Raw genomic sequence first — 60,948 nt, forward strand, 5'->3', positions numbered from 1 at the left:
AGAGACAGCAGACCACAACAGAGATGTAAAAAGAATCTCTAAAAAGCCAGGATGCTAAGGAAAGACAAGAAACAATGAACAAAAAAAGCAAAAAGTAATAACTAAATAATGAAAAAAACCCCTTAAAAATGCAGACAACAAGGACCTAACCAGAGGTAAAAATAAACTTTAAAAAGCCACCAGGCTAATGACAGACAAGAAATAATTAAAGAAGGGAGAAATCAAGACAATCAGCAGCATGAAGGCAGACAGATGCTTTTTAAAGCAGTGACATTTAAGGAAAAAGAAGACAAAATGGTCTCGTGAAACCGAGACAGACGTATAGAAAGAAAATTTTTAAGGCGAGGACACTAATGACAGACGAGATAGAATTTAAAAACGAATACAGCAAATTAAAGGCTGGGAGGGAAATAAAATCAGACAAATATTTGCTGGACCGCAGGGATGAAGACCATAAGGGAAAAATTCTTAAAGGGGGACAGCAACCCGATACCGTAGCCTCGGCCGAAAGAAACTCTCCAAGATTCGATTCTGGAGTTTTAAAAAGCTGGCGTTCTTTCATGACGGCGCTAGATACACTGGGGATAGGTTCCACCTAGCGTACGTGTTGCAAATCGTAACGGACAAACCTTATCTTGCCCAACTCTATCCGGATGCAATACATTTCTCAGAATGCGTACACAAATTCATTCTCTTGCCTGGAACTAACGGTAGTACTCGCGTCTTACTTACACGTGTGCTTCAAGTCCTTTACGGTCTTCTGCACGGGTCTTTGGTTGTCTTCAGGACCCTCTGGGGACTGCTTTCTTGGAGTGTTTTAGTTGAACCTGGCTTTGAAGCGTACGCAGCGTGGACCGACTCGTACGGCTCGCTGCTGCTGCTCGAATCGCGAGGCTGGAGACTTCTTCGAGTCCCTTGTCTGTCTGCACAAACCTAAAAGTTTTAAAAGTGTTTCAGTTGAGCACAAATCAAGCACAACGTGTCCACCGCAAAAGGCACAGTGCAATCTTCTACCTTTCACCTTTTGCTCAAGGTAACCACCAAAGACAAAGACTTAGACGTAAAACTGAAAAAGCAAGGGCGGTAAGAAAGGAGAAGACACGATTAAAAGAAAAGAGAGGAAAGGGAATAAAAGAGAGACAGAAACGGAATGTTTTAAAGCAAAATAGGACTATAGAAATAAGTGGGGGAAAATGAAAAAGAAGCGCCAGTGAGCTAAAAGGGACGTATAAAATAGAACAAAGCAAGGGCGCTGAGGAAAGGCACCAAATAAATAAAAGAGAAAACAGGCAAATAGATTCAGGGAAGCGGATAAAAACAGAAGACTTGGTGATGGGTATCGGGGAAATAGAGAAACATTTAAAAACCAGGAATGACAAACTGTAACAAGGACCTAGAAAGAAAGTTTTAAAATCAAAGGCATGAATACAGACAAGAATTTTTTGTTTTTTTAAAGGTAACAAACGGAATAAAAGTACAAAGTAAAATGTAGATGCAAATAAGATTAAGGTTATAAGGAGAAAGTAGGTAGCGACGGCAAGAAAACCAAAAATGATGAAAACCCATGTAAAGCACAATGGCTCTATGGAAAATAAAGAAAAAATAATTAAAGATTACGCTAGCTGACAAGGTGAAATTAGAGAACTTGAAAAGCAAAAGCACTAAAGTAAGAGCAATATCCGACTAAAATGGAGAGAGAGATAAATTCTTAAAGGTGACAGCAGTAAGGAAAAAGAAATAATTAGAACAAAAATGCAGAAAAATGAAGACCAAAAATGATAAAAAGGAGAGTCCGCATTTTAAAAGCAACAGGGATTAGGGAAATGAAGAAAAAAAAAAAAATAGCATGGGTAAACCAAAATGGAGACTGAGAAAGAAAAAAATTACAGCACCGTAAAAGAAGAAAGAGAAGAAATAGATGAGTGAGAACAGCGAAGGAGTGTAACGGCAAATATTGGAAATTAAAAAAAAAAATGCCCAAGAAACAAATAGAAACGTATAAAGAATAACTAAAAAACAAAGCTGCTAAGTAAGGATACATTACAACTAAAAAAATAAGGGGACCGACCACAAGAAATGTATGTAAAAAAGACAAATGGTAATCAGGAAATAACAACAACAACAAAACTAAAGCGCATTTCTGACACGCAGCTAAAATGGAGAACTACAAAGAAACTTTAAAAAGCGATGGCGCTGAGGGAGGTTGAGAAATGATTCAGGATCAAGAGAACAAATTAAAGATAGCAATCGGGACAGAATTAGACAGAAAATCTTAAAACCAACGGTGAATAATGAAATTGGGTGAAAAATTCCCAAATAGCACAGTCCACCTAAGAGACCTACAACATTGTAAAAGCAGGGGCACTAGAGATACTCAGGACATAATTTTAAAAAAAAAAAATAGGCAAAATAGAGGCAGAAACCAGACAGAAGTAAAGAGAACATTTCAAAGGCAATTGAAGATTGAGGAAATAAAGAAAAAATGAAAACACAGTGCCGTCAAACAAAAAAAAAAAAAACAAAAAAAAAAAACAAAAAGAAAAAGAAAAAGTGTAGAAACAGAATTTTCAAAGTGAGGGTTCTGTGGAACAACAAGAAATTCTTCTGCAAAAACTGCATAGGGCATAAAAGTAGATATTGAAGGAATGCTGAAAAAGCAATGGGGAATAGGGAAATAAAATGAAAGCTAAAATTATAGGGACAGCAAGCTAAAAGAGACTTAGCAAGTAGGTTTAAAAACCGAGAATGCTAAGGAAATAAATAGAATTTTAAAAGACAGCAGACGGAAGAAAAGTAGGCACAGAAAAGTGGTGCGTGTTAGAGAAAATAAGACAAAAACTAAAAAAAAAAAAAAAAAAATTACAGACAGCTAGCTAAACCAGATGTATTAAGAAAAATGAAGAAGTTGGGCCACTAAGGAACGGCGAGAAATGATTTAAAGCCAAAATATAAAGACAGCAAGCAAGACAGATAAAGGTATAATTTTCTTAAAAAATTACAGGGAGTAGGGAAATAAACACGAAAAAAAATAAACAGAGTTACATCAAACTAAAACGGAGACTTAGAAAGAATATCTCAAGGGCGACAACAGTAACGAAAGAGGAGAAATACCGAAAAACAAAGACGTGGAAGGAAAAATGCAGCCACAGAATAAACATTTCAAAAGCGAGGGGAGGAGGGAAATAAATGGGAAAAAAAGAAAAAAGAAAAAAAAAACTAAGCCAGAGATGTAGAAAAACCTAAAAAGCAAGGATGCTAAGACAAGAGAAGAAATAATTAGCGTAAACACATCGAGTGGGGAAAAAAAAAGACGACGTATAAAGAAGCTTTTAAAAGTGAGGCAGATCAGGGAAATACATGTTAAAGTTTCAAACTAGGGACCATAAACTAATAGAAACATAGCAAAAAATTCAAAAGCAGTGACGCAAACCGCATGCAAGAGCTAATTAAGAGATGACAAAATAAGGACAGAGACAAAAGTAGAAAATTGAAATGGTCAGAGATTAGAGCGATATAGAGAAAACTTTTTAAAAACACAACTACCTAAAACAGGAGTAGAATGAAAATTTAGAAAGTAAGGGCATTTATTACAACAGGAAAAAATGAAAAATGTAAGGACAGCAAATTAAAATAAAAGTAAGAAGAAACTGTCAGAAGCGACAGGGATGAAGAAAATGAAATAAAATCGATAAACACTAATGGCAAACTGAAACGGAAAAGTAGAAATAAAATTTACCATGCAAAGGGATGAGGAACAGAGGAAGAACCAAACAGGGGTTGTAAACTAAATAGATGAAATCACCGAAACGTAATTTAAAAGGTAGAAGACAGGCACAAAGAGATAAAAAGCACAGGCAGAGAACACGAGATGAGTGGAGCTGTAAAGGCAAAATTTAGAAAACAACAGAGTACAATTCCCAGAAGGAACAATGAAAAGATAAGACCAAGGGGCTTAATTAAAAAAAAAAACCAAAACTTAGCAACGTGAAACTAAAACGTAGGTAGAGAAGGAAAATCTAAAAAGCGACAGCGCTAGGGAAAACTGAGGAGGGGGTTGGAGAGGTTAAAAAGTAATAATGCTGAAAGACATAAAAGTAGAAACTTTTTAAAGCCCGAGGTTTAAGAGAAGAAGGAACACACAATACAGTCCGAGAACTCAAACGCAAACAGAGGCAGATATTTGTAAAAATGGCGGCACTAAAAACAGACAAGAAAAAAATGCAGGAAAAAAAAAAATAAGTGACCAATATAAAGGTAGACATAGAGGGGAAAAAAAAAAAAAGAATAAATGAAATAAAATACAACAAGCATGAGGGAAATAGAGACAGCAGACCACAACAGAGATGTAAAAAGAATCTCTAAAAAGCCAGGATGCTAAGGAAAGACAAGAAACAATGAACAAAAAAAGCAAAAAGTAATAACTAAATAATGAAAAAAAACCCTTAAAAATGCAGACAACAAGGACCTAACCAGAGGTAAAAATAAACTTTAAAAAGCCACCAGGCTAATGACAGACAAGAAATAATTAAAGAAGGGAGAAATCAAGACAATCAGCAGCATGAAGGCAGACAGATGCTTTTTAAAGCAGTGACATTTAAGGAAAAAGAAGACAAAATGGTCTCGTGAAACCGAGACAGACGTATAGAAAGAAAATTTTTAAGGCGAGGACACTAATGACAGACGAGATAGAATTTAAAAACGAATACAGCAAATTAAAGGCTGGGAGGGAAATAAAATCAGACAAATATTTGCTGGACCGCAGGGATGAAGACCATAAGGGAAAAATTCTTAAAGGGGGACAGCAACCCGATACCGTAGCCTCGGCCGAAAGAAACTCTCCAAGATTCGATTCTGGAGTTTTAAAAAGCTGGCGTTCTTTCATGACGGCGCTAGATACACTGGGGATAGGTTCCACCTAGCGTACGTGTTGCAAATCGTAACGGACAAACCTTATCTTGCCCAACTCTATCCGGATGCAATACATTTCTCAGAATGCGTACACAAATTCATTCTCTTGCCTGGAACTAACGGTAGTACTCGCGTCTTACTTACACGTGTGCTTCAAGTCCTTTACGGTCTTCTGCACGGGTCTTTGGTGGTCTTCAGGACCCTCTGGGGACTGCTTTCTTGGAGTGTTTTAGTTAAACCTGGCTTTGAAGCGTACGCAGCGTGGACCGACTCGTACGGCTCGCTGCTGCTGCTCGAATCGCGAGGCTGGAGACTTCTTCGAGTCCCTTGTCTGTCTGCACAAACCTAAAAGTTTTAAAAGTGTTTCAGTTGAGCACAAATCAAGCACAACGTGTCCACCGCAAAAGGCACAGTGCAATCTTCTACCTTTCACCTTTTGCTCAAGGTAACCACCAAAGAGAAAGACTTAGACGTAAAACTGAAAAAGCAAGGGCGGTAAGAAAGGAGAAGACACGATTAAAAGAAAAGAGAGGAAAGGGAATAAAAGAGAGACAGAAACGGAATGTTTTAAAGCAAAATAGGACTATAGAAATAAGTGGGGGAAAATGAAAAAGAAGCGCCAGTGAGCTAAAAGGGACGTATAAAATAGAACAAAGCAAGGGCGCTGAGGAAAGGCACCAAATAAATAAAAGAGAAAACAGGCAAATAGATTCAGGGAAGCGGATAAAAACAGAAGACTTGGTGATGGGTATCGGGGAAATAGAGAAACATTTAAAAACCAGGAATGACAAACTGTAACAAGGACCTAGAAAGAAAGTTTTAAAATCAAAGGCATGAATACAGACAAGAATTTTTTGTTTTTTTAAAGGTAACAAACGGAATAAAAGTACAAAGTAAAATGTAGATGCAAATAAGATTAAGGTTATAAGGAGAAAGTAGGTAGCGACGGCAAGAAAACCAAAAATGATGAAAACCCATGTAAAGCACAATGGCTCTATGGAAAATAAAGAAAAAATAATTAAAGATTACGCTAGCTGACAAGGTGAAATTAGAGAACTTGAAAAGCAAAAGCACTAAAGTAAGAGCAATATCCGACTAAAATGGAGAGAGAGATAAATTCTTAAAGGTGACAGCAGTAAGGAAAAAGAAATAATTAGAACAAAAATGCAGAAAAATGAAGACCAAAAATGATAAAAAGGAGAGTCAGCATTTTAAAAGCAACAGGGATTAGGGAAATGAAGAAAAAAAAAAAAATAGCATGGGTAAACCAAAATGGAGACTGAGAAAGAAAAAAATTACAGCACCGTAAAAGAAGAAAGAGAAGAAATAGATGAGTGAGAACAGTGAAGGAGTGTAACGGCAAATATTGGAAATTAAAAAAAAAAATGCCCAAGAAACAAATAGAAACGTATAAAGAATAACTAAAAAACAAAGCTGCTAAGTAAGGATACATTACAACTAAAAAAATAAGGGGACCGACCACAAGAAATGTATGTAAAAAAGACAAATGGTAATCAGGAAATAACAACAACAACAAAACTAAAGCGCATTTCTGACACGCAGCTAAAATGGAGAACTACAAAGAAACTTTAAAAAGCGATGGCGCTGAGGGAGGTTGAGAAATGATTCAGGATCAAGAGAACAAATTAAAGATAGCAATCGGGACAGAATTAGACAGAAAATCTTAAAACCAACGGTGAATAATGAAATTGGGTGAAAAATTCCCAAATAGCACAGTCCACCTAAGAGACCTACAACATTGTAAAAGCAGGGGCACTAGAGATACTCAGGACATAATTTTAAAAAAAAAAATAGGCAAAATAGAGGCAGAAACCAGACAGAAGTAAAGAGAACATTTCAAAGGCAATTGAAGATTGAGGAAATAAAGAAAAAATGAAAACACAGTGCCGTCAAACAAAAAAAAAAAAAAACAAAAAAAAAAAAAAGAAAAAGTGTAGAAACAGAATTTTCAAAGTGAGGGTTCTGTGGAACAAGAAATTCTTCTGCAAAAACTGCATAGGGCATAAAAGTAGATATTGAAGGAATGCTGAAAAAGCAATGGGGAATAGGGAAATAAAATGAAAGCTAAAATTATAGGGACAGCAAGCTAAAAGAGACTTAGCAAGTAGGTTTAAAAACCGAGAATGCTAAGGAAATAAATAGAATTTTAAAAGACAGCAGACGGAAGAAAAGTAGGCACAGAAAAGTGGTGCGTGTTAGAGAAAATAAGACAAAAACTAAAAAAAAAAAAAAAAAAAATTACAGACAGCTAGCTAAACCAGATGTATTAAGAAAAATGAAGAAGTTGGGCCACTAAGGAACGGCGAGAAATGATTTAAAGCCAAAATATAAAGACAGCAAGCAAGACAGATAAAGGTATAATTTTCTTAAAAAATTACAGGGAGTAGGGAAATAAACACGAAAAAAAATAAACAGAGTTACATCAAACTAAAACGGAGACTTAGAAAGAATATCTCAAGGGCGACAACAGTAACGAAAGAGGAGAAATACCAAAAAACAAAGACGTGGAAGGAAAAATGCAGCCACAGAATAAACATTTCAAAAGCGAGGGGAGGAGGGAAATAAATGGGAAAAAAAGAAAAAAAAAAAAAAAACTAAGCCAGAGATGTAGAAAAACCTAAAAAGCAAGGATGCTAAGACAAGAGAAGAAATAATTAGCGTAAACACATCGAGTGGGGAAAAAAAAGACGACGTATAAAGAAGCTTTTAAAAGTGAGGCAGATCAGGGAAATACATGTTAAAGTTTCAAACTAGGGACCATAAACTAATAGAAACATAGCAAAAAATTCAAAAGCAGTGACGCAAACCGCATGCAAGAGCTAATTAAGAGATGACAAAATAAGGACAGAGACAAAAGTAGAAAATTGAAATGGTCAGAGATTAGAGCGATATAGAGAAAACTTTTTAAAAACACAACTACCTAAAACAGGAGTAGAATGAAAATTTAGAAAGTAAGGGCATTTATTACAACAGGAAAAAATGAAAAATGTAAGGACAGCAAATTAAAATAAAAGTAAGAAGAAACTGTCAGAAGCGACAGGGATGAAGAAAATGAAATAAAATCGATAAACACTAATGGCAAACTGAAACGGAAAAGTAGAAATAAAATTTACCATGCAAAGGGATGAGGAACAGAGGAAGAACCAAACAGGGGTTGTAAACTAAATAGATGAAATCACCGAAACGTAATTTAAAAGGTAGAAGACAGGCACAAAGAGATAAAAAGCACAGGCAGAGAACACGAGATGAGTGGAGCTGTAAAGGCAAAATTTAGAAAACAACAGAGTACAATTCCCAGAAGGAACAATGAAAAGATAAGACCAAGGGGCTTAATTAAAAAAAAAAACCAAAACTTAGCAACGTGAAACTAAAACGTAGGTAGAGAAGGAAAATCTAAAAAGCGACAGCGCTAGGGAAAACTGAGGAGGGGGTTGGAGAGGTTAAAAAGTAATAATGCTGAAAGACATAAAAGTAGAAACTTTTTAAAGCCCGAGGTTTAAGAGAAGAAGGAACACACAATACAGTCCGAGAACTCAAACGCAAACAGAGGCAGATATTTGTAAAAATGGCGGCACTAAAAACAGACAAGAAAAAAATGCAGGAAAAAAAAAAATAAGTGACCAATATAAAGGTAGACATAGAGGGGAAAAAAAAAAAAAAGAATAAATGAAATAAAATACAACAAGCATGAGGGAAATAGAGACAGCAGACCACAACAGAGATGTAAAAAGAATCTCTAAAAAGCCAGGATGCTAAGGAAAGACAAGAAACAATGAACAAAAAAAGCAAAAAGTAATAACTAAATAATGAAAAAAACCCCTTAAAAATGCAGACAACAAGGACCTAACCAGAGGTAAAAATAAACTTTAAAAAGCCACCAGGCTAATGACAGACAAGAAATAATTAAAGAAGGGAGAAATCAAGACAATCAGCAGCATGAAGGCAGACAGATGCTTTTTAAAGCAGTGACATTTAAGGAAAAAGAAGACAAAATGGTCTCGTGAAACCGAGACAGACGTATAGAAAGAAAATTTTTAAGGCGAGGACACTAATGACAGACGAGATAGAATTTAAAAACGAATACAGCAAATTAAAGGCTGGGAGGGAAATAAAATCAGACAAATATTTGCTGGACCGCAGGGATGAAGACCATAAGGGAAAAATTCTTAAAGGGGGACAGCAACCCGATACCGTAGCCTCGGCCGAAAGAAACTCTCCAAGATTCGATTCTGGAGTTTTAAAAAGCTGGCGTTCTTTCATGACGGCGCTAGATACACTGGGGATAGGTTCCACCTAGCGTACGTGTTGCAAATCGTAACGGACAAACCTTATCTTGCCCAACTCTATCCGGATGCAATACATTTCTCAGAATGCGTACACAAATTCATTCTCTTGCCTGGAACTAACGGTAGTACTCGCGTCTTACTTACACGTGTGCTTCAAGTCCTTTACGGTCTTCTGCACGGGTCTTTGGTGGTCTTCAGGACCCTCTGGGGACTGCTTTCTTGGAGTGTTTTAGTTGAACCTGGCTTTGAAGCGTACGCAGCGTGGACCGACTCGTACGGCTCGCTGCTGCTGCTCGAATCGCGAGGCTGGAGACTTCTTCGAGTCCCTTGTCTGTCTGCACAAACCTAAAAGTTTTAAAAGTGTTTCAGTTGAGCACAAATCAAGCACAACGTGTCCACCGCAAAAGGCACAGTGCAATCTTCTACCTTTCACCTTTTGCTCAAGGTAACCACCAAAGACAAAGACTTAGACGTAAAACTGAAAAAGCAAGGGCGGTAAGAAAGGAGAAGACACGATTAAAAGAAAAGAGAGGAAAGGGAATAAAAGAGAGACAGAAACGGAATGTTTTAAAGCAAAATAGGACTATAGAAATAAGTGGGGGAAAATGAAAAAGAAGCGCCAGTGAGCTAAAAGGGACGTATAAAATAGAACAAAGCAAGGGCGCTGAGGAAAGGCACCAAATAAATAAAAGAGAAAACAGGCAAATAGATTCAGGGAAGCGGATAAAAACAGAAGACTTGGTGATGGGTATCGGGGAAATAGAGAAACATTTAAAAACCAGGAATGACAAACTGTAACAAGGACCTAGAAAGAAAGTTTTAAAATCAAAGGCATGAATACAGACAAGAATTTTTTGTTTTTTTAAAGGTAACAAACGGAATAAAAGTACAAAGTAAAATGTAGATGCAAATAAGATTAAGGTTATAAGGAGAAAGTAGGTAGCGACGGCAAGAAAACCAAAAATGATGAAAACCCATGTAAAGCACAATGGCTCTATGGAAAATAAAGAAAAAATAATTAAAGATTACGCTAGCTGACAAGGTGAAATTAGAGAACTTGAAAAGCAAAAGCACTAAAGTAAGAGCAATATCCGACTAAAATGGAGAGAGAGATAAATTCTTAAAGGTGACAGCAGTAAGGAAAAAGAAATAATTAGAACAAAAATGCAGAAAAATGAAGACCAAAAATGATAAAAAGGAGAGTCCGCATTTTAAAAGCAACAGGGATTAGGGAAATGAAGAAAAAAAAAAAATAGCATGGGTAAACCAAAATGGAGACTGAGAAAGAAAAAAATTACAGCACCGTAAAAGAAGAAAGAGAAGAAATAGATGAGTGAGAACAGCGAAGGAGTGTAACGGCAAATATTGGAAATTAAAAAAAAAAATGCCCAAGAAACAAATAGAAACGTATAAAGAATAACTAAAAAACAAAGCTGCTAAGTAAGGATACATTACAACTAAAAAAATAAGGGGACCGACCACAAGAAATGTATGTAAAAAAGACAAATGGTAATCAGGAAATAACAACAACAACAAAACTAAAGCGCATTTCTGACACGCAGCTAAAATGGAGAACTACAAAGAAACTTTAAAAAGCGATGGCGCTGAGGGAGGTTGAGAAATGATTCAGGATCAAGAGAACAAATTAAAGATAGCAATCGGGACAGAATTAGACAGAAAATCTTAAAACCAACGGTGAATAATGAAATTGGGTGAAAAATTCCCAAATAGCACAGTCCACCTAAGAGACCTACAACATTGTAAAAGCAGGGGCACTAGAGATACTCAGGACATAATTTAAAAAAAAAAAAATAGGCAAAATAGAGGCAGAAACCAGACAGAAGTAAAGAGAACATTTCAAAGGCAATTGAAGATTGAGGAAATAAAGAAAAAATGAAAACACAGTGCCGTCAAACAAAAAAAAAAAAACAAAAAAAAAAAACAAAAAGAAAAAGAAAAAGTGTAGAAACAGAATTTTCAAAGTGAGGGTTCTGTGGAACAACAAGAAATTCTTCTGCAAAAACTGCATAGGGCATAAAAGTAGATATTGAAGGAATGCTGAAAAAGCAATGGGGAATAGGGAAATAAAATGAAAGCTAAAATTATAGGGACAGCAAGCTAAAAGAGACTTAGCAAGTAGGTTTAAAAACCGAGAATGCTAAGGAAATAAATAGAATTTTAAAAGACAGCAGACGGAAGAAAAGTAGGCACAGAAAAGTGGTGCGTGTTAGAGAAAATAAGACAAAAACTAAAAAAAAAAAAAAAAAAATTACAGACAGCTAGCTAAACCAGATGTATTAAGAAAAATGAAGAAGTTGGGCCACTAAGGAACGGCGAGAAATGATTTAAAGCCAAAATATAAAGACAGCAAGCAAGACAGATAAAGGTATAATTTTTTTAAAAAATTACAGGGAGTAGGGAAATAAACACGAAAAAAAATAAACAGAGTTACATCAAACTAAAACGGAGACTTAGAAAGAATATCTCAAGGGCGACAACAGTAACGAAAGAGGAGAAATACCAAAAAACAAAGACGTGGAAGGAAAAATGCAGCCACAGAATAAACATTTCAAAAGCGAGGGGAGGAGGGAAATAAATGGGAAAAAAAGAAAAAAAAAAAAAAAACTAAGCCAGAGATGTAGAAAAACCTAAAAAGCAAGGATGCTAAGACAAGAGAAGAAATAATTAGCGTAAACACATCGAGTGGGGAAAAAAAAGACGACGTATAAAGAAGCTTTTAAAAGTGAGGCAGATCAGGGAAATACATGTTAAAGTTTCAAACTAGGGACCATAAACTAATAGAAACATAGCAAAAAAATTCAAAAGCAGTGACGCAAACCGCATGCAAGAGCTAATTAAGAGATGACAAAATAAGGACAGAGACAAAAGTAGAAAATTGAAATGGTCAGAGATTAGAGCGATATAGAGAAAACTTTTTAAAAACACAACTACCTAAAACAGGAGTAGAATGAAAATTTAGAAAGTAAGGGCATTTATTACAACAGGAAAAAATGAAAAATGTAAGGACAGCAAATTAAAATAAAAGTAAGAAGAAACTGTCAGAAGCGACAGGGATGAAGAAAATGAAATAAAATCGATAAACACTAATGGCAAACTGAAACGGAAAAGTAGAAATAAAATTTACCATGCAAAGGGATGAGGAACAGAGGAAGAACCAAACAGGGGTTGTAAACTAAATAGATGAAATCACCGAAACGTAATTTAAAAGGTAGAAGACAGGCACAAAGAGATAAAAAGCACAGGCAGAGAACACGAGATGAGTGGAGCTGTAAAGGCAAAATTTAGAAAACAACAGAGTACAATTCCCAGAAGGAACAATGAAAAGATAAGACCAAGGGGCTTAATTAAAAAAAAAAACCAAAACTTAGCAACGTGAAACTAAAACGTAGGTAGAGAAGGAAAATCTAAAAAGCGACAGCGCTAGGGAAAACTGAGGAGGGGGTTGGAGAGGTTAAAAAGTAATAATGCTGAAAGACATAAAAGTAGAAACTTTTTAAAGCCCGAGGTTTAAGAGAAGAAGGAACACACAATACAGTCCGAGAACTCAAACGCAAACAGAGGCAGATATTTGTAAAAATGGCGGCACTAAAAACAGACAAGAAAAAAATGCAGGAAAAAAAAAATAAGTGACCAATATAACGGTAGACATAGAGGGAAAAAAAAAAAAGAATAAATGAAATAAAATACAACAAGCATGAGGGAAATAGAGACAGCAGACCACAACAGAGATGTAAAAAGAATCTCTAAAAAGCCAGGATGCTAAGGAAAGACAAGAAACAATGAACAAAAAAAGCAAAAAGTAATAACTAAATAATGAAAAAAACCCCTTAAAAATGCAGACAACAAGGACCTAACCAGAGGTAAAAATAAACTTTAAAAAGCCACCAGGCTAATGACAGACAAGAAATAATTAAAGAAGGGAGAAATCAAGACAATCAGCAGCATGAAGGCAGACAGATGCTTTTTAAAGCAGTGACATTTAAGGAAAAAGAAGACAAAATGGTCTCGTGAAACCGAGACAGACGTATAGAAAGAAAATTTTTAAGGCGAGGACACTAATGACAGACGAGATAGAATTTAAAAACGAATACAGCAAATTAAAGGCTGGGAGGGAAATAAAATCAGACAAATATTTGCTGGACCGCAGGGATGAAGACCATAAGGGAAAAATTCTTAAAGGGGGACAGCAACCCGATACCGTAGCCTCGGCCGAAAGAAACTCTCCAAGATTCGATTCTGGAGTTTTAAAAAGCTGGCGTTCTTTCATGACGGCGCTAGATACACTGGGGATAGGTTCCACCTAGCGTACGTGTTGCAAATCGTAACGGACAAACCTTATCTTGCCCAACTCTATCCGGATGCAATACATTTCTCAGAATGCGTATACAAATTCATTCTCTTGCCTGGAACTAACGGTAGTACTCGCGTCTTACTTACACGTGTGCTTCAAGTCCTTTACGGTCTTCTGCACGGGTCTTTGGTGGTCTTCAGGACCCTCTGGGGACTGCTTTCTTGGAGTGTTTTAGTTGAACCTGGCTTTGAAGCGTACGCAGCGTGGACCGACTCATACCGCTCGCTGCTGCTGCTCGAATCGCGAGGCTGGAGACTTCTTCGAGTCCCTTGTCTGTCTGCACAAACCTAAAAGTTTTAAAAGTGTTTCAGTTGAGCACAAATCAAGCACAACGTGTCCACCGCAAAAGGCACAGTGCAATCTTCTACCTTTCACCTTTTGCTCAAGGTAACCACCAAAGAGAAAGACTTAGACGTAAAACTGAAAAAGCAAGGGCGATAAGAAAGGAGAAGACACGATTAAAAGAAAAGAGAGGAAAGGGAATAAAAGAGAGACAGAAACGGAATGTTTTAAAGCAAAATAGGACTATAGAAATAAGTGGGGGAAAATGAAAAAGAAGCGCCAGTGAGCTAAAAGGGACGTATAAAATAGAACAAAGCAAGGGCGCTGAGGAAAGGCACCAAATAAATAAAAGAGAAAACAGGCAAATAGATTCAGGGAAGCGGATAAAAACAGAAGACTTGGTGATGGGTATCGGGGAAATAGAGAAACATTTAAAAACCAGGAATGACAAACTGTAACAAGGACCTAGAAAGAAAGTTTTAAAATCAAAGGCATGAATACAGACAAGAATTTTTTGTTTTTTTAAAGGTAACAAACGGAATAAAAGTACAAAGTAAAATGTAGATGCAAATAAGATTAAGGTTATAAGGAGAAAGTAGGTAGCGACGGCAAGAAAACCAAAAATGATGAAAACCAATGTAAAGCACAATGGCTCTATGGAAAATAAAGAAAAAATAATTAAAGATTACGCTAGCTGACAAGGTGAAATTAGAGAACTTGAAAAGCAAAAGCACTAAAGTAAGAGCAATATCCGACTAAAATGGAGAGAGAGATAAATTCTTAAAGGTGACAGCAGTAAGGAAAAAGAAATAATTAGAACAAAAATGCAGAAAAATGAAGACCAAAAATGATAAAAAGGAGAGTCAGCATTTTAAAAGCAACAGGGATTAGGGAAATGAAGAAAAAAAAAATAGCATGGGTAAACCAAAATGGAGACTGAGAAAGAAAAAAATTACAGCACCGTAAAAGAAGAAAGAGAAGAAATAGATGAGTGAGAACAGCGAAGGAGTGTAACGGCAAATATTGGAAATAAAAAAAAAAATGCCCAAGAAACAAATAGAAACGTATAAAGAATAACTAAAAAACAAAGCTGCTAAGTAAGGATACATTACAACTAAAAAAATAAGGGGACCGACCACAAGAAATGTATGTAAAAAAGACAAATGGTAATCAGGAAATAACAACAACAACAAAACTAAAGCGCATTTCTGACACGCAGCTAAAATGGAGAACTACAAAGAAACTTTAAAAAGCGATGGCGCTGAGGGAGGTTGAGAAATGATTCAGGATCAAGAGAACAAATTAAAGATAGCAATCGGGACAGAATTAGACAGAAAATCTTAAAACCAACGGTGAATAATGAAATTGGGTGAAAAATTCCCAAATAGCACAGTCCACCTAAGAGACCTACAACATTGTAAAAGCAGGGGCACTAGAGATACTCAGGACATAATTTAAAAAAAAAAAAAAAAAAATACGCAAAATAGAGGCAGAAACCAGACAGAAGTAAAGAGAACATTTCAAAGGCAATTGAAGATTGAGGAAATAAAGAAAAAATGAAAACACAGTGCCGTCAAACAAAAAAAAAAAACAAAAAAAAAACCAAAAAGAAAAAGAAAAAGTGTAGAAACAGAATTTTCAAAGTGAGGGTTCTGTGGAACAACAAGAAATTCTTCTGCAAAAACTGCATAGGGCATAAAAGGAGACATTGAAGGAATGCTGAAAAAGCAATGGGGAATAGGGAAATAAAATGAAAGCTAAAATTATAGGGACAGCAAGCTAAAAGAGACTTAGCAAGAAAGTTTAAAAACCGAGAATGCTAAGGAAATAAATAGAATTTTAAAAGACAGCAGACGGAAGAAAAGTAGGCACAGAAAAGTGGTGCGTGTTAGAGAAAATAAGACAAAAACTAAAAAAAAAAAAAAAAAATTACAGACAGCTAGCTAAACCAGATGTATTAAGAAAAATGAAGAAGTTGGGCCACTAAGGAACGGCGAGAAATGATTTAAAGCCAAAATATAAAGACAGCAAGCAAGACAGATAAAGGTATAATTTTTTTAAAAAATTACAGGGAGTAGGGAAATAAACACGAAAAAAAATAAACAGAGTTACATCAAACTAAAACGGAGACTTAGAAAGAATATCTCAAGGGCGACAACAGTAACGAAAGAGGAGAAATACCAAAAAACAAAGACGTGGAAGGAAAAATGCAGCCACAGAATAAACATTTCAAAAGCGAGGGGAGGAGGGAAATAAATGGGAAAAAAAGAAAAAAGAAAAAAAAAACTAAGCCAGAGATGTAGAAAAACGTAAAAAGCAAGGATGCTAAGACAAGAGAAGAAATAATTAGCGTAAACACATCGAGTGGGGAAAAAAAAAGACGACGTATAAAGAAGCTTTTAAAAGTGAGGCAGATCAGGGAAATACATGTTAAAGTTTCAAACTAGGGACCATAAACTAGTAGAAACATAGCAAAAAATTCAAAAGCAGTGACGCAAACCGCATGCAAGAGCTAATTAAGAGATGACAAAATAAGGACAGAGACAAAAGTAGAAAATTGAAATGGTCAGAGATTAGAGCGATATAGAGAAAACTTTTTAAAAACACAACTACCTAAAACAGGAGTAGAATGAAAATTTAGAAAGTAAGGGCATTTATTACAACAGGAAAAAATGAAAAATGTAAGGACAGCAAATTAAAATAAAAGTAAGAAGAAACTGTCAGAAGCGACAGGGATGAAGAAAATGAAATAAAATCGATAAACACTAATGGCAAACTGAAACGGAAAAGTAGAAATAAAATTTACCATGCAAAGGGATGAGGAACAGAGGAAGAACCAAACAGGGGTTGTAAACTAAATAGATGAAATCACCGAAACGTAATTTAAAAGGTAGAAGACAGGCACAAAGAGATAAAAAGCACAGGCAGAGAACACGAGATGAGTGGAGCTGTAAAGGCAAAATTTAGAAAACAACAGAGTACAATTCCCAGAAGGAACAATGAAAAGATAAGACCAAGGGGCTTAATTAAAAAAAAAAACCAAAACTTAGCAACGTGAAACTAAAACGTAGGTAGAGAAGGAAAATCTAAAAAGCGACAGCGCTAGGGAAAACTGAGGAGGGGGTTGGAGAGGTTAAAAAGTAATAATGCTGAAAGACATAAAAGTAGAAACTTTTTAAAGCCCGAGGTTTAAGAGAAGAAGGAACACACAATACAGTCCGAGAACTCAAACGCAAACAGAGGCAGATATTTGTAAAAATGGCGGCACTAAAAACAGACAAGAAAAAAATGCAGGAAAAAAAAAATAAGTGACCAATATAAAGGTAGACATAGAGGGGAAAAAAAAAAAAAAGAATAAATGAAATAAAATACAACAAGCATGAGGGAAATAGAGACAGCAGACCACAACAGAGATGTAAAAAGAATCTCTAAAAAGCCAGGATGCTAAGGAAAGACAAGAAACAATGAACAAAAAAAGCAAAAAGTAATAACTAAATAATGAAAAAAACCCCTTAAAAATGCAGACAACAAGGACCTAACCAGAGGTAAAAATAAACTTTAAAAAGCCACCAGGCTAATGACAGACAAGAAATAATTAAAGAAGGGAGAAATCAAGACAATCAGCAGCATGAAGGCAGACAGATGCTTTTTAAAGCAGTGACATTTAAGGAAAAAGAAGACAAAATGGTCTCGTGAAACCGAGACAGACGTATAGAAAGAAAATTTTTAAGGCGAGGACACTAATGACAGACGAGATAGAATTTAAAAACGAATACAGCAAATTAAAGGCTGGGAGGGAAATAAAATCAGACAAATATTTGCTGGACCGCAGGGATGAAGACCATAAGGGAAAAATTCTTAAAGGGGGACAGCAACCCGATACCGTAGCCTCGGCCGAAAGAAACTCTCCAAGATTCGATTCTGGAGTTTTAAAAAGCTGGCATTCTTTCATGACGGCGCTAGATACACTGGGGATAGGTTCCACCTAGCGTACGTGTTGCAAATCGTAACGGACAAACCTTATCTTGCCCAACTCTATCCGGATGCAATACATTTCTCAGAATGCGTATACAAATTCATTCTCTTGCCTGGAACTAACGGTAGTACTCGCGTCTTACTTACACGTGTGCTTCAAGTCCTTTACGGTCTTCTGCACGGGTCTTTGGTGGTCTTCAGGACCCTCTGGGGACTGCTTTCTTGGAGTGTTTTAGTTGAACCTGGCTTTGAAGCGTACGCAGCGTGGACCGACTCGTACGGCTCGCTGCTGCTGCTCGAATCGCGAGGCTGGAGACTTCTTCGAGTCCCTTGTCTGTCTGCACAAACCTAAAAGTTTTAAAAGTGTTTCAGTTGAGCACAAATCAAGCACAACGTGTCCACCGCAAAAGGCACAGTGCAATCTTCTACCTTTCACCTTTTGCTCAAGGTAACCACCAAAGAGAAAGACTTAGACGTAAAACTGAAAAAGCAAGGGCGATAAGAAAGGAGAAGACACGATTAAAAGAAAAGAGAGGAAAGGGAATAAAAGAGAGACAGAAACGGAATGTTTTAAAGCAAAATAGGACTATAGAAATAAGTGGGGGAAAATGAAAAAGAAGCGCCAGTGAGCTAAAAGGGACGTATAAAATAGAACAAAGCAAGGGCGCTGAGGAAAGGCACCAAATAAATAAAAGAGAAAACAGGCAAATAGATTCAGGGAAGCGGATAAAAACAGAAGACTTGGTGATGGGTATCGGGGAAATAGAGAAACATTTAAAAACCAGGAATGACAAACTGTAACAAGGACCTAGAAAGAAAGTTTTAAAATCAAAGGCATGAATACAGACAAGAATTTTTTGTTTTTTTAAAGGTAACAAACGGAATAAAAGTACAAAGTAAAATGTAGATGCAAATAAGATTAAGGTTATAAGGAGAAAGTAGGTAGCGACGGCAAGAAAACCAAAAATGATGAAAACCCATGTAAAGCACAATGGCTCTATGGAAAATAAAGAAAAAATAATTAAAGATTACGCTAGCTGACAAGGTGAAATTAGAGAACTTGAAAAGCAAAAGCACTAAAGTAAGAGCAATATCCGACTAAAATGGAGAGAGAGATAAATTCTTAAAGGTGACAGCAGTAAGGAAAAAGAAATAATTAGAACAAAAATGCAGAAAAATGAAGACCAAAAATGATAAAAAGGAGAGTCAGCATTTTAAAAGCAACAGGGATTAGGGAAATGAAGAAAAAAAAAATAGCATGGGTAAACCAAAATGGAGACTGAGAAAGAAAAAAATTACAGCACCGTAAAAGAAGAAAGAGAAGAAATAGATGAGTGAGAACAGCGAAGGAGTGTAACGGCAAATATTGGAAATAAAAAAAAAAATGCCCAAGAAACAAATAGAAACGTATAAAGAATAACTAAAAAACAAAGCTGCTAAGTAAGGATACATTACAACTAAAAAAATAAGGGGACCGACCACAAGAAATGTATGTAAAAAAGACAAATGGTAATCAGGAAATAACAACAACAACAAAACTAAAGCGCATTTCTGACACGCAGCTAAAATGGAGAACTACAAAGAAACTTTAAAAAGCGATGGCGCTGAGGGAGGTTGAGAAATGATTCAGGATCAAGAGAACAAATTAAAGATAGCAATCGGGACAGAATTAGACAGAAAATCTTAAAACCAACGGTGAATAATGAAATTGGGTGAAAAATTCCCAAATAGCACAGTCCACCTAAGAGACCTACAACATTGTAAAAGCAGGGGCACTAGAGATACTCAGGACATAATTTAAAAAAAAAAAAAAAAAAATACGCAAAATAGAGGCAGAAACCAGACAGAAGTAAAGAGAACATTTCAAAGGCAATTGAAGATTGAGGAAATAAAGAAAAAATGAAAACACAGTGCCGTCAAACAAAACAAAAAAAAAACCAAAAAGAAAAAGAAAAAGTGTAGAAACAGAATTTTCAAAGTGAGGGTTCTGTGGAACAACAAGAAATTCTTCTGCAAAAACTGCATAGGGCATAAAAGGAGACATTGAAGGAATGCTGAAAAAGCAATGGGGAATAGGGAAATAAAATGAAAGCTAAAATTATAGGGACAGCAAGCTAAAAGAGACTTAGCAAGAAAGTTTAAAAACCGAGAATGCTAAGGAAATAAATAGCATTTTAAAAGACAGCAGACGGAAGAAAAGTAGGCACAGAAAAGTGGTGCGTGTTAGAGAAAATAAGACAAAAACTAAAAAAAAAAAAAAAAAATTACAGACAGCTAGCTAAACCAGATGTATTAAGAAAAATGAAGAAGTTGGGCCACTAAGGAACGGCGAGAAATGATTTAAAGCCAAAATATAAAGACAGCAAGCAAGACAGATAAAGGTATAATTTTTTTAAAAAATTACAGGGAGTAGGGAAATAAACACGAAAAAAAATAAACAGAGTTACATCAAACTAAAACGGAGACTTAGAAAGAATATCTCAAGGGCGACAACAGTAACGAAAGAGGAGAAATACCAAAAAACAAAGACGTGGAAGGAAAAATGCAGCCACAGAATAAACATTTCAAAAGCGAGGGGAGGAGGGAAATAAATGGGAAAAAAAGAAAAAAGAAAAAAAAAACTAAGCCAGAGATGTAGAAAAACGTAAAAAGCAAGGATGCTAAGACAAGAGAAGAAATAATTAGCGTAAACACATCGAGTGGGGAAAAAAAAAGACGACGTATAAAGAAGCTTTTAAAAGTGAGGCAGATCAGGGAAATACATGTTAAAGTTTCAAACTAGGGACCATAAACTAGTAGAAACATAGCAAAAAATTCAAAAGCAGTGACGCAAACCGCATGCAAGAGCTAATTAAGAGATGACAAAATAAGGACAGAGACAAAAGTAGAAAATTGAAATGGTCAGAGATTAGAGCGATATAGAGAAAACTTTTTAAAAACACAACTACCTAAAACAGGAGTAGAATGAAAATTTAGAAAGTAAGGGCATTTATTACAACAGGAAAAAATGAAAAATGTAAGGACAGCAAATTAAAATAAAAGTAAGAAGAAACTGTCAGAAGCGACAGGGATGAAGAAAATGAAATAAAATCGATAAACACTAATGGCAAACTGAAACGGAAAAGTAGAAATAAAATTTACCATGCAAAGGGATGAGGAACAGAGGAAGAACCAAACAGGGGTTGTAAACTAAATAGATGAAATCACCGAAACGTAATTTAAAAGGTAGAAGACAGGCACAAAGAGATAAAAAGCACAGGCAGAGAACACGAGATGAGTGGAGCTGTAAAGGCAAAATTTAGAAAACAACAGAGTACAATTCCCAGAAGGAACAATGAAAAGATAAGACCAAGGGGCTTAATTAAAAAAAAAAACCAAAACTTAGCAACGTGAAACTAAAACGTAGGTAGAGAAGGAAAATCTAAAAAGCGACAGCGCTAGGGAAAACTGAGGAGGGGGTTGGAGAGGTTAAAAAGTAATAATGCTGAAAGACATAAAAGTAGAAACTTTTTAAAGCCCGAGGTTTAAGAGAAGAAGGAACACACAATACAGTCCGAGAACTCAAACGCAAACAGAGGCAGATATTTGTAAAAATGGCGGCACTAAAAACAGACAAGAAAAAAATGCAGGAAAAAAAAAATAAGTGACCAATATAAAGGTAGACATAGAGGGGAAAAAAAAAAAAAAGAATAAATGAAATAAAATACAACAAGCATGAGGGAAATAGAGACAGCAGACCACAACAGAGATGTAAAAAGAATCTCTAAAAAGCCAGGATGCTAAGGAAAGACAAGAAACAATGAACAAAAAAAGCAAAAAGTAATAACTAAATAATGAAAAAAACCCCTTAAAAATGCAGACAACAAGGACCTAACCAGAGGTAAAAATAAACTTTAAAAAGCCACCAGGCTAATGACAGACAAGAAATAATTAAAGAAGGGAGAAATCAAGACAATCAGCAGCATGAAGGCAGACAGATGCTTTTTAAAGCAGTGACATTTAAGGAAAAAGAAGACAAAATGGTCTCGTGAAACCGAGACAGACGTATAGAAAGAAAATTTTTAAGGCGAGGACACTAATGACAGACGAGATAGAATTTAAAAACGAATACAGCAAATTAAAGGCTGGGAGGGAAATAAAATCAGACAAATATTTGCTGGACCGCAGGGATGAAGACCATAAGGGAAAAATTCTTAAAGGGGGACAGCAACCCGATACCGTAGCCTCGGCCGAAAGAAACTCTCCAAGATTCGATTCTGGAGTTTTAAAAAGCTGGCATTCTTTCATGACGGCGCTAGATACACTGGGGATAGGTTCCACCTAGCGTACGTGTTGCAAATCGTAACGGACAAACCTTATCTTGCCCAACTCTATCCGGATGCAATACATTTCTCAGAATGCGTACACAAATTCATTCTCTTGCCTGGAACTAACGGTAGTACTCGCGTCTTACTTACACGTGTGCTTCAAGTCCTTTACGGTCTTCTGCACGGGTCTTTGGTGGTCTTCAGGACCCTCTGGGGACTGCTTTCTTGGAGTGTTTTAGTTGAACCTGGCTTTGAAGCGTACGCAGCGTGGACCGACTCGTACGGCTCGCTGCTGCTGCTCGAATCGCGAGGCTGGAGACTTCTTCGAGTCCCTTGTCTGTCTGCACAAACCTAAAAGTTTTAAAAGTGTTTCAGTTGAGCACAAATCAAGCACAACGTGTCCACCGCAAAAGGCACAGTGCAATCTTCTACCTTTCACCTTTTGCTCAAGGTAACCACCAAAGAGAAAGACTTAGACGTAAAACTGAAAAAGCAAGGGCGGTAAGAAAGGAGAAGACACGATTAAAAGAAAAGAGAGGAAAGGGAATAAAAGAGAGACAGAAACGGAATGTTTTAAAGCAAAATAGGACTATAGAAATAAGTGGGGGAAAATGAAAAAGAAGCGCCAGTGAGCTAAAAGGGACGTATAAAATAGAACAAAGCAAGGGCGCTGAGGAAAGGCACCAAATAAATAAAAGAGAAAACAGGCAAATAGATTCAGGGAAGCGGATAAAAACAGAAGACTTGGTGATGGGTATCGGGGAAATAGAGAAACATTTAAAAACCAGGAATGACAAACTGTAACAAGGACCTAGAAAGAAAGTTTTAAAATCAAAGGCATGAATACAGACAAGAATTTTTTGTTTTTTTAAAGGTAACAAACGGAATAAAAGTACAAAGTAAAATGTAGATGCAAATAAGATTAAGGTTATAAGGAGAAAGTAGGTAGCGACGGCAAGAAAACCAAAAATGATGAAAACCAATGTAAAGCACAATGGCTCTATGGAAAATAAAGAAAAAATAATTAAAGATTACGCTAGCTGACAAGGTGAAATTAGAGAACTTGAAAAGCAAAAGCACTAAAGTAAGAGCAATATCCGACTAAAATGGAGAGAGAGATAAATTCTTAAAGGTGACAGCAGTAAGGAAAAAGAAATAATTAGAACAAAAATGCAGAAAAATGAAGACCAAAAATGATAAAAAGGAGAGTCAGCATTTTAAAAGCAACAGGGATTAGGGAAATGAAGAAAAAAAAAATAGCATGGGTAAACCAAAATGGAGACTGAGAAAGAAAAAAATTACAGCACCGTAAAAGAAGAAAGAGAAGAAATAGATGAGTGAGAACAGCGAAGGAGTGTAACGGCAAATATTGGAAATAAAAAAATGCCCAAGAAACAAATAGAAACGTATAAAGAATAACTAAAAAACAAAGCTGCTAAGTAAGGATACATTACAACTAAAAAAATAAGGGGACCGACCACAAGAAATGTATGTAAAAAAGACAAATGGTAATCAGGAAATAACAACAACAACAAAACTAAAGCGCATTTCTGACACGCAGCTAAAATGGAGAACTACAAAGAAACTTTAAAAAGCGATGGCGCTGAGGGAGGTTGAGAAATGATTCAGGATCAAGAGAACAAATTAAAGATAGCAATCGGGACAGAATTAGACAGAAAATCTTAAAACCAACGGTGAATAATGAAATTGGGTGAAAAATTCCCAAATAGCACAGTCCACCTAAGAGACCTACAACATTGTAAAAGCAGGGGCACTAGAGATACTCAGGACATAATTTAAAAAAAAAAAAAAAAAATACGCAAAATAGAGGCAGAAACCAGACAGAAGTAAAGAGAACATTTCAAAGGCAATTGAAGATTGAGGAAATAAAGAAAAAATGAAAACACAGTGCCGTCAAACAAAAAAAAAAAAACAAAAAAAAAACAAAAAGAAAAAGAAAAAGTGTAGAAACAGAATTTTCAAAGTGAGGGTTCTGTGGAACAACAAGAAATTCTTCTGTAAAAACTGCATAGGGCATAAAAGTAGATATTGAAGGAATGCTGAAAAAGCAATGGGGAATAGGGAAATAAAATGAAAGCTAAAATTATAGGGACAGCAAGCTAAAAGAGACTTAGCAAGTAGATTTAAAAACCGAGAATGCTAAGGAAATAAATAGCATTTTAAAAGACAGCAGACGGAAGAAAAGTAGGCACAGAAAAGTGGTGCGTGTTAGAGAAAATAAGACAAAAACTAAAAAAAAAAAAAAAAAAAATTACAGACAGCTAGCTAAACCAGATGTATTAAGAAAAATGAAGAAGTTGGGCCACTAAGGAACGGCGAGAAATGATTTAAAGCCAAAATATAAAGACAGCAAGCAAGACAGATAAAGGTATAATTTTTTTAAAAAATTACAGGGAGTAGGGAAATAAACACGAAAAAAAATAAACAGAGTTACATCAAACTAAAACGGAGACTTAGAAAGAATATCTCAAGGGCGACAACAGTAACGAAAGAGGAGAAATACCAAAAAACAAAGACGTGGAAGGAAAAATGCAGCCACAGAATAAACATTTCAAAAGCGAGGGGAGGAGGGAAATAAATGGGAAAAAAAGAAAAAAGAAAAAAAAAACTAAGCCAGAGATGTAGAAAAACGTAAAAAGCAAGGATGCTAAGACAAGAGAAGAAATAATTAGCGTAAACACGTCGAGTGGGGAATAAAAAAAGACGACGTATAAAGAAGCTTTTAAAAGTGAGGCAGATCAGGGAAATACATGTTAAAGTTTCAAACTAGGGACCATAAACTAGTAGAAACATAGCAAAAAATTCAAAAGCAGTGACGCAAACCGCATGCAAGAGCTAATTAAGAGATGACAAAATAAGGACAGAGACAAAAGTAGAAAATTGAAATGGTCAGAGATTAGAGCGATATAGAGAAAACTTTTTAAAAACACAACTACCTAAAACAGGAGTAGAATGAAAATTTAGAAAGTAAGGGCATTTATTACAACAGGAAAAAATGAAAAATGTAAGGACAGCAAATTAAAATAAAAGTAAGAAGAAACTGTCAGAAGCGACAGGGATGAAGAAAATGAAATAAAAATCGATAAACACTAATGGCAAACTGAAACGGAAAAGTAGAAATAAAATTTACCATGCAAAGGGATGAGGAACAGAGGAAGAACCAAACAGGGGTTGTAAACTAAATAGATGAAATCACCGAAACGTAATTTAAAAGGTAGAAGACAGGCACAAAGAGATAAAAAGCACAGGCAGAGAACACGAGATGAGTGGAGCTGTAAAGGCAAAATTTAGAAAACAACAGAGTACAATTCCCAGAAGGAACAATGAAAAGATAAGACCAAGGGGCTTAATTAAAAAAAAAAACCAAAACTTAGCAACGTGAAACTAAAACGTAGGTAGAGAAGGAAAATCTAAAAAGCGACAGCGCTAGGGAAAACTGAGGAGGGGGTTGGAGAGGTTAAAAAGTAATAATGCTGAAAGACATAAAAGTAGAAACTTTTTAAAGCCCGAGGTTTAAGAGAAGAAGGAACACACAATACAGTCCGAGAACTCAAACGCAAACAGAGGCAGATATTTGTAAAAATGGCGGCACTAAAAACAGACAAGAAAAAAATGCAGGAAAAAAAAAAATAAGTGACCAATATAAAGGTAGACATAGAGGGAAAAAAAAAAAAAGAATAAATGAAATAAAATACAACAAGCATGAGGGAAATAGAGACAGCAGACCACAACAGAGATGTAAAAAGAATCTCTAAAAAGCCAGGATGCTAAGGAAAGACAAGAAACAATGAACAAAAAAAGCAAAAAGTAATAACTAAATAATGAAAAAAACCCCTTAAAAATGCAGACAACAAGGACCTAACCAGAGGTAAAAATAAACTTTAAAAAGCCACCAGGCTAATGACAGACAAGAAATAATTAAAGAAGGGAGAAATCAAGACAATCAGCAGCATGAAGGCAGACAGATGCTTTTTAAAGCAGTGACATTTAAGGAAAAAGAAGACAAAATGGTCTCGTGAAACCGAGACAGACGTATAGAAAGAAAATTTTTAAGGCGAGGACACTAATGACAGACGAGATAGAATTTAAAAACGAATACAGCAAATTAAAGGCTGGGAGGGAAATAAAATCAGACAAATATTTGCTGGACCGCAGGGATGAAGACCATAAGGGAAAAATTCTTAAAGGGGGACAGCAACCCGATACCGTAGCCTCGGCCGAAAGAAACTCTCCAAGATTCGATTCTGGAGTTTTAAAAAGCTGGCATTCTTTCATGACGGCGCTAGATACACTGGGGATAGGTTCCACCTAGCGTACGTGTTGCAAATCGTAACGGACAAACCTTATCTTGCCCAACTCTATCCGGATGCAATACATTTCTCAGAATGCGTATACAAATTCATTCTCTTGCCTGGAACTAACGGTAGTACTCGCGTCTTACTTACACGTGTGCTTCAAGTCCTTTACGGTCTTCTGCACGGGTCTTTGGTGGTCTTCAGGACCCTCTGGGGACTGCTTTCTTGGAGTGTTTTAGTTGAACCTGGCTTTGAAGCGTACGCAGCGTGGACCGACTCGTACGGCTCGCTGCTGCTGCTCGAATCGCGAGGCTGGAGACTTCTTCGAGTCCCTTGTCTGTCTGCACAAACCTAAAAGTTTTAAAAGTGTTTCAGTTGAGCACAAATCAAGCACAACGTGTCCACCGCAAAAGGCACAGTGCAATCTTCTACCTTTCACCTTTTGCTCAAGGTAACCACCAAAGAGAAAGACTTAGACGTAAAACTGAAAAAGCAAGGGCGGTAAGAAAGGAGAAGACACGATTAAAAGAAAAGAGAGGAAAGGGAATAAAAGAGAGACAGAAACGGAATGTTTTAAAGCAAAATAGGACTATAGAAATAAGTGGGGGAAAATGAAAAAGAAGCGCCAGTGAGCTAAAAGGGACGTATAAAATAGAACAAAGCAAGGGCGCTGAGGAAAGGCACCAAATAAATAAAAGAGAAAACAGGCAAATAGATTCAGGGAAGCGGATAAAAACAGAAGACTTGGTGATGGGTATCGGGGAAATAGAGAAACATTTAAAAACCAGGAATGACAAACTGTAACAAGGACCTAGAAAGAAAGTTTTAAAATCAAAGGCATGAATACAGACAAGAATTTTTTGTTTTTTTAAAGGTAACAAACGGAATAAAAGTACAAAGTAAAATGTAGATGCAAATAAGATTAAGGTTATAAGGAGAAAGTAGGTAGCGACGGCAAGAAAACCAAAAATGATGAAAACCAATGTAAAGCACAATGGCTCTATGGAAAATAAAGAAAAAATAATTAAAGATTACGCTAGCTGACAAGGTGAAATTAGAGAACTTGAAAAGCAAAAGCACTAAAGTAAGAGCAATATCCGACTAAAATGGAGAGAGAGATAAATTCTTAAAGGTGACAGCAGTAAGGAAAAAGAAATAATTAGAACAAAAATGCAGAAAAATGAAGACCAAAAATGATAAAAAGGAGAGTCAGCATTTTAAAAGCAACAGGGATTAGGGAAATGAAGAAAAAAAAAATAGCATGGGTAAACCAAAATGGAGACTGAGAAAGAAAAAAATTACAGCACCGTAAAAGAAGAAAGAGAAGAAATAGATGAGTGAGAACAGCGAAGGAGTGTAACGGCAAATATTGGAAATAAAAAAATGCCCAAGAAACAAATAGAAACGTATAAAGAATAACTAAAAAACAAAGCTGCTAAGTAAGGATACATTACAACTAAAAAAATAAGGGGACCGACCACAAGAAATGTATGTAAAAAAGACAAATGGTAATCAGGAAATAACAACAACAACAAAACTAAAGCGCATTTCTGACACGCAGCTAAAATGGAGAACTACAAAGAAACTTTAAAAAGCGATGGCGCTGAGGGAGGTTGAGAAATGATTCAGGATCAAGAGAACAAATTAAAGATAGCAATCGGGACAGAATTAGACAGAAAATCTTAAAACCAACGGTGAATAATGAAATTGGGTGAAAAATTCCCAAATAGCACAGTCCACCTAAGAGACCTACAACATTGTAAAAGCAGGGGCACTAGAGATACTCAGGACATAATTTAAAAAAAAAAAAAAAAAAATACGCAAAATAGAGGCAGAAACCAGACAGAAGTAAAGAGAACATTTCAAAGGCAATTGAAGATTGAGGAAATAAAGAAAAAATGAAAACACAGTGCCGTCAAACAAAAAAAAAAAACAAAAAAAAAACAAAAAGAAAAAGAAAAAGTGTAGAAACAGAATTTTCAAAGTGAGGGTTCTGTGGAACAACAAGAAATTCTTCTGTAAAAACTGCATAGGGCATAAAAGTAGATATTGAAGGAATGCTGAAAAAGCAATGGGGAATAGGGAAATAAAATGAAAGCTAAAATTATAGGGACAGCAAGCTAAAAGAGACTTAGCAAGTAGATTTAAAAACCGAGAATGCTAAGGAAATAAATAGCATTTTAAAAGACAGCAGACGGAAGAAAAGTAGGCACAGAAAAGTGGTGCGTGTTAGAGAAAATAAGACAAAAACTAAAAAAAAAAAAAAAAAAAATTACAGACAGCTAGCTAAACCAGATGTATTAAGAAAAATGAAGAAGTTGGGCCACTAAGGAACGGCGAGAAATGATTTAAAGCCAAAATATAAAGACAGCAAGCAAGACAGATAAAGGTATAATTTTTTTAAAAAATTACAGGGAGTAGGGAAATAAACACGAAAAAAAATAAACAGAGTTACATCAAACTAAAACGGAGACTTAGAAAGAATATCTCAAGGGCGACAACAGTAACGAAAGAGGAGAAATACCAAAAAACAAAGACGTGGAAGGAAAAATGCAGCCACAGAATAAACATTTCAAAAGCGAGGGGAGGAGGGAAATAAATGGGAAAAAAAGAAAAAAGAAAAAAAAAACTAAGCCAGAGATGTAGAAAAACGTAAAAAGCAAGGATGCTAAGACAAGAGAAGAAATAATTAGCGTAAACACGTCGAGTGGGGAATAAAAAAAGACGACGTATAAAGAAGCTTTTAAAAGTGAGGCAGATCAGGGAAATACATGTTAAAGTTTCAAACTAGGGACCATAAACTAGTAGAAACATAGCAAAAAATTCAAAAGCAGTGACGCAAACCGCATGCAAGAGCTAATTAAGAGATGACAAAATAAGGACAGAGACAAAAGTAGAAAATTGAAATGGTCAGAGATTAGAGCGATATAGAGAAAACTTTTTAAAAACACAACTACCTAAAACAGGAGTAGAATGAAAATTTAGAAAGTAAGGGCATTTATTACAACAGGAAAAAATGAAAAATGTAAGGACAGCAAATTAAAATAAAAGTAAGAAGAAACTGTCAGAAGCGACAGGGATGAAGAAAATGAAATAAAAATCGATAAACACTAATGGCAAACTGAAACGGAAAAGTAGAAATAAAATTTACCATGCAAAGGGATGAGGAACAGAGGAAGAACCAAACAGGGGTTGTAAACTAAATAGATGAAATCACCGAAACGTAATTTAAAAGGTAGAAGACAGGCACAAAGAGATAAAAAGCACAGGCAGAGAACACGAGATGAGTGGAGCTGTAAAGGCAAAATTTAGAAAACAACAGAGTACAATTCCCAGAAGGAACAATGAAAAGATAAGACCAAGGGGCTTAATTAAAAAAAAAAACCAAAACTTAGCAACGTGAAACTAAAACGTAGGTAGAGAAGGAAAATCTAAAAAGCGACAGCGCTAGGGAAAACTGAGGAGGGGGTTGGAGAGGTTAAAAAGTAATAATGCTGAAAGACATAAAAGTAGAAACTTTTTAAAGCCCGAGGTTTAAGAGAAGAAGGAACACACAATACAGTCCGAGAACTCAAACGCAAACAGAGGCAGATATTTGTAAAAATGGCGGCACTAAAAACAGACAAGAAAAAAATGCAGGAAAAAAAAAAATAAGTGACCAATATAAAGGTAGACATAGAGGGAAAAAAAAAAAAAGAATAAATGAAATAAAATACAACAAGCATGAGGGAAATAGAGACAGCAGACCACAACAGAGATGTAAAAAGAATCTCTAAAAAGCCAGGATGCTAAGGAAAGACAAGAAACAATGAACAAAAAAAGCAAAAAGTAATAACTAAATAATGAAAAAAACCCCTTAAAAATGCAGACAACAAGGACCTAACCAGAGGTAAAAATAAACTTTAAAAAGCCACCAGGCTAATGACAGACAAGAAATAATTAAAGAAGGGAGAAATCAAGACAATCAGCAGCATGAAGGCAGACAGATGCTTTTTAAAGCAGTGACATTTAAGGAAAAAGAAGACAAAATGGTCTCGTGAAACCGAGACAGACGTATAGAAAGAAAATTTTTAAGGCGAGGACACTAATGACAGACGAGATAGAATTTAAAAACGAATACAGCAAATTAAAGGCTGGGAGGGAAATAAAATCAGACAAATATTTGCTGGACCGCAGGGATGAAGACCATAAGGGAAAAATTCTTAAAGGGGGACAGCAACCCGATACCGTAGCCTCGGCCGAAAGAAACTCTCCAAGATTCGATTCTGGAGTTTTAAAAAGCTGGCATTCTTTCATGACGGCGCTAGATACACTGGGGATAGGTTCCACCTAGCGTACGTGTTGCAAATCGTAACGGACAAACCTTATCTTGCCCAACTCTATCCGGATGCAATACATTTCTCAGAATGCGTATACAAATTCATTCTCTTGCCTGGAACTAACGGTAGTACTCGCGTCTTACTTACACGTGTGCTTCAAGTCCTTTACGGTCTTCTGCACGGGTCTTTGGTGGTCTTCAGGACCCTCTGGGGACTGCTTTCTTGGAGTGTTTTAGTTGAACCTGGCTTTGAAGCGTACGCAGCGTGGACCGACTCGTACGGCTCGCTGCTGCTGCTCGAATCGCGAGGCTGGAGACTTCTTCGAGTCCCTTGTCTGTCTGCACAAACCTAAAAGTTTTAAAAGTGTTTCAGTTGAGCACAAATCAAGCACAACGTGTCCACCGCAAAAGGCACAGTGCAATCTTCTACCTTTCACCTTTTGCTCAAGGTAACCACCAAAGAGAAAGACTTAGACGTAAAACTGAAAAAGCAAGGGCGATAAGAAAGGAGAAGACACGATTAAAAGAAAAGAGAGGAAAGGGAATAAAAGAGAGACAGAAACGGAATGTTTTAAAGCAAAATAGGACTATAGAAATAAGTGGGGGAAAATGAAAAAGAAGCGCCAGTGAGCTAAAAGGGACGTATAAAATAGAACAAAGCAAGGGCGCTGAGGAAAGGCACCAAATAAATAAAAGAGAAAACAGGCAAATAGATTCAGGGAAGCGGATAAAAACAGAAGACTTGGTGATGGGTATCGGGGAAATAGAGAAACATTTAAAAACCAGGAATGACAAACTGTAACAAGGACCTAGAAAGAAAGTTTTAAAATCAAAGGCATGAATACAGACAAGAATTTTTTGTTTTTTTAAAGGTAACAAACGGAATAAAAGTACAAAGTAAAATGTAGATGCAAATAAGATTAAGGTTATAAGGAGAAAGTAGGTAGCGACGGCAAGAAAACCAAAAATGATGAAAACCAATGTAAAGCACAATGGCTCTATGGAAAATAAAGAAAAAATAATTAAAGATTACGCTAGCTGACAAGGTGAAATTAGAGAACTTGAAAAGCAAAAGCACTAAAGTAAGAGCAATATCCGACTAAAATGGAGAGAGAGATAAATTCTTAAAGGTGACAGCAGTAAGGAAAAAGAAATAATTAGAACAAAAATGCAGAAAAATGAAGACCAAAAATGATAAAAAGGAGAGTCAGCATTTTAAAAGCAACAGGGATTAGGGAAATGAAGAAAAAAAAAATAGCATGGGTAAACCAAAATGGAGACTGAGAAAGAAAAAAATTACAGCACCGTAAAAGAAGAAAGAGAAGAAATAGATGAGTGAGAACAGCGAAGGAGTGTAACGGCAAATATTGGAAATAAAAAAAAAAATGCCCAAGAAACAAATAGAAACGTATAAAGAATAACTAAAAAACAAAGCTGCTAAGTAAGGATACATTACAACTAAAAAAATAAGGGGACCGACCACAAGAAATGTATGTAAAAAAGACAAATGGTAATCAGGAAATAACAACAACAACAAAACTAAAGCGCATTTCTGACACGCAGCTAAAATGGAGAACTACAAAGAAACTTTAAAAAGCGATGGCGCTGAGGGAGGTTGAGAAATGATTCAGGATCAAGAGAACAAATTAAAGATAGCAATCGGGACAGAATTAGACAGAAAATCTTAAAACCAACGGTGAATAATGAAATTGGGTGAAAAATTCCCAAATAGCACAGTCCACCTAAGAGACCTACAACATTGTAAAAGCAGGGGCACTAGAGATACTCAGGACATAATTTAAAAAAAAAAAAAAAAAATACGCAAAATAGAGGCAGAAACCAGACAGAAGTAAAGAGAACATTTCAAAGGCAATTGAAGATTGAGGAAATAAAGAAAAAATGAAAACACAGTGCCGTCAAACAAAAAAAAAAACAAAAAAAAAAACAAAAAGAAAAAGAAAAAGTGTAGAAACAGAATTTTCAAAGTGAGGGTTCTGTGGAACAACAAGAAATTCTTCTGTAAAAACTGCATAGGGCATAAAAGTAGACATTGAAGGAATGCTGAAAAAGCAATGGGGAATAGGGAAATAAAATGAAAGCTAAAATTATAGGGACAGCAAGCTAAAAGAGACTTAGCAAGAAAGTTTAAAAACCGAGAATGCTAAGGAAATAAATAGAATTTTAAAAGACAGCAGACGGAAGAAAAGTAGGCACAGAAAAGTGGTGCGTGTTAGAGAAAATAAGACAAAAACTAAAAAAAAAAAAAAAAATTACAGACAGCTAGCTAAACCAGATGTATTAAGAAAAATGAAGAAGTTGGGCCACTAAGGAACGGCGAGAAATGATTTAAAGCCAAAATATAAAGACAGCAAGCAAGACAGATAAAGGTATAATTTTTTAAAAAAATTACAGGGAGTAGGGAAATAAACACAAAAAAAAATAAACAGAGTTACATCAAACTAAAACGGAGACTTAGAAAGAATATCTCAAGGGCGACAACAGTAACGAAAGAGGAGAAATACCAAAAAACAAAGACGTGGAAGGAAAAATGCAGCTACAGAATAAACATTTCAAAAGCGAGGGGAGGAGGGAAATAAATGGGAAAAAAAGAAAAAAAAAAAAAAAACTAAGCCAGAGATGTAGAAAAACCTAAAAAGCAAGGATGCTAAGACAAGAGAAGAAATAATTAGCGTAAACACGTCGAGTGGGGAAAAAAAAAGACGACGTATAAAGAAGCTTTTAAAAGTGAGGCAGATCAGGGAAATACATGTTAAAGTTTCAAACTAGGGACCATAAACTAGTAGAAACATAGCAAAAAATTCAAAAGCAGTGACGCAAACCGCATGCAAGAGCTAATTAAGAGATGACAAAATAAGGACAGAGACAAAAGTAGAAAATTGAAATGGTCAGAGATTAGAGCGATATAGAGAAAACTTTTTAAAAACACAACTACCTAAAACAGGAGTAGAATGAAAATTTAGAAAGTAAGGGCATTTATTACAACAGGAAAAAATGAAAAATGTAAGGACAGCAAATTAAAATAAAAGTAAGAAGAAACTGTCAGAAGCGACAGGGATGAAGAAAATGAAATAAAATCGATAAACACTAATGGCAAACTGAAACGGAAAAGTAGAAATAAAATTTACCATGCAAAGGGATGAGGAACAGAGGAAGAACCAAACAGGGGTTGTAAACTAAATAGATGAAATCACCGAAACGTAATTTAAAAGGTAGAAGACAGGCACAAAGAGATAAAAAGCACAGGCAGAGAACACGAGATGAGTGGAGCTGTAAAGGCAAAATTTAGAAAACAGAGTACAATTCCCAGAAGGAACAATGAAAAGATAAGACCAAGGGGCTTAATTAAAAAAAAAAAAAACAAAACTTAGCAACATGAAACTAAAACGTAGATAGAGAAGGAAAATCTAAAAAGCGACAGCGCTAGTGTCGATACAAATGGGTTCTGCCCCATTATGTCTGTATGGCATCAAGGTACATTGTGCACCAGTATCCACTAGAGCTTTGTACTCTCGTGGGTCTGACGTGCCAGGCCATCGGATCCACGCAGTCCAATAAACTCTGTTATCCCTCTCCTCCACCTGGCTGGAGGCAGGGCCTCTCTAATCCTGGCCACAGTATTCATTGTTCATTTCTTTTAAATATGCACCAGATGTCCCTTCAAGAGGGTCAGAACTAAAGCTATTCCTTCTACTCTGCCTATTGGAGACTGGTGCAACAATTTTCCGGGGAGAACTTCTATTTGCAATGTTTTTTCCACGCAACTCACCTACCCGTGCCTCTAGGGCACAGGTAGGCTTCCCATCCCACTCCCTCGTGTCCTCTCCTTGGTCACGCAAGGTAACCCACAGGGTACCTCGCCATGTAAACCATCTCTCTTGAGCAGGGAAACGTTTACTCCTAATAGCTGAAATATTGGCCCGTACTGGTGGGGAATGGGATATGTCTGCTTTGAATTGCTGGAACTCCTGGGATATTTTCTCCACAGCCGAGACACAGGCCCGTAGGGAGGAAGACAGGCTTTCCTCGTACTGCCACAGTCGGCCAGCCAGTTCATCCACTGTTTCTTCCTCTCCATCTTTCCAGGTCATAACTGCCAATGAGTTGGCATATGATGATGGTGCACTTCGAACAAGCTTCCGCCACATTTGTCGTGTGCACCTGACTTCATCTGGATCCTTAGGTAAATGATCATTGTCCAGGTCATCATAAATAATCTCCAGCACAGCTAATTCCCTCAGGTACGGGATACCCTTCTCCATGGTAGCCCACTTGCCTGGATGACACATTATACCCTCCTTGAAAGGATATCTCTCCTCCACGCCTGACAGGAGTCGCCTCCAGAGGCTGAGGGCTTGTGTCCCTTTTCCAACTGCTTTGTCAATGCTCGCTTCTCTAGAAATGGATCCCAGTTGCCTAGCTTCTCTGCCTTCTAATTCCAAGCTATTGGCCCCCTTATGCCAGCACCGCAGCAGCCACCTGATAATGGGCTCCCCAGGATGACGGCTAAAATCTTTTTGCATGTCTCGCAGCTCGCTCAGGGATAGAAATCGGGTGCTCACTGTCTCCTTTAGGAGTTCTTCCTCTGGGGAAGAGCCTGCCTGCCGAGCTCTTCCTGGGCATGAAGCAAATAAACCTTCCTCTTCTTCCTCCTGCTCCGTCCTACAAGGGGCTTCTTCATCCCTCACTAAATGAGCTGACTGCCGCTTCCAAGTCTTCTTGTATACAGGGGCAACTGAAACTAGCACGGGTTCACCCTCTGATTCAGCTGCAATGCCTGTTGCTGGGGTTTGAGTCCCTACAGTGCAGGTCAGTTTGTTCTCCCTCATACCATGCCACATATTAGTATCTTGCCTTAGGGTAAATCTCGGGAGGAGATTCCCAAAAAGTGGGTTTGCAGCCCTAGACAAGACTTGGCACACATTCAAGATACATAACAACATCATCATAGTGGCTTGAATATTCCCCAGATCTTGAAAGTTCTCAAAAAGTGGTTTAACTACCCTGGAAGTGAAAGAATTCGGGAAGCTGTCGGCATAGGAATACCAGTTTATCTCTAAGGCCATTGATGTCACCATGTCATAGATGTATATGGCATAGTATAACAGAAGGATAATTCTCATCATTTTCCCTGAGGTTCCCACCACCACTGGGAACACATAGTACATACAAGAGCGTAGACAATACAACAACATAACCAACCACTGCAACATCATGACCAATAACTGACAACCAATACAACGAGCATGCATAAACAAATTTCTTGCAAGCAAAAAAAAAAAAAGTCAGATCTGTTATTATCTCAACCCTTCGTGCCCCACGCTGGGCGCCAAAATAACTGTCGTAGTTCAGCCCCGACAGGGACCAGACTACACAGTCTCTCTCTCACTCCCCCCACTCTCCGAGAGAATAGGAGGAGATTTGGCAAACAAAAGAAAACCAGAAGGAAAAAAAAAAAAACAAACACGTGGGTTGAGATTGAACAAAAAGTAAATTTAACAGTAATGACAGAAGAAAACAAAACAGTGATGGAACACAAATACAGTACAACAGCTCACAACAAATCTTCACACCCAGTCTCTTCCAAGAAGCAGGGAGACTCCCTTCAGCACCCTCCTCACTTATATACTGAGCATGATGTCAGATGGGATGGAATAGCCCTTGGGCTAATTTGGGTAAATTAACCCCAGCTGTTAGCTAATTAGTTAACTATCCCAGCCATAGGGGCTACCAGCTTCAGTTCTCCACCCAGCTCAGGTAAATATTAACTCTATCCTAGCCAGAACCAGTACAAATAAAATAAAAGTAAGAAGAAACTGTCAAAAGTGACAGGGATGAAGAAAATGAAATAAAATCGATAAACACTAATGGCAAACTGAAACGGAAAAGTAGAAATAAAATTTACCATGCAAAGGGATGAGGAACAGAGGAAGAACCAAACAGGGGTTGTAAACTAAATAGATGAAATCACCGAAACGTAATTTAAAAGGTAGAAGACAGGCACAAAGAGATAAAAAGCACAGGCAGAGAACACGAGATGAGTGGAGCTGTAAAGGCAAAATTTAGAAAACAACAGAGTACAATTCCCAGAAGGAACAATGAAAAGATAAGACCAAGGGGCTTAATTAAAAAATAAATTAAAAAAATTACCAATGTGAAACTAAAACGTAGATAGAGAAGGAAAATCTAAAAAGCGACAGCGCTAGGGAAAACTGAGGAGGGGGTGGGAAAGGTTAAAAAGTAATAATGCTGAAAGACACAAAAGTAGGAAATTTTTAAAGCCCGAGGTTTAAGAGAAGAAGGAACACACAATACAGTCCGAGAACTCAAACGCAAACAGAGGCAGGTATTTGTAAAAATGGCGGCGCTAAAAACAGACAAGAAAAAAAATGCAGAAAAAAAAATAAGTGACCAATATAAAGGTAGATATAGAGGGGAAACAAAAAAAAAAAAAAAAAGAAAAAAAAAACGAAAATACATCAAGCATTAGTGAAATAGAGACAGTAGACCACAACAGAGATGTAAAAAGAATCTCTAAAAAGCCAGGATGCTAAGAAAAGACAAGAAATAACGAAAAAAAAAAACCCGAGCAAACATAATAAAAGTCACTCGGTGATGAGTATCAGGGAAATAGAGAAAAATTTTAAAACCAGAAATTACAAACTGTAACAAGGATTTAGAAAGCAAGTTTTAAAATGAAAGGCGTGAACACAGACAAGAAACATTTTTTTTTTTAAAAGATAGCCAACAGAATAAAAGTACAGAAAAAATGTAGATGCAAATAAGATTAAGGTTATAAGGAGAAAACAGGTAGCGACAGCAAGAAAAATTATGAAAAGCAACGTAAAGCACAATGACACTATGGAAAAAAAAAGAAAATATAATTAAAGATTATGATAGCAGACAAGGTCAAATTAGAAAACTTGAAAAGCAAAAGCACTAAAGTAATAGCAACATCCGACTAAAATGCAGACAGATATAAATTCTTAAATGTGATAGCAGTAAGGAAAAAGAAATAATTAGAACAAAAATGCAGAAAAACGAAGACCAAAAGTGATAAAAAGGAGACTCAGCATTTTAGAAGCAACGGGGATTAGGAAATGAAGAAAAAAAAAAACAGCATGGGTAAACTAAAATGGAGCCAGAAAAAAAAAATAATTACATGACTGTACAGAAGAAAGAGAAGAAATAGGTAAGTCAGAATAATTAGGAAAGTAAAGGCAAATACTGGAAAAAAAAAAAAATGCCCAGGATACAAATAGAAACCTACAAAGAAAAACTAAAAAACAAAGCTGCTAAGTAAGGACATATAACAACTAAAAAATAAGGGGACCAACCACAAGAAATGTATGTAAAAAGGGCAAATAGTTATCAGGGAACAACAACAACCACAACAAAAAAGGCATTTCTGACACGCAACTAAAATGGAGAACTACAAAGGTGGCGTTAAAAAGCAATGGCGCGGAGGGAGGATGAGACATGATTCAGGATCAAGAGAACAAGTTAAAGATAGCAATTGGGACAGAATTAGACAGATTATAACCAACGGGGAATAAAGAAATGGGGTTACAAATTCCCAAATAGCACAGTCCACCTAAGAGACCTACAAAACTTTTAAAGCGAGGGCACTACAGATAGTCAGGACATAATTAAAAAAAAATATAGATAGCAAAATAAAGGCAGAAACCAGACAGAAGTCAAGAGAACATTTCAAAAGCAATTGAAGATTAAGGAAATAAGGAAAAAATGAAAAAAAAAAAAAGTGTCGTCCAACAAAAATAAAAATGTAGAAAGGGAATTTTCAAAGTGAGGGTTCTGTGGAACAGCAAGAAATTATGTCAAAACTGCAAAGCACATAAAAGTAGGCACTGAATGACTCCTGAAAAAGCAATGGGGAAATGGGAAATGAAATGAAAGCTAAAATTATAGGGACAGCAAGCTAAAAGAGACTTAGCAAGAAAGTTTAAAAACCAAGAATGCTAAGGAAATAAAGAGTTTCTTGAAAGACAGCAGACAGAAGAAAAGTAGGCACAGAAACGTGGCGAGTGTTAGAGAAAATAAGACAAAAACTGAAAAAAAAAAATACAGACAGCTTCCTAAAACAGATGTATTAAGAAAACTGAAGAAGTCGGGGCACTGAGAAAACGTGAGAAATAATTTAAAAACCAAGAAATAAAGACAGCAAGCAAGATACATGTCCAAAATCTTTTAAATTACAGGGAGTAGGGAGATTAGCACGAAAAAAAATAAACAAACTTACATCAAACTAAAACAGGGACGTAGAAGGAAAATCTAAAGGGCGCCAACAGTAACGAAAGAGGAGAAATACCAAAAAACAAAGACGTGGAAGGAAAAATGCAGCCACAGAATAAACATTTCAAAAGCGAGGGGAGGAGGGAAATAAATGGGGAAAAAAAAAGACAAGACGTGACAATAAACCTAACCGGAGACGTAGAAAAACGTAAAAAGCAAGGATGCTAAGAAAACAGAAGAAGAACTTGGAGGAAACACATCAAGTTGGGAAAAAAAGAAGACGTATAAAGAAGCTTTTAAGAGTGAGGCATATTAGGGAAATACACGTTAATCTTTCAAACTAGGGACAATAAACTAACAGAAACATAGCAAACATATCAAAGGCAGTGAGGCAAACAAAATACAATAGCTAATTAACAGATGACAAAATAAGGACAGAGATAAAAGTAGGAAATTGAAATGGTTAGAGATGAGAGCAGCATAGAGAAAACTTTTTAGAAACACAAGTACCTAGAACAACAGTAGAAAGAAAATGTAGAAAGTAAAGGCACTTATTACAACAGGAAAAAATGAAAAATGTAAAGACAGCAAATAAAAGTAAAAAGAAAATGTCAAAAGCAACAGAGAAATACTAATGGCAAACTGAAACGGAAAAGTAGAAATAAAATTTACCATGCAAAGGGATGAGGAACAGAGGAAGAACCAAAGAGGGCTTGTAAACTACACAGATTAAATCACCGCAGCGGAATTTAAAACATAGAAGACAGGCACAAAGAAATGAAAAACACAGACAGAGAACACGATGAGCGGAGCTGTAAAGGCAAAATTTAGAAAACAACAAAGTACAATTCCCAGAAGGAACAATGAGAAAATAAGACCAAGGAGCTGGTCAGAAGTATACATATATATAAATAAAAATTGAAAACTAATGGGATAAATAAAAGAGCAAGAATATATAAAAAACATGAAAAGACAGTGAAATAGAAGGAGGAAGAGATATTAAGTTTGTGAAATTGATGGACTGCTAGAGCAGGGGAATGTAATAAGAAATTGAGTCAAGGAGAGAGATGATACATAAAAATATATTTTTTAAATTAATGATGTGCAATAAAATGTGGGAAAACTAAAACAGGGAGAGAGAGCGAGTTAGAGAGAAACATAAGGAAAAAATTTAGGACTACACAGTACAGGGCAGAGTGGGCAAAATGACAACATGTTTTTGGGAGCCATACAGATATGTGGATGGACAGAGGAGGAGACAGAGGAAAAGAGGATGGGAGACAATTGCAGAAGGGTAGCAAACATGAACCCGAATGCAGGGAACGGGACGAGCAACTGACCGCAGCTCCTGGTGCCGGCAGGAGACCCTCACCGCCATGACTCCTCTCTCCTTCTCTGACGCTTGGTCCTGTCCGGTGCCTCCTGCCCGACCCTCAGCTGTTCGGCAGCACACAGTGGACACCTCGATGCTCCTCATCTGTGAGGCTGCCCCGATATGTGGTGGCTCACACACATGGTGGACAGAGCTCCTGAGCTCCCAACACAGCATGGTGGTGTGTGCTCTGAAAAGGACAGCTGGGAGGCACCTGCCTCTGGAACCCTCTTGGACTCACTCCTCAGCTGGTTCCCCTTCATCAGCTCACTCAAGCACTCCTGCCCTCTCTATCCCCTTTATAGCTGGAGCCCCTTCACACTGCAGGACCAGCCTCACTGGCCCCACCTGGGGCTGCCCCACCTCCAGCCCCAGCTGGAGCCCATCAGGAGCAGGGGCCCTTCCCAAAGGCCCTGCAGCCCATCACCCCCTCCCCTGCAACTGTCTTCAGCCAAAAGCTGTGCACTCAGGGGCTGCGAACACATCCAGGGGCACAGAGGAGGCAGGAAAAGTCTATTCATGAATGCACATTAAAAAAATCCCAGCAGTGAGTTAGCTACAAGGCTCCATCCAAAAATGCAGCAGGATACAGGGAGAAAGAGGAAAGAGAAAAGCAGGAGGAAGGACATAGAGAAAAGGCGGGGGATGGGGAACTGGAAAACGGGATGCTGCAAACGAGGCATGTGGAGCCAGAGAAGTGTGCACAGAGAGGAGAGCTAAGACATTGCGTGAATACACAAAAAGACGGGTATAGGGCAGTAAATAAGAGATAGAGGGCAGAAGGAATGCAGAAGGAACCACCAGAACACCAAGATAAAGACAAGACAAGGAACGGTGAAAATTATAAAGGGGGGGCGGGAACATTGGCAAAAATCAAAACTAGAAACAGAGAGATAGATAGAGGTGGATGTAGAAAGGAAATTTTGAGAAGCAGCAACCTACAACAAACATAAGCAACCAGGAACTAACAAATTAGTGACAAAGAAACTGAAAGTCTAAAAAGTATCAGGGCACAAAACAGAGGCAAGAATTAAGAATTACAGACAGGGAGATGGAGAGTGGCAGACATACCAAGAAAATTTTGAAATCGCCAGGATACAGGTAGCATACTCAAGACTTAAAAAGTAGAGGAGCTGATCAGAGGGAGACATAGGAAGAAAATTTGAAAAGGGACAGGGTACGAGAAACACGATCAAAGAATTAGAATTAGGTCAGAGAAACAGGATAAGGTGGCAAAAAAATGTACATACCTACTGAGTTGAAGCAACTTAGGCAAGAATTAAAAAGACAGGGTTGGAGAGATAGAAAGAAAATTACAGAAGTGGTCAGGTGCAAGAAACATAGCCAACGTTTACAAGAAGACAGACCGGGAGCCCGATGGGAGGAAACTGCAGTGACTTAATATTGGATGGCTGCCGTGTGCCCTCAGAGCTGCTCTATAGCTCCCGCTCCTCAGCGAGACAGGATGACAAAATACAACAAAAACCTTGTAGGTGGACATACAGACAGAGAGATCGCTCACCAATGACCATCACAGGCGTAAACAGACTCAACTTGGGGAAACCCATTAAATTTATTGTCAATCAAAGTCAGAGTAGAATCAACAGAAATAAGACCAAATCTAAAAAGAACAGCTTTCCCCCACCCCCTCTCCCTTTTCCTGGTCTCACCTTCACTGCTTACTGCTGTACGTTGTAGCCCTGAGCAACACAGGGTGACACGGGATGAGAGGTGCAGTCAGTTCATCGCATGTAGTCTCGGTCGCTACTTTGTCCTCAAACTTTTTTTATTGCTGCAGCCTAGGCTCTTCTCCACGGAGTCGCGGATTCTGCCAGGAGACGCCTCTGGCGCAGTCTCTCTGCACGGTCACGCCTTCCTTCAGGCACATCCTCCTGCTCTGCTGCGGGGTGCTCCACGCGCTGCCGGACGACAGCCTGCCTGACTGTGGTCATCACCACAGGCTGCAGGGAAACCTCTGCTCTGGCATCTGGAGTGCCCCCCGCCCAATCCCCTTTTTCACTGACCTTGGCATCTGCAGGGCTGGTTCGCATTTTCTCTATCACAGCTTGCACGCAGCATTTTTTACCTGCTCTAAAACATTCATCGCAGAGGTGCTACCGGTGTTGCTGACGGTCTCGGCTTTGACCGGCAGCAAAGCGGTCTTGGAACTAGAAGTGGCTGTGTCCAGCACGGAGGCAGCTCCCAGTGTCTTCTCACAGAACCCATCCCTGCAGCCCCTGCCCGGCCCTGCCGCCACAGCTAACATAACCTTGCCACGTAACCCCAATACGACAGCGATCAGCCCCAGGACAGAGACGTGGGCTTGAGAAATAGGGCAAGGGAGCCAGAGGGAGAGGCCCAGATGGAAAAACAATATCAATGGACTACAGGCCATACAGGAGGGAGTGGCAGGGAACCAGACGGACAGAGATGAACAAAAACAAAGAATATCAATTGGTCCCAGGGCACAGGGGGAAGAATTGAAAAAAAAAAAAAAAAAAAAGAGAGGTGGACAGAGAAAAACTGAGAAATACAAAAAAAAAAAAACTTAATGATCTAAACAGGAAGAGACAGATTAAAAAATAGAGTCAGAGAGCCAAATACAGACAAAATGAAAAAAAACCACAAGAGTGGGCTATGGGACAGAGTGGGAAAAAATTGAAAGCTAGGGACTTGGAAGAAGTCTCTCTACAATACAGGTCAGAGACAGAAGAAGGAAAAAAACAGGGACGTGGAGCCAAACAGGTAAAGGTGGTGGGGTGGGAATTGTAAAGTGCTGAAGTGCAGACGGGGAGAAATTTAACAATTTGGGATAAGAACACAGACAGAGATGGAGAAAGACAAAAACAGTGTTGGGCTATAGGGCCAAACCAGAGGATAAAAAAAGAGGGACAGGTAACAGGACACAAGTGCAAACAGAAAAAAAAAAAAACCAACAGAGAGTAGAACAACAGAAAGAGGTGGACTTGGAGAATTGGAGCGGGAGAGAGGCAGGGAAGCAAAAAAAAAAAACCAAAAAAAGAAACCACAAACAACAGTGGTGAGAAAAAGAGAGGGTGCGGGCAGTGATGCTGAAAAGATATGACACGACCCCAGGCAGACGGGACTCGCCGCAGCGCTGAGAGCAGGTGCTGCTGCAAGATTTTGACGGTTCGACCCTTTCTTTGTCCGTCTCTCTCTCCCCCTGCCTTCTTCCTCTATACCTCTGATCACTTGACTGTCATACAGCTAAGAAAACAGACTGGCATCTTACAGTGCTTACAACACAAGGTGTCCAAGATTCAGAGCCTCACGTGCACGTACCCTGCCACGCACTTCGGTGAGCAGAGTTGCTGAAGACTATGCTAAGAGCGATCCATCCTCTCCCGGAGGGGGGGATTGTCTCATATCTGCAGTAGGAGGCAGCTACTGTCAGGACCTTCTTTATTTTATTCTTCAGCTGCTTTACCTTTCTCTGGCCTCTCCGGCTTCAGCTGCGGCGGCTCCCCTCCGCAGCCGGTAAGCGTCCGGCCATGGTCCTGCCTTTTCGCCTGTGCCGCTGCGACGACGAGGACAAATGCACCCCTGCAAACCTGAGCCAGATGCAGTCGACAACATCCCTGGACAGGAACCGACACCCCAGTCCTTAGTGCTGCCTCTGGGAGAGGGAAAAAACAACCGTTACCCACAGCGATGACTGTAGCTCTCCTCAGGCAAGAACGCCTCCTTCTGCAAGAGCTGCCAGAGACGCTGCTCCTCCCCTCAACTCATGCTAATGGCACCTGCATTTAGGGAGAATATCGCGTGTTTAGAGAGCGTTGAGGCCGGTGGTGCTGTTAAAACAGAGTTTAGAGCCATTCTGTAGCTACAGAACAGACTTCAGGGGAGAGGCTGGAGCTAGGTGCAGCTGCACGGGGTGAGCGTGGCCGAAGGAGTTTTGCCGAGTCAGCGAGGCACCCAGCACCTTTGCCAGGGGCTGGAATGTCTCCGGGTAATCGGAGGGGTGGAGGCAGCCCTATGCCACTTGTCTTCCCCTTTCCTCTCCACCAGCTCTCAGAAAATCACTAGAAGCTGCCCCGACAGTGTCGACTCCGACTCGCTGTCAGCCTGTTGCACCGGTGGATTGAAACCGTCCTGACGCTCTCAGGAAGACATTGCCCCAAGCAGACCATGTCCTGAGGCTGCAGCCCCGCAGTGTACACCGGGCCATCGCCATCAGCCTCTCCAGCCCCGCCGTGGCTCCTCGGGCCCCAGCCCGCAGCTACAGCCGTGCCCCTGATGCCTGCCCTGTAACCTGCTTCCGTGGACTCTCTGACAATTGGTCAACAAGTACAAAGGACTGCAAACACAGCCACAAGTGCAAAAGAGATACCGAGCTTTTACTTGTGACTGCATATAAATCCTGGGAGCCCACTTTGAGGCTCTGTGCCTGTATCCTCACCCTTCCCCTGCGACAATTTGGTAGTCCTTACCAGAGGAGAATATACAGAAAACCAATACACACCCATGCGGGACAGGACACAGGAAGAGAAAGAGACAAATAAAACAAAGGAGAAGGACTGAAGAGCAGATAAACTAAGGTACAGGGAAAATAACCGTGGGATGGATAAGTCAGTAAAAAAGGGATGAGAAGCCCTGCTGGGACACGGCAGAAGAAAAACAGGATCAGCAACCAGGATGGACAAAAAGAGAGATAAAAAAAGCAGAGAGCAAAACAAACAGATCAAGAGAAATTGCATGAGAGAAGTAAGGGAAGAAGGGAGGGGAAAAACCAGATAACAAGCCAGAGAAGTGGACAGAAAAAAAGAGACACGCACAGATCAGAACAAAGAGAGGGAGAAAGAAAACACAAGCGTGGACTGCAAGGTGAGAAAAAAAGCCAGGGAGTAGTGCAGAGGGGGATAACGGGACATTAAGCTACAAAACAGGACACAGCAAGGAATGACAGCACAGGAGATATGGAGATATACAAACAAAAAGTCAGAGGGAGGATGAAAGACAGCATATGATAAAAAGAAAAAGGAAATGGGGCAGAGAGGGAGAAAGAAAGATTAGAGGGACAGAGAGAGGAGGAGGGTTGCAGGACCAAGGCAGAGAGATGAAAGAAGAAACAGGAAAAAAAATGTGCAGGGCAGGGGGGCGAAGAAAGACAGGAGAAAGGAGAGAGCAATATAGGAAACAGATGAGGCAGAGGGAACCAGACAACAGGATACTGGAAGAAAGAGACAGACAGTGAGCAGGACACTGAGACAGTGAGCGAACAAGACCAAAATACATGGACCGCAAGGAAAAGCAAGGACAGAGAGGTGAAGCAATAAATAATAAGGACAAGGAGTGATACAAACGATCGCGGCAAGTAGGAAACAAAGAGGAATGAACGCAGGGACAGGCAGATATATAATGAAAAAAAGCAGTGACAGTGAGCAAGACAAAGGGATGGAGTGAGAAAGAGAAGACATTAAAAAGAGAGATAGGAGGGCAGGGACACAGGCCAGCACATACAGGCACAGAGAAGAAAACAAAGCCAGGGAACACACCAGAGAAATGGGGAACACACCACACACCACAAGAAAGAGGGAGAACTGCAAAACCACAAAGAAAGAAAGAGAAAAAGCAGTAGTAGAAGAAGAGAAAGGGAGACAGAACAGGACAGAGAAACAGAGACAAGAGAAGCAATACAGGGAAACAAACAAACAAAAGCGCAGCAGTGTGAGAAACAGAGCGGGCAAGGGGAGGGACAGAAAGGGCGCAGGACACAGAAAAGCGGATTTGAGGCCCCGAGGGCCTGAAACTCACCACACCTCTCGCTGTCAGCCAATTCAGACGCTTCTTTCTCCTTCTCTCTTCCTTTCCTTGAACTCCAGTCACTTGGCTGTCTGCCACCTAAAAGAGGGTATCTCACAGCTCTTCAGAGACAAGATGTCCTAGACACGTGGCCTTGCTCACTCACGCACTACACATCTGTTCCATGCTTTGCATTACACGTACAGACCCTGCGCTGCACGCTGGGGGTCTAGGCTGCTGCACGCTACAGAGACAAATGCTTCATCACACGGAGAGGCAGCTGCCGGCCAGGTAGCCTTGGGTTTCTTCTTTTTTACCCTTCTCTGGCCTCGCCAGCTTCAGCAGCTCCTATCCAGAGCTAACAAGCGTTCCGCCCGTCCATCTTCATGAAGTGCCACAAAGACAGTGATACTGGGCAGAGACAAACCACACAAGCCTCGGGCGACTGCAGTCAACAGCATTCTCCAAGGAGGAAGCACGTCCTCTGGGAGAGCAAACGAATCAGCAGCAAGCATTACAACCACAGATTGACAGTGCCCAAAGCCTCTCCTTCTGCAAGAGCATCTGGAGATGCCTCTCTTTCCACGGACTGCTGCTAACAGCACCTGCGCTAAGAGAGAATCCAATGCATTTGATGGCCAACTTAGAGACTTCAGGACAGGGCTGGTGAGCAGCCCAGGGCTACAGGACAGGATTCAGGGGAGGCGCTGGAGCTGGGGGCAGCTGCACAGGACCAGCGGCACTCAGGGCACCTCAGGTGGAGCTGTGCTGTGTTGGGGGAAGCACCTGGCACCTGTGCCTGCAGCGGGGTCCGCCTCCTTCCCCTCTTGCCTTCTCTCAGCTCTCAGGTAACTCCCCGGGGCTGCCCTCACCCGGCTCCAGCAGACCGGGACCCTGCCGTGGTGGGCGCTTCGAAGCTTCCCCTCCCGCCAGCCCCAGGCGGCGGGCGGGCAGGAGACAGCCCCGCACCGGCCAAAGGGGGTCCCTCACCTCACTGCTGGCCTGGCCCCCACCCGCCCCCGGGCAGCGCCCCCCGCACACCGCCCTGCCGGCTGCTCTGTCCCTGGCGGAGGAGCTGCTCTGTCCCTGTGCAGGACTGGCACACCAGTTCTGTGCTTTGCACGCCAAGCGCCCGCCAGCAGTGTGCCCGTGGGGCGGCAGCGGCGTTTCGTTACCGGGAGGCAGCAACGAGCGCGGCGGCACCACACCGCAGCACCGCATCGCCGGTACCGGCGGCCGGCAGCGAGCAGCATGGTGGCGCCTGTGTGGCTCGCACCTGTAGTACCGGGTTTGCTTCGCCAGGCGGCAGCACTGAGCACGGGCGAGTGCCAAACCCCGCACGTGAAGCGCCCCAGAGTGTCTCTGTTCAGTCGGCTTGAAGCGCACAGAAAACCACACAAAAACGAGAACAAAACTACACCGGGGCCGCAGGAGTAGCACATGCTCCACATAAGCCCGAGCGCAATGCGGCGGCGTGGCAGCAAAAACTAAACCTACCTGCACACACTGGCAAACACAGGATGGGTGCTCAGCACTGGGTGCGGAAAGACTACACCTCCCAGGATGCTCCGCGTAGCCATCATGGCGGACCAGACCCCTCGTGCCTCTGGACTTCAGCTCCCGGCACGCTCTGCGAAGCCATAACGGCCAACCGCAAGCCCTGTACCCCAGGACTACAGTTCCCAGCATGCCACAAAAAGCAGCCTTTCCTGCGGGCACACCGTTACCCCTGCACCGAGCGCCCCAGCACAGCCTCGCAACCCCCAGCGCGGACGCTGGCAGCCCCCACCGCTGACTGCAGCACGCCGCAGCACGGCCGCGCCCCCACCACTTTCTGTAGCCGCACACAGACCGCGCCAGCCCGGCCGCTGCGCTCCTCGTGGCTTTTTCCGAGACCCGCCGGTCCATCGCCTGGCCCCCGCTCACCTTCTCCATCCCTGCAGGCGCAGCCGCAGCCCGGCGGCGCTCGGCGACCGCTCCACTCCCCCCGTGGCTCGCACTGGCCCCTCCACGGCCACCCGGGGCAGGGCAGCACCAGCCCCTCCAGCAGCACCCACCCCTTTACAGGGAGGGGCCGTCTCCACCACCCTCACTGCCCGCACCTGGGGCTCCTCCAGCCCCGGCCCACAGCTGGAGCCCGGCAGGAACTGGGGGCCATCGCCTGACCCCCACACTGCATCACCTCCTCCCCTCGGCTCCTCACCTCCCCTGGCCCCGGGCAAAGGGAGCAGAAACGCAGCCATGAAGTCAAAGGAGACAGCGAGTGTTTATTCAGTCACGCACATAAGTCCGAGCAGCGAGTCTGCTCTGGAGCTTGCAGCCTCCGATCCCCTCCCCGTGTCCCTGGAACGACTGCCAAGTCATTCCAGGAGCCACGCTCGTTGGTTCGGCAGGGAACGTACGGTGGGTCGGCTGTGTCCTGGAGCGCCGGGCTGCTGAGCAGACTTGGAGGCTGCCAAAAACAAAGAGCAGGGCACGGAACACTACAAGAGAAGAGAAGAGAGGCAGCTTGCAAGACAGAGGGGCGTAGCGAGAAAGCACGAGGCAGGAAACAGGATAGCGAGAGAAGGATGGGGACAGAGAAGGACAGGGAGCCTGACAGAGGTGGGCAAAGAAGCAGTGGAGAGAGAGAGGAAAAGAGGCAGCAGAAAGAGGGAGAGGGAGCGGGACAGAGACCAGCAAAGAAGGATGGGGAGCAGGATGGAGATGCAGGAAAAACCTGAGCTGGGCAGTACGACAGGGAGGTAAAGACAACTAGGTGCAGGAAGCCAGACCAAGAGAGATGGAGAAAGCTAAAGCCATAACAAGAACAGGGCAGAGAGGGAGGACTGAAACAACAGTGAAACAACAGGGACAGGACGCCAGGACATCAAAGGTTGGACAGAAGAGGTGACAGCAAGGGGACAACACAAAACAAATCATACAGCTGCATGCTTAGAGGGCAGAGAGGGAAGAATTAAGAAATAGGGACAAGGAGCCTGAAAAAAAGAGAGAGCTGGAGAACAAACAGTACAGCAATGCATACAGAAAGAACAGGGGCGGAATTGAAAATCAGATGCATCGGGGAGCCAGAGACGGCAAGCTGGATAAAGGAGAAAAGCGACAGGCTAGAGGGCACAGAGGGAGGAAATGGAAAACCAGAGACTGGGAGCTGGACAGAGAGAGAGGCAGAAATTAAAAGGGCAAGTGCGACAGGCCACAGGGCAGAGAGGGAGCAATGGATAAATACGGACAGAGGACCAGGCAGAACACAATGTGAAATAATAGGAACAGGACCGGCCTACAGGGAAGAGGGAAGAATTAAAAAACGGGGACTGGGAAGCTAGACAGAATGACATGGAGAAACAAAAAAATAACAGTGACGGCTTACCAGACAGATAGGGAGCCGCAGGCAGAGAGAGATGGAGGGGAAACAATCAAATAGCGTGCAGCTGCAAGACAGAGAATGTAGAATTTAAACTGAGCATTACAAGCAGGTGGGCTAGCTTTGTGGGTTTAGCCCACAGTACCCATCGCTGTGCAGAAATTACAGAAATAAATACCTCTGCTCTGTGCGTAAGCCTGGCGTACTGCGCACTGGGTAAACAAACCCAGATTTGGGACAGCAAGAGGGATAGGGAGCAGGACAGAGAGATGGAATGGGAAAGGAAAAAATGCTGGGAGGCTGAACAAAGGCAAAGAGAAACAAAGACAGAAAGCAGGGCACGGGAATGGAAGCAAAACAAAATAGCGATGGCCTGCAGGACCGAGACGGCGAAATTAGAAAACAACCACGGGGAGCAGCACAGAATGACAGAGAGAGAATAAAGGAACAGAGAGCAGGACAGCTCTGGAGGAAAAATCAACTGTGATGAGCACTGAGAGAGAAAGACCAAGAAATAAAAAAGACAGTGAGGGAAAAAGAAAGGAAAGAAGAGACATCCAGCTGAACAGGCGAATACAGTTAGAAAAGACAGGAGAGCAAACGGGACACAGAGAGAAAAACAGAAAATAAAGTGGGAGGAAGCAGGGCAACAGGACAAAACCAGGAAAAAATAGGAGCGAGATCTGGACAAAAAAGGGGAAAAAAAAAACCGACCAAGGAAAAAAGACAGAAAGAGGGACAGGGAGATGGCAGAGAAAAGAAACAGCAGCAGCAGGATGGAGACGGGAAAAAACCATCAACCTTAGATTGTCAGGAGGACAGAGAAGAACATGAATACAAGCAATGGCCTGCAGGACCGAGACACAGAAATTAGAAAACAACCATGGGGAGCAGCACAGAATGACAGAGAGAGAATAAAAGGACAGAGAGCAGGACAGCTCTGGAGGAAAAATCAGCTGTGATAGGCAGTGGGAGAGAGATACCAGAAAAGAAAAAAAACAGTGAGGGAAAGAGAAAGGAAATAAGAGACACCCAGCTGTACAGGGGAGCACAGTTAGAAAAGACAGGAGAGCAAACGGGACAGAGAAAGAAACAAACAGACAATAAAGTGGAAGGAAGCAGAGGAAAAGGACAAAAACAGGAAAATAAATAGGGATAGGAGTGAGATCAGGACAAAATGGCGGGGGGGGAAACACTGACCAAGGAAAAGAGACAGAAAGAGGGACAAGGGAGAAGGCAGAGAAGAAAAATGGCAGCAGCCAGATGGAGATGGGGGTGGGAAAAAAACCTTGGATAGACAGCAGGACAGAGAAGAACATGAATATGAGCAAGGATCGGGACAAAGGGATATAGCAAGAAACGACAAGACAGGGAGCAAGACAGACAGAACAAAAAAGCATTGAAAGAGAGAGAGCATGCACTTGTGAGAGCCACAGGGGTTGGAGAGATAAAGATAAATCTTGAAAGAGCTACAAAGGCACATCAACTTAATAAAACAGGCCAGGGAACAGCATGAAGGCCCAGAGACAGCAAGGGATGAACAGGATGGAGTGAGAGGCAGAATTGAAGAAAAACAGCAACACCAAGCAAGACAAAGGGATAAAGCAAGAAAGGGAAGAAACGAGAGAGACAGGAAGGCAGGGACTCAGAGCGGCATGTACAGGCACAGGGAGGAAACAAACGCCAGAAAACAGACCAGAGAAACTGCAAAGAAAAAAAAAAAAAAAGAGAAGGATGCAGAAAGGCACAAAGGGAAATACAAGGAAAAAACAGTGATGGGCTGCAGGACAGAGCCAGAGGGTGGAAAAAAGGAAGGAGAGAGGGGAGAACAAGAGCCCAGATAGAAAAAGAAAGGGTGCTGTACAAGAAGAGAGAGAAGGGGAAAGAGAAAGACGGAGAAAAACAGAAAAATGGAAAAAGATGAGAGATACAGGGAAGCCATGAAAATCACAGCAGCGTGAGAAAGAAAAAGGGAAAGAGAGGCAGCTGGGGGAGGGCCAAGGAGGCCCTGAGATGCAGAGGAGGGGAGAAGGGGCCCCAAGGGCCCAGGACTCACCACAACTCTCAGCGCTCCAGGGAGAGTTTGCCAGTTCAGACCCTTTTTTCTCCGCTCTTCCCTTCCTCTTCTGTCACTCCAGTTGCTTGTCTGTCCCAGACCTAAGAAAAGAGGGGGATGCGTTACAGCTCTTATGAGACAAAGCTCCCTAGAAACGTAGCCTCGCTCACCCAGTACTTGACCGTGCCCCCTTTTTAAATTATGTGTACAGACCCTGCGGCGCTCTTTGGCGATCTAGCCTGCTGCGGCCTTCAAAACGGGATCTTCCTCACCCAGAGAGGCAGGCTGTCTCTTGCACGCAGTGGGAGGCAGCTGCCGGTCAGACGGCCTTCAGTTACGTCTTCCGGACCCACAGTGACAGGTGGCTGCCTTCGTCCGACCGGACTGCGCACCAGCTTGCGGCTTTGCCACCCCCCTTGCCCTTGAGAGAGTGGCTACCTGGAGCGGCTCCACAACCACTGCTGCCCAAAACAGCAGAGGAAAAGGCACTAAAAAGCAACGACAAAGAACAAAGACAAACTGTCAAGACACTAGGAATGACATCGACAGCCTAAAGCATCAGCCAGGCAGGGCTTGCAGCTGACCTTGTGCCGCAGTTTAACCGCAGCCAGCAACTGTGCTCGCTCACTGCCCCCGACCCTGTGGGATGGGGAGAGACTCAGAAAGGTCAACGTGACAACTCTTGTGACTTGAGATAAAAACAGTTTAATATTAAGGAAAAAAACAACCACCACTGGTAAGGAAAAGCGGAACAAAAAAAAAAAATACAGCAAAAGAAAACCAAAGACATGCAACTGATATAAATGAACACACTTGTAGAGTGAACACACATTTAGAGTGTTTTCATTTTAGAATGGAAACAATCTCCATAAAAGTTGGGGGTGGGGGGCACTGGGCAAGTTGGGGAACACAGGCAGTGCCCCAAGGATCCTGAGACAGAGGAGTCATGGGGAGGCAGCGCCAAAAAGGGGGGCATCGAACAGGGACACAAAACCAGAGCGCAGGGCACGCAACGGGCAAAACACAGGGGAAAAAAAACTCACAAGGGAGGAAAACCTCACACGGGGGGGGGGGTGTTTTAGTGAAAAGCATTTGCAAGTGATACAGGGAATTAACTGTCTACTAAATATTGCTTGATTTAGAAGACTGACTGTCTGCATACTGCTTGATTTAGGAGACTAACTGTCTGCTAGACAATGCCTAACAATCCTCTTTGCCTTGAAACTCACTTAAGCTTATCAGGGACTGGTACTTGTCAAGAAACTGGTATTCCTCAAGGACTAATATGTCAAGCAAAGGACATGATAACAGGAGTCGTTCAGAAACTGCTGAAATCCCCAAGTGAAAGGAGAGCATGAGTGAATGACTGAAGTTCATCTAGAGGAAGATCAGACCCCTGAAGAAGTAAACGACCGCCAGAGACAGATCTGAAATGCTAACGCAAGTGGTTTTTTAATAACCCCGCCTCGCTTATGCACATGTATGTCTGTATTGTGCAATCCTAGGAATGTGTGTACCTGCACCAGATACATTTTTGGTAAAATGTGCTGTCAGTGTGCGTGCTTTTGGAGAAGCAATCCCCCACGCACCCGGTGCCAAATAAACATGCCTGCTTTATAACTCTCTCCGAGTTGTAGAGTTTGATCCACGCGTCAGGAGGGCTGAGAAACACAGAGCGGGACAGTGGGGACGGATACGAGGGAGAGACGGACACGCAAGGACAAGGGGTACGTGTGGGAAGAAAGGTGCATAAGGATGACCTATAGCAGGGAGTCCACGCAGGACAATCCACAGCACGTAACTCACCCGGCATAACCTGCACGAGATGACCCACACCGGACAATGGACCCACACTGCGTAATCCCCAGCGAGAACCCCTCCGTCTCCCACTGGGTCACACCAACTTTCCCCAAATTGAGTGGCTTTTTTTTTTTCCTTGTCCACAATATTTTTTTTTCCCATGGCCAGACCATGCTCCAGACCACACCTCATTTGATTTTTCCTGTGTCTGAATATTTAGTTAAAAGACTACAGAAGGAAAATCGCCCCATCCTTAACATTCACTCTAAAATCCATGCGGCAAGTCCCTTAGGAAAAATGCAGTCACGCATCATAGACGTACCTTGTACTTGCAGACCGCTACGGCTCCTTTCCATCCATCTCGTACTTTCATGGCCAAGGAAAGGGCGACCACGGTGAAACGCTGGCAGCAGACATTCAGCAGAGAGAGGGAAAAACCCCTTAGTTTAAAGCTAGGCAGGAATCTAACTCTTCCTTTTGGGGCGAGGTTTCTCAGGACTAAAACCACGTGAAGGACAGAGTATTTTGCAGCACCTTTGGTACAGCTGTTTGATACCGGCCTTTAAAGCTTTTGCATTTTTCAGACACCCGGGCCTTTTTTTGACTCATTGGCAGCTTTAGTTTCACTCGAACCGCTGTCCTACATACAGGCAGGGGACAGACACAGATGCCTACATACATTTTCTCAACCCTAAGTACAGCCGAGATCTCCTCACCCTCTATGTGCCAAGTTGAATATTTGTTTGTTAAGGAGCACAGCAACACTTCTCTCCTCGTGAACTGCCTCCGAGCAGAGGAGGGCTCTGGGATTTCCTGGACGCCAGTGCTCCCGCTTTCACTGTCAACTCCGCACGGCCACCCACTGGAAAAAAGGCCTCAAAATAACGAACGTCAGACGATTGCTGCCACACCAAAAGTGCCAGCACTGAAAGCTCGTGCTGCTCCTCGACGGCCCTTGCCAGCGCCTCTACAGGCCCACAAACATTATCCAGCCTAGAGACTGCATAAAAGGCAGACCGCCCCAGGCTGCAACACTCTAGCCCAGCGTACACTGACCATTAACGTCTCCCCCTTCACCTTCCCGAGAGAGACTGTTCCCAGGGAGCCCTCTTCCTCCCATCAATTTACTACACCCTCCCTGCAGTTTTCAACCTTGTTCCCTCCTCGGCTGTGGTCCCTCAACTTAGCTCTCAAACGGCCAGGAATCAGATTCCATCCTCAAAAGAACAACCCCATGCTAACTAAGATGGCGCTTCCTCGCCCAGCTCCTCCTCTAAAAAAAAACAACCCAAAAATAAAACCTACCAAACAGGACCGCCCTTCAACATCACACCACTTACCACCAATCTCTTCTACTCTTCTATGGCACTCTCCTCCTCAAAAGCGCCACAGTGCTTTGCTCACCGGCTCCACTCATTCCCAAGAAGTCCAATGCTGCAACTGCCGCTCGTGGTGCTTCAGATGCTGAGAGACGCAAAGCTCAACTTACTTTTTCTGGGGTGTAGGCAGAAAAAAATAGGTGTCATACCAAGCTAACTAGGAAAGTATGTCATTACATGCAATAACAACATTATCAAAAACTACCTGCTTTAGCTTCCTACAAGAAAACAAATGCTCCAGGCTTCATTTCTAGCAAGACCATGGCATGCTATCTAACTTCTACCACAGCTACGTTCTGGACAGGGCTGAATGACAAACATAGCAGAACGTGGTGGCTCGCACACGTGGCCGACAGAGGCACGGAGTTCCTGGCACTGCGTCCTGGTGTCTGCTCTGTCAGGGAGGGCTCAGATGGACCAACCACTCCTTGCTGGAGGCACCTGCCTGTGATTCACTACTCAGTCCCCTCCAGCAGCCATGCCCAGGCAGCCCCCTTTACAGCTGGAGGCCCCTCATACAGCAGGGCCAGGGCCAGGCCCACCCTCAGCCTCACTGGCCCCACCTCCAGCCCCAGCTGGAGCCCATCAGGAGCAGGGGCCCTTGCCCAAGCCCCACAGCACATCACCCCCTTCCCTGTGCCTGTCCTCAGCCATCAGCTCTGCACCCAGGGGCTGCAAACACATCCAGGGGCACAGAGGAGGTCACAGACAGTGAGATACAGAACAGAAAAAAAAAAAGCCAGTGACAGTACGCAAGACAAAGAGATCGAGAAAGAAAGATAAGAAAAGAAAGAGAGAGATAGGAAGGCAGAGGCACAGGGCAGGCATGCAGAGGCACAAAGAAAAGCAGGCCAGAAAACAGGCTGGAGAAATTAGTTGGGGGGAGAAGACAGATGCAGATCAGGACAAACAGATGGAAAAGGCAAAAACAGCAATGGGCTGCATGACAGAGACAGAGGACAAACAAAGGAAGGAAAGGGAGCAGAACAAAAGTGCAGGGATACAAAACAAAAGGAAGTGGTAGAACAAGAGATTTAAAGGGAGAGAGAAAGGGGGAAGAGCATACAAGAATAGAGAGAAGAGGAGAGGTAGAAGGAAACAATAACAACAACAAGAAATCACAGCAGCTTGGGAAAGGTAGGGGTCACGGGAGCGGCAGGGAAGGACACGGACACACAAGAGAGGAGGCAGAGCCCCAGGGGCCGGGGACTCACCACAGCTCTCACTCCCGGCACTGCTGGGAGAATCTGACAGGTCAGATGCTGCTTTCTGCTTCTCTCCTCTTCTGTAACTCCGGCCACTTGGCTGTCCTCCACCTAAGAGAATACCTGGGTGTCTTACAGCTCTTAGACAAAAAGCTTCCTAGACACGTAGCCACGCTCACTCACGCGCTATGTGGCCGTACCGTGCTTCAGGTTCCACGTACAGACTGTGCAGTGCGCACTGGCGGTCTGGCCTGCTGAAGAGTACAAAGAGGGATCCTTCCTCACCCGGAGAGGCAGGCTAGGCTCTCTCTCGCCTGCAGCGGGAGGCAGCTGCTGGCTGGCTGGCCTTTGGTTTCTTCTTCTTTACCTTTCTGTGACCTCTCCAGCTTCAGCTGCAGCAGCTCCTCTCCACAGGCAGTAAGCGCTCCATCCGTTCATTTTCGCTCCCGCACCGCAAGGAGAGCGCGGCCGGGCAGAGACAGCCCACACAAGCCTGAGGCGAGTGCAGTCAACAGCATTCCCAGGGGAGGAACGGACAGCCACGGCCTCGACACGGCCTCTGGGAGAGGGAAAGAAGAAGCAGCGACCGTTATTACCGCACGCGGCCCCTGGCCGGAGCGCCTGCTGCTGCAGGGGATTCTCCAGATACACTGAGGTCCCCCCTCGCAGCCTTCAGGGCAGGGCGTGGCCCGGTGCTACGGGACAGGCTTCAGGGGACGCGCCGGAGCGGCGGGCAGCTGCACGGGGCCGGGGGAGGCTCGGGGGGAGCTCTGGCGAGCTGGGGAGGTGCCCGGCGTCTCCGCCCGGGAGGGGGGACCCCCTCCTGCCCCTCTTCCCTTCTCTCTGCTCTCGGGTCACTCCCCGGGGCTGCCCCCGCCCGCCTCGGCTCCGAGCGGGCGGCTTGAGGCTCCCCGGGCGGGCAGGAGACAGCGCTGCAGCCACGAAAGGGGCTCGCTCACCTCACGGGTGCCCTCGGTACTCACCGGTCACCGCTGCCGGGACCCGTCGGCCGCACACCGCCATGCTGCTCCCAGGCACAGCGCATGCGCGAGGAAGGCTGACATCTGCGCATGCGCGAGAGTGGACCTGCACGCGCAGTCCGAAGACAGTGCCTGCCAGGAGAAGGGCAGAGCAGGGGAGGAGGGGGGAGTGAGGGCACAAGACAGGAGGGCAGGGGGCACGGGGGGGACCAATCACAGAGGAACATTTCAGCAGAAAGCATTTGGGAGGGTGCAGAGACACAGAAGGGGCAGGAGGGACGGACACGAGCTGGGGACGGACGGGGACGGATGAGGGGGGTGTGGGTAGAAAGGTGCATGAGGGGACATGTGTGGGGATGACCTACACCGGGGGTCCGCTTGGAATAATCCACAGCGGACACAACTCACCTGGGATGACCCGCAACCGATAATCCACTCCAGGTAACTGACTCAGACAGACCAGGTAATCCACGCAGGGTAATCCCCAGGACTGTCCCTCCATCTGCCAGCCTTTCACCCCACATTGTCCCCAAATTAAGGTGGTGTTTTTCTTTTTTTGCTTTCCCATAATATTAAAATCTCGCTACGCCAAGTTGCCCTGTAACGCTTGGCTCTTAAATGCCAGCCTGGCCCACAACTGCCTCACCTTCTCCAACTGCTCATCAGCGCACGTCACCGTCCCTGAGTGGCACCTACAAAAACCCAAGCAAAAGGGTACGTGGTGAGATACTGCCTGAAACCTCAGCCTCCGCGCACCTATGCCCGTTCTCCATCTCCTTTACCTTGACAGCTCACCCACCTAGGTATGTCAGTTCCAGTTGTCATATTGAGGCTGGCGGAGCACCTGCAAACACCAAACAAGGATTAAAACTTCACCAGCCATGCAAGACCTGAAAAGTAACCGCAACTTCAGCCCACCAAGCACCATTCACCTTGCCTGAGTCCACCCCACTGCCCGACACTCTCATGGCACTTGTCGCTTCTCACTTTCAAATTTTATAATAATAGAAATACTATAATTGAGTCCTGTAGCCACCCATCACTTGTTCCCTCCAATGCCACACACTCACCCACCTCTTCACTGCCCTCCACTCGCCTCTCCCCCGTTGCCCTTCGGTGCACAGCTCAGGCCTCTGCATCTGTACAAACATTAATGTCACGCAAGTCAACCGCTAGCAGAGCGAGAGCTTAACAACTCCAGGGATCTCCTTTTGATTTAGGAGTACCAACTGGAGCCTGCCATTAAAAGAAATACAGAATTCAAACATTAAGCCCTACACACACAAGCCTTCACACTTTCTAAAATACATCCTCAAAACTGGCACGCTAGCGGTCTCTCCCACACGGCTCCGGTCATTCCCTCACTGCTCACAAAATACTGCAGAAATTACTCTCCTCGCTCATCTGCTGACAACAGCTGCTCGATCCCCAGATGACCAGACAACCTTGGCCTCAACAGTCTAGGCGTATTCACCGTATTAACCACAGACACTTGCCGTTATTCTACCTAACTCTGGTTCTACAACCCCGGCAGGGCAGCTCAAAGCCAAACAGACACGCATACAGACACTACACAGAACACTACAAACTACAGGCCTCCAAGATCAAAAAACACTCTCAGCCAGAAAGATGAAGCCCAGACGGAAAACATCATCAGAGAACATTGACCTGTTGGACCGTGACAGCGAGAAGAAGAGGCTCTCTGCCAACGCCTGAGAAAGAGTAGAACATCATGTCCTGGGACAAGACCTTATTCTCCAAACTGAGAAGTATGAGCAAGAAGCCTGGCTTCAACACCTAAAGAACATCAGGTTGCAGGGAAGAATTCCCAGTCTGTGAACATGGACGGTTAGAGAGCAGAGCTGCTCACACAGCCAAGAACGATGCCAGAAAAGAGGACTGTCCCTAAACTTCCAATATGAGAACGATCCAAGCATTAAGCTTGTAACTCCATAAAAGAAGGGCCCGATAGGGACCGTGATGATGAGCACCAGCGTTCTGGACCTCAGAGCTGGTGCCTGCCGTGCTCCTTGAGCAAAAGGAGGACGCCGAGACCGAGGAAGGTCTAAGACACAGAACCAACAAAACAACAAGAGACACAGGCTGGAACTGCCCTGCCCAGCACACGCCAGCATCATGCTGAACAGTAACCCAGCCCCTTTTCCCTGCGGAAAGGGGATTGTTCCTGTACAGGCCTTCCACTCCACACGATCTTTAGAAGTCTCCCCTACAATTCCTAACCTCATCCCCTCCCTCCCCTGACCCCTCGCCAGCACCCGTGCCTCACCTTAGCTTTCGGAGGACAGGAGTCCGATTCCATGCATGACACGAAAACACCACAGTCACCCCACTGGATTATTCCTGCAGTCACGAGGTCTCTTTTCATTGTCTGCAAAAAAAAAAAAAAAAAAAAAAAAAGAAAGCCAACACCAACCCTCTCACAACAGCACCATTATTCAGCATCACCTTAATCAAAACAGACATTTCCAGCAATCTGCCCCACCTTGGACAAACCGCTGTGTTCCGCTCCCCTGGTCTGCGACAGTTCCAGAGTTGGACTCTAGCTGTCCTTCCTTGTGGCGCCTAAGATAGCAAGAGGCACAAAATTACCATTAGGCTTACAAGACATCAGCAACCCCACGCTCCTCCTCTCTGCTACCTGGCTCACCTCGAACACTCACACAGTTACAAAGTCAGCCTGTGCAAAACCTGCAAAACAAACAAACAAACAAACAAAAACCCAAAAAAACCACCCACCACACTACACTGAGTTGTCATGTAAAACATTGCTCTTAAATGCCAGCCTGGCTTGCAACCGCCTCACCTTCTCGGATCACTCTTCAGTGCACTTCACTGTCGCTCCAAGCGGCACCTACGAAAACCCAAGCAAAACAACACATGCTGAGATACAGCCCCAAACCTCAGCCTGCCCACACCCGTGTCCATCTCCTGCTCCTTTATCTCGACAGCTCACCCATCCAGGATCCCTCAGTTTGAGTTAACACACGGAGGCTGGGGCGCCATCCGCAAACCCCGAACAACGTGGGTTGCTTAAACCATTCACCAACAATACAACACCCGAAAAAGAACTGCCACTTCAGCTTGCCGATCACCGCTCGCCTTGCCCGAGTCCGCTACGGTGCCTGTCTCTCGTCGATACAGACCTTCAAATTCAAAGGAAAAATAGCAATGTATCAGTGTAGCCCTACAGCCACGCATCACGCGTTCCCTCTAATACCACGTGCCCATGCACCATCCTAACTGCTCACCTCTCTTCCATCGTCCCTTGGTGCACACCTCAGGCCTCTGCACCTGTAGAAATGTTAATGTCACACAAGTCAACCGCTAGCAGAGTGAGAGCTTAAGAATTCCAGGTGTCTCGTTTGGACAGCCTGCTGTTAAAAGAAATACAGAATTCAAACATTAAGCTCTACACATACAAGCCTTCACACCTTCGATATCCCATCCTCTGAACTGGTATGCTAGCTGCCTCTCCCACACGACTCCGGTCATCCCCTCGGCACCCACAAAATACCCTTGAAGTGACTCTCCTCACTAACGTACTGATGACAGCTGCTCTGTCCCAGATGATTGTATGACCTTTGCCTCAACGGCCTAGGCATATCACCGTAATAACTACAGACTCTTGTCACCAATCCACCTAGCCCTAACTCTCCACCTGCAGGCAGGGCAACTCCAAGCCAAACACACACATGCACACAGACACGACACAGAAAACTGCAAACTATGGGCCTCAAAGATCAGAAAAAAGACCCCACATCACATCACACACCCCCGCCCCTCCTCAGCCACAAGCTCTGCACCCAGGGGCTGCAAACACGTCCAGGGGCACAGAGGAGGCAGGAAAAGTCTATTCATGAATGCATATTAAAAAAATCCCAGCAGTGAGTTAGCTACAAGGCTCCCCGACCAAACACTGCAGGACAGACGGAGAAAACGGGAACAGAAAAAC

The 60,948-nt window shown here is 41.7% G+C and overlaps 2 long non-coding RNA genes across 7 annotated transcripts; both read right to left on the minus strand.

The window, feature by feature from the left end:
• Window positions 1-48,433: 48,433 nt before the first annotated feature.
• Window positions 48,434-57,045, minus strand: LOC147600410 (uncharacterized). 6 transcript variants are annotated; one of them, XR_015258665.1, is made up of 8 exons: window positions 56,979-57,045; window positions 56,196-56,554; window positions 56,005-56,106; window positions 54,816-54,875; window positions 53,734-53,814; window positions 52,196-52,250; window positions 51,825-52,099; window positions 51,618-51,712 (listed from the first exon to the last, which is right to left on the minus strand). It is a non-coding gene; the product is annotated as an uncharacterized LOC147600410 (long non-coding RNA). The 6 variants fall into 6 exon arrangements; XR_015258664.1 differs by having other exon boundaries at window positions 54,816-54,905; XR_015258667.1 differs by lacking the exons at window positions 51,618-51,712; window positions 51,825-52,099; window positions 52,196-52,250; window positions 53,734-53,814; window positions 54,816-54,875 and adding an exon at window positions 48,434-48,674.
• A 1,016-nt stretch (window positions 57,046-58,061) lies between these two features.
• LOC147600411 (uncharacterized) lies at window positions 58,062-59,495 on the minus strand. Its single transcript, XR_015258606.1, has 3 exons — window positions 59,479-59,495; window positions 59,263-59,364; window positions 58,062-58,114 (listed from the first exon to the last, which is right to left on the minus strand). It is a non-coding gene; the product is annotated as an uncharacterized LOC147600411 (long non-coding RNA).
• Between the last annotated feature and the right edge of the window lie 1,453 nt (window positions 59,496-60,948).

The sequence above is a fragment of the Chlamydotis macqueenii genome, chromosome 5 (genome assembly GCF_036417535.1).
Source record: "Chlamydotis macqueenii isolate bChlMac1 chromosome 5, bChlMac1.mat, whole genome shotgun sequence".
NCBI classification, from domain to species: domain Eukaryota; kingdom Metazoa; phylum Chordata; class Aves; order Otidiformes; family Otididae; genus Chlamydotis; species Chlamydotis macqueenii.